Genomic DNA, 72,089 nt, shown 5'->3' with positions numbered 1-72,089 from the left:
GAAATAAGAATAAACTTCTTTTAAGCCACTAAATTGTTGTTATACAGCAACAGATAACTTGAAACAACCCATTTAAAAAATATTCCCAGAAACAAAATTGATATGTCTAGTGCTGAGGATGGAAGGAATAGTGCCTCTGTTTATTCTGACACTATTAACACTGTCCTGGATTTAATTTACATTTAGCAACCACATCACCAGATTGAACCATAAATCCCTGGCATTTGTCACAGGATGGCTGTTTGGCAACTTCTCTCCAATATCTTCCTAAGTGGTGTTATGGACCTAAAAAAGGACTTCAAATTTTTTTTTCTTGGTAATGTTCATCTTGTCTGTTGTGATTCATCATTCCAGCTTGATGAGATTTTTAGAACAAATCTTAGTTCTGTCATCTAATATAATAATTATCCCTTGTGTGCTCTGCAATTTGACAAACATATCATACATATTTTATCAAAATCATTGATAAAATTGATGAATAAGACCAGGCAAATTCGATCCATTTTCAGGCACCTGAGTAGATTTAGATACATTAATTGAGCAACACTTTTAGGAAATGGTCATTCCAGCTAAAAAATCTCTTCAAATCTGTCATCCAATGTATAATTATCCCTCATGTCCTCTGCATATTAACACATCCCATACATATTTTATCCAAGTCATTGACAAAATGGTTGACTAGGACAGGGCAAACTCAGGGTCCCTTGGCAGGGCACTAACATCCTCCCGCTGAGTAGGGTTTTTTCCGCTGATTGAGGAGTACTTTTAGGAAACGATCGTTCCAGCTACGGGTCTATTTAATCTGTTGTCCACCAAGCTGCTTTTCTTCTTTTGATTCACAATGGCATTGCAGACAATGTGCCTTGCTAAGTCAAGGAATATTTGGCCTCTAGCCTTTCCCTGAACTTTCTGGGTAAAACTTTCCAATAAAGTGGCTTAAATTTAGTCTGACATGACTGGCTGTTAATCAACTCATGTGGGTTCCTAATGGACACCATTTATTTCCTACACAGTCAAGAGCAATATGTTTTAGAATTTGAGGAGCACAAGTTTTGTAGTCAAACACACCTGGGTTGAAATCCTGGCTATTTTTACTGTGAACTAAGGCAAGTTACTCACCTTCTCTGAGCCTCATTTTCCACATCTGTAAAATGAGGATAAGAATACTTTGTTCATAGGTTTGATGTGATGATTAAAATGAGATTATGTGTGGAAAGCAGACAGCATCATGCCTGGCATGTACTAACTCAACACATGTTGAGTTTCATTATTGTTACTGTTCTGTTTTTTAATTGTAATGATAAGTTAATCTGCAGCTTCTAAAACTGATCTCTTTCTTTTCACTTTTCTGAAAATTTGAATAACACATGCCTATCCCTAATCTTATGGCACTGTGTTGAAGAATATAATAAAAATAAAATAGTGCTGCTTTCTATCTGCCATCTGTTAACTTGAACCATCTGCCCAGAGCTGTGGGCTTATCCCTTTTTTGTTCTTCCTGCTCAAAACATCGATTAAAATGTGTCCCCCATCTCTGTGCCCAACTTGAACCTTTTTCAACCCCAGCATATTTCACATGACTCAACTGTTTTGGGGCTCCAACTGCCATCACACAGACCCTTTGGGGCCATCTTTTGTTCCTGCCTTTTTGCATAGGTGTGTCACCACCAGAAGCGGGTAAGTCCAGACCTAGAGGTCATTTAGGTCTTCCAGAATGGGGTAGAAAACCAGTCAACATCAAGAAATTATGAGATATAGGATTAGGGAGCAGGACTTGGAGAAGCAGGAAAGCATCCTAGTCATGGGGAAACTAGGACACCAGGAAGGGAAATGAAATAGGATAATAGTAACAAGGACCTGGCTACCAGGTCATAGATCCAGGCACCAGGCTGACATAGTGAGAGACCAGGAAGTACAAACCCACCTCTAAAGTTGGTGCTACTAGATCTTGGGCTTGAGTTGATTCTGTGAGTAGTATTAGGTGGCCTAGCAGTGGGGGTTACTGTACTGCCCCAGCAGAGAGTCAAGCAAGGTGCTAAGATATCCTCCAAGAGAATTTTCAAGATTCCTGACGCTTGCTCATCCCATTCAGTTCTTCCAGCTGGTCCTGAATTAAATCCTGGAGAGCGCCTCTTTTTACTTGTTCCTGAGTCTTTTGTGAGATTAGCTTATTGTAAGGGCAGTCAGAAATCTATCAGATGCCTTTTTTTCCAGCAGGATGACAGTATTTGACTACAGCTGGGTGGTATCCAGGTAACTGGTGACTCTCTGAGTACTCAAAATGTCAGTTTAAGGCTAGGACAAATCTGATAAGAATGGAGCAAGGCAGTGATGGGTTACACTTTATGGCGCAGTCATTTTTAATCCACTTTAATGACTCAAGGGAATGGTACTGGTTGTAACTCTCTGGCTGTCTGTACCATCAAGGTGCCCTTAAGTGTCACTCAAAAGCCATCTAAGACTTTTCCCATTTTTAAATCTTTTAAAACTAAAAAAATATTTAAAAAATTTTTTTTAAGGAAATGGAGAAATAAACTGCATCACAATCCCACCTTCTGGAGAAAATCTGTTAAAATTTTGGAGTGTATCTGAGCTAGTTTCTTTCTGCCCTCCTGTCGACCCTACCCCCATCTACCCCCTTTCTTGTCCTCTTCTTTCTCTTTCTCTCTTTGGACCTCAGGGGCAGAGAGTTGAGTTATTTATGCTTTTCAGTGATGACGCATTATCAACATTAGCATGTCCTTGGCTTTGCTTCTATTTTACTTTATTATTTTCCCCCTTTCTACTGAATCTTTACTCTCAGTCCCCCTTCCAACCACTGGTGGCCATTCTAAGATGCTGTATTCTTGCATTTGCACTCATCATTGAAGAATATATTGTATTTACGTATTTTCAATTTACATACATGGTACTTGCTATAGGTCTTGTTCTGTTTCTTTTTATTTTTTAATGCATGATCTGTTTATAGTGCAGATGTCCATCTGGCTCATTGCTGCTCACAGCTGCATGGTGTTTGGTAGTATATATTCACCACATTTTATTTGTCTGTTTCTCTGAGTGATGGACTTTCAGGTTGTTTCTAACATCCTACTGTCAAAAACAACACAGTAGGGCTTCCCTGGTGGCGCAGTGGTTGAGAGCCCGCCTGCCGATGCAGGGGACACGGGTTCGTGCCCCGGTCCGGGAAGATCCCACATGCCGCGGAGTGGCTAGGCCCGTGAGCCATGGCCGCTGAGCCTGCGCATCCAGAGCCTGTGCTCCGCAACGGGAGAGGCCACAACAGCACGAGACCCACATACCACAAAAAAAAAAAAAAAAAAAAACCACAGTAAACATCCCCATGTATATACCCCTGTGCATCTGATTATCAGAAGTATATAGACAGGAGTGAGATTGCTGAATCATAGGGATACACATATTTAGTAGCACTAAGGTGTTCCAGATTTTTCTTCAAATGGTCATAACATTCTTTTTATTGAGAAATGATTCACATTCCATAAAATTCACGCTTTTATGGTGTATAATTCAGTGGTTTTTAGATTATTCACAGAGTGGTACATCTAATTCCTGAACATTTTCAGTTCCTCCAAAAGAAACCTGATAACTATTAGCAGTCACTCCCCATTTCCTCTCCTCCCAGCCCCTGTCAACCAGGGGCTGAAAATCTACTTCCTGTCTCTGTATATTTGCCTACTTTGGACATTTCATATAAATGGAATCATTCTGTATGTGGCCTTTTGTGTCTGGTTTCTCTCACTTATTAAACTGTTTTCAAGGTTCATCCATGTTGTAAAATGTATCAGTACTTCATTCCTTTTTATTGCTGAATAACAACATTCTATTGTATGGAGATAAAATATTTTTTTAATCCATTCATCAGATGATGCACTTTTGCGTTGCTTTTTGGCTATTATGGATTATGCTGCTATGAATATGTATGTATAAGTTTTTGTGTGGACACACATTTTCAATTCTCTTGAAGATAGACCTAGGAGTGAATTGCTTGCTCTTATGGTAAATTCACTTAATTATTGAGGACTGTTCCAAAGCAGCTGCACCATTCCATGTTTCTACCAGCAGTATATGAAGGATCTAACTGCTGCACTTCCTCACCAATACTTGTTATTATCAATCTTTTTTATTACAGCCAACAAAGTATGTGGCTTCGCACTGTGGTTTTGATTTGCATCTCCTAATGACTAATTATTTTGAGCATCTTTCTATGTGCTTATTGGGCATTTATGTATCTTAATTGGAAGGAACGTCTATTTAAATCCTTTGCCCATTTAAAATTGGCTTATTTGTCCATTTATTGTTTAATTGTAATGGCTTTTTAAAAAATACTATGGATAAAAGTTCCTTATCAGAAACGCTCCCAATTACCATTGCAACAAAAAGAATAAAATACCTAGGAGTAAACCTACCTAAGGAGACAAAAGATTTGTATGCAGAAAACTATAAGACACTGATGAAAGACATTAAAGATGATACAAACAGATGGAGAGACATACCATGTTCTTGGATTGGAAGAATCAACATGGTGAAAATGACTCTACTACACAAAGCAGTCTACAGATTCAATGCAATCCCTATCAAACTACCACTGGCATTTTTCACAGAACTAGAACAAAAAGTTTCACAATTTGTATGGCAACACAAAGGACCCCGAATAGCCAAAGCAATCTTGAGAATGAAAAACAGAGATGGAGGAATCAGGCTCCCTGACTTCACACTATACTACAAAGTTACAGTAATCAAGACAGTATGGTACTGGCACAAAAACAGAAATATAGATCAATGGAACAGGATAGAAAGCCCAGAGATAAACCCAGGCACTTATGGTCACCTTATCTTTGATAAAGGAGGCAAGAATATACAATGGAGAAAAGACAGCCTCTTCAATAAGTGGTGCTGGGAAAACTGGACAGCTACAGGTAAAAGAATGAAATTAGAACACTCCCTAACACCATACACAAAAATAAATTCAAAATGGCTTAAAGACCTAAATGTAAGGCCAGACACTATAAAACTCTTAGAGGAAAACATAGGAAGAACACTCTATGACATAAGTCAGCAAGATCCTTTTTGACCCATCTCCTAGAGAAAGGGAAATAAAAACAAAAATAAACATATAGGGCCTAATGAAACTTAAAAGCTTTTGCACAGCAAAGGAAACCATAAACAAGATGAAAAGACAACCCTCAGAATGGGAGTAAATATTTGCAAACAAAGCAGCTGACAAAGGATTAATCTCCAAAATATACAAGCAGCTCATGTAGCTCAATATCAAACAAAGAACCCAATCCAAAAATGGGCAAAAGACCGAAATCAACATTTCTCCAAAGAAGATATACAGTTTGCCAACAAACACATGAAAGGATGCTCAACATCACTAATTATTAGAGAAATGCAAATCAAAACTACAATGAGGTATCACCTCACACCGGTCGGAATGGCCATCATCAAAAAGTCTACAAACAATAAATGCTGGAGAGGGTGTGGAGAAAAGGGAACCCTCTTGCACTGTTGGTTGGAATGTAAATTGATACAGCCACTATGGAGAACAGTATGGAGGATCCTTAAAAAACTAAAAATAGAACTACCATACTACCCAGCAGTCCCACCACTGGGCATATACCCTGAGAAAACCATAATTCAAAAAGAGTCATGTACGATGTTCACTGCAGCTCTGTTTACAATAGCCAGGACATGGAAGCAACCTAAGTGTCCACTGACAGATGAATGGGTAAAGAAGATGTAGCACATATATACAATGAATATTACTCAGCCATAAAAAAGAAATGAAATTGAATTATTTGTAGTGAGGTGGATGGACCTAGTGTATGTCATACAGAGTGAAGTAAGACAGAAAGAGAAAAACAAATACTGTATGCTAACACATATATATGGAATCTAAAAAAAAAAAGGTTCTGAAGAACCTGGGGGTAGGACAGGAATAAAGTCGCAGACATAGAGAATGGACTTGAGGCCTTGGGGAGGGCAAAGGGTAAGCTGGGATGAAGTGAGAGAGTGGCATGGACATATATACACTACCAAATGTAAAATAGCTAGTTTGAAGCAGCCTCATTGCACAGGGAGATCAGCTGGGTGCTTTGTGACCACCTAGAGGGGTGGGATGGGGGGCTGGGATAGGGAAGGTAGAAGGGAGACTCAAGAGGAAGGGGATATGGGGACATATGTATATGTATAGCTGATTCACTTTGTTATACAGCAGAAACTAACACACCATTGTAAAGCAATTATACTCCAATAAAGATGTTAAAAACAAAAAAAGTTCCTTATCAGATATATGATTGCAAATATTTTTATCCATTCTGTAGATTGTGTCCTTGAAGCACAAAAGTTAAAGTCCGATTTATCTATTATTTTTTGTTGTTGATTATGCTTTTGGTATAAACCACTGTCTAATCCAAAGTCATAAAATTTTATGCCTTTGTTTTCTTCTAAGAGTTTTATAGTTTTAGCTCTTACATTTAGAGACTTTGATCCATTGTGAATTAACTTTTGTACATCTTACAAAGTATTGATCCACATTCATCTTTTGCATGTGGATATACAGATATCCAGTTGTTCCAGCACCATTTGTTGAAAAGACCATTCTTTTCTCCATTGAATTGTCTATGTACCCTTGTTGAAAATCAGTTGACTATGAATGTGAAGATTTATTTCTGGACTCTCAATTCGATTCCTTTTTTTTTTTTTTTTTTTTTTTTTTTTTTTTTTTTTTTTGCGGTACGCGGGCCTCTCACCGCTGCGGCCTCTCCCGCTGCGGAGCACAGGCTCCGGACACACAGGCTCCGCGGCCATGGCTCGCGGGCCCAGCCGCTCCGCGGCATGTGGGATCCTCCGGGATCGGGGCACGAACCCGTGTCCCCTGCATCGGCAGGCGGACTCCCAACCACTGCGCCACCAGGGAAGCCCTCGATTCCATTTTTATACGTCTATCCTTATCCACACTGTCTTGATTACTGCAGCTTTGTATACTACGTTGTAAAATTGGGAATCATGAGTCCTCCAACTTTGTTCTTTTTCAAGATTGTTTTGGGAGTGTTTGGGCGTGTTAACCATCTGTATTAATTTTCTATGGCTCCTGTTATAAATTAGCACCAACCTAGTGGCTTAAAACAACAGAATTTTGTTATATTACAGTTCCACATGGATTCACCAAAATCACGAATTTCACATGGATTCATCAAAATCAAGGTGTTGGCAGGTTTGTGTTCCTCCCTAGTGGCTCCAGGGGAGAATCTATTTTCTTGTCTTTTCTAGCTTCTAGAGGCCACTCTTGTTCCTTGGCTCCACGATATGCTTTTTGATCTTCAAAGCCAGCGGTGGCAGGCCTAGTCCTTCTCACGCTGCTCTCTCACACATTCTCTCTTTTGAGGGAGGCACACCTCCCTCCCAAAATAATGTTTTGTAGTTTTCAGTGTACAAGACTTGCACATCTTTCATTAAATTTATTTGTAAATGTTATTCTTTTTGGTACTATTACAAATGGAATTGTTTCTGTAATTTTGTTTTCAGATGGTTTGTTGCTAGTGTATAGAAATAAAATCTATTTTTGTTTTTTTGATCTACCCTGCAAACTTGCTAAACTCATTTATTATATCCAATGATTTTTTTGTGTGTGAAATCTTTAGGATTTCCTACAAGGAATGTCATGTCATCTCAAAATAGAAGTAGTTTTACTTTGTGTTTTCCAATCTAGCTGTCTTTTACTTCTTTTTCTTGCCTTATTGCTATGACCTCCAATAAAATGTTGAATAGATGTACCAGAGTGGACAACCTTGTCTTGTTCCTGATCTTTGGGGGAAAGATTTCAGTTTTTCACCATTAAGTTTGATGTTGCTTTGTGTTTTTATGTAGATTCCCTTTATCCCATTAAAGAAGTTCCCTTCTATTACTAATTTTTTATAATAAAAGTGTTTTGAATTTTTGTCAGATGATTTTTCTACGTCTGTTAAGATGACAATATATCCTCCCATGTTTTTCTCTAAAAGCTTAATAGTTTTAGCTTTTATTCTGAAGTCTATGATCCATCTTGAATTATTTTTTGTGCATTGGGTTATCCTGAAGTAGGAATCAAGGTTTCCTTTTTTCTAGTTGTTCAGTACCATTTGCTGAAAACAGTTTCCTTTCTCTATAGGATTGCATGGGCTCCTTTACTGAAAATCAATTTACTGCATAAGCATGTCAAAGTCTGAATTCTCTGTTCCGTTCCATTTATCTGTTTGTCCCTCCTTATGCCAATAGCATACTGTCTTGATTACCATGGCTTTATAGAAAGTCTTAATATTATATAGTATAAGTCCTCTAACTTTTTTCCTCTTCTTGAAGGTTGTTTTGGCGCTTCTAGCTTCTTTATATTTACACATACATTTTATTTTTTTAAAACATCTTTATTGGGGTATAATTGCTTTACAATGGTGTGTTAGTTTCTGCTGTATAACAAAGTGAATCAGCTATACATATACATATATCCCCATATCTCCTCCCTCTTGCATCTCCCTCCCACCCTCCCTATCCCACCCCTCTAGGTGGACACAAAACACCGAGCTGATCTCCCTGTGCTTTGCAACTGCTTCCCACTAGCTATCTATTTTACATTTGGTAGTGTATATAGGTCCACGCCACTCTCTCACTTCGTCCCAGCTTACCCTTCCACCTCCCCATGTCTCAAGTCTATTCCCTATGTCTGTGTCTTTATTCCTGTCCTGCTCCTACGTTCTTCAGAACCATTTTTATTTTTTTTAGATTCCATATATATGTGTTAGCATACGGTATTTGTTTTTCTCTTTTTGACTTACTTCACTATGTATGTCTCTATGTCCATCCACCTCACTACAAATAACTCAATTTTGTTTCTTCTTATGGCTGAGTAATATTCCATTGTATATATGTGCCACATCTTCTTTATCCATTCATCTGTCGATGGACACTTAGGTTGCTTCATGTCCTGGCTATTATAAATAGAGCTACAGTGAACATCGTGGTACGTGACTCTTTTTGAATTATGGTTTTCTCAGGATATACTCTCAGTAGTGGGATTGCTGGGTAGTATGGTAGTTCTATTTTTAGTTTTTTGAGGAACCTCTATAGTGGCTGTATCAGTTTACATTCCCACCAACAGTTCAAGAGGGTTCCCTTTTCTCCACACCCTCTCCAGCATTTGTTTGTAGATTTTTTGATGATGGCTTTTCTGACTGGTGTGAGGTGATACCCCATTGTAGTTTTGATTTGCATTTCTCTAATAATTAGTGATGTTGAGCATCCTTTCATGTGTTTGTTGGCAAACTGTATATCTTCTTTGGAGAAATGTTGATTTCGGTCTTTTGCCCATTTTTGGATTGGGTTCTTTGTTTTGATACTGAGCTGCATGAGCTGCTTGTATATTTTGGAGATTAATCCTTTGTCAGCTGCTTTGTTTGCAAATATTTACTCCCATTCTGAGGGTTGTCTTTTCATCTTGTTTATGGTTTCCTTTGCTGTGCAAAAGCTTTTAAGTTTCATTAGGCCCTATTTGTTTATTTTTGTTTTTATTTCCCTTTCTCTAGGAGATGGGTCAAAAAGGATCTTGCTGTGATTTATGTCATAGAGTGTTCTGCCTATATTTTCCTCTAAGAGTTTTATAGTGTCTGGCCTTCCATTTAGGTCTTTAATCCATTTGGAGTCTATTTTTGTGTATGGTGTTAGGGAGTGTTCTAATTTCATTCTTTTACCTGTAGCTGTCCAGTTTTCCCAGCACCACTTATTGAAGAGGCTGTCTTTTCTCCATTGTATATTCTTGCCTCCTTTATCAAAGATAAGGTGACCATAAGTGCCTGGGTTTATCTCTGGGCTTTCTATCCTGTTCCATTGATCTATATTTCTGTTTTTGTGCCAGTACCATACTGTCTTGATTACTGTAACTTTGTAGTATAGTGTGAAGTCAGGGAGCCTGATTCCTCCATCTCTGTTTTTCATTCTCAAGATTGCTTTGGCTATTCGGGGTCCTTTGTGTTGCCATACAAATTGTGAAACTTTTTGTTCTAGTTCTGTGAAAAATGCCAGTGGTAGTTTGATAGGGATTGCATTGAATCTGTAGACTGCTTTGTGTAGTAGAGTCATTTTCACCATGTTGATTCTTCCAATCCAAGAACATGGTATGTCTCTCCATCTGTTTGTATCATCTTTAATGTCTTTCATCAGTGTCTTATAGTTTTCTGCATACAAATCTTTTGTCTCCTTAGGTAGGTTTATTCCTAGGTATTTTATTCTTCTCGTTGCAGTGGTAAATGGGACTGTTTCCTTAATTTCCCTTTCAGATTTTTCATCATTAGTGTATAGGAATGCAAGAGATTTCTGTGCATTAATTTTGTATCCTGCTACTTTACCAAATTCATTGATTAGCTCTAGTAGTTTTCTGGTAGCATCTTTAGGATTCTCCGTGTATAGTATCATGTCATCTGCAAACAGTGACAGTTTTACTTCTTTTCTGATTTGGATTCCTTTTGTTTTTGTCTTCTCTGATTGCTGTGGCTAAAACTTCCAAAACTCTGTTGAATAATAGTGGTGAGAGTGGGCAACCTTGTCTTGTTCCTGATCTTAGTGGAAATGATTTCAGTTTTTCACCATTGAGGATGATGTTGGCTGTGGGTTTGTCATATATGGCCTTTATTATGTTGAGGTAAGTTCCCTCTATGCCTACTTTCTGGAGGGTTTTTTATTATAAACGGTGTTGAATTTTATCAAAAGCTTTTTCTGCATCTATTGAGATGATCCTATGGTTTTTCCTCTTCAGTTTGTTAGTATGATGTATCACATTGATTGATTTGCGTATATTGAGGAATCCTTGCATTCCTGGGATAAACCCCACTTGATCATGGTGTATGATCCTTTGAATGTGCTGTTGGATTCTGTTTGCTGGTATTTTGTTGAGGATTTTTGCATCTATGTTCATCCATGATATTGGCCTGTAGTTTTCTTTTTTGTGGCATTTTGTCTGGTTTTGGTATCAGGGTGATGGTGGCCTTATAGAATGAGTTTGGGAGTGTTCCTCCTGCTATATTTTGGAAGAGTTTGAGAAGGTTAGGAGTTAGCTCTTCTCTAGATGTTTGATAGAATTTGCCAGTGAAGCCATCTTGTCCTGGGCTTTTGTTTGTTGGAAGATTTTTAATCACCGTCTCAATTTCAGTGCTTGTGATTGGTCTGTTTATATTTTCTGTTTCTTCTTGGTTCAGTCTTGGAAGGTTGTGCTTTTCTAAGAACTTGTCCATTTCTTTCAGGTTGTCCATTTTATTGGCATATAGTTGCTTGTAGTAATCTCTCATGATGTTTTGTATTTCTGCAGTGTCAGTTGTTACTTCTCCTTTTTCATTTCTAATTTTATTGATTTGAGTCCTCTCCCTTTTTTTCTTGATGAGTCTGGCTAATGCTTAATCAATTTTGTTTATCTTCTCAAAGAACCAGCTTTTAGGGCTTCCCTGGTGGCGTAGTGGTTGAGAGTACGCCTGCCGATGCAGGGGAAGCGGGTTCGTGCCCCGGTCTGGGAGGATCCCACGTGCCATGGAGCGCCTGGGCCCGTGAGCCATGGCTGCTGGGCCTGCGCGTTTGGAGCCTGTGCTCCACAATGGGAGAGACCACAACGGTGAGAGCCCCGCGTACTGCAAAAAAAAAAAAAAAAAAAAAAAAAAAGAACCACCTTTTAGTTTTTTTGATTTGCAATTGTTTCCTTCATTTCTTTTTCATTTATTTCTGATCTGATGTTGATGATTTCTTTCCTTCTGCTAACTTTGGGGTTTTTTTTGTTCTTCTTTCTCTAATTCCCGTAGGTGTAAGGTTAGGTTGTTTACTTGAGGTGTTTCTTGTTTTTTGAGGAAGGATTGTCTTGCTATAAACTTCCTTCTTAGAACTGCTTTTGCTGCATCCCATACGTTTGGGGTCATCGTGTTTTCATTGTCAATTGTTTCTAGGTATTTTTTGATTTCCTCTTTGATTTCTTCAGTGATCTCGTTGTTATTTAGTAGTGTATTGTTTAGCCTCTATGTGTTTGTATTTTTTACAGTTTTTTCTTGTAATTGATATCTAGTCTCATAGCATTGTGGTTGGAAAACATACTTGATACGATTTCAATTTTCTTAAATTTACCAAGGCTTGATTTGTGACCCTAGATATAATCTATCCTGGAGAATGTTCTATGAGCACTTGAGAATAAAGTGTAATCTGCTGTTTTTTGGATGGAATGTCCTATAAATATCAATGAAGTCCTTCTTGTTTAATGTATCATTTAAAGCTTGTGTTTCCTTATTTATTTTCATTATGGAAGACCTGTCCATTGGTGAAAGTGGTGTGTTAAAGTCCCCTACTATGATTGTGTTGCTGTTGATTTCCCCTTTTATGGCTGTTAACATTTACCTTATGTATTGAGGTGCTCCTGTGTTGGGTGCATAAATATTTACAATTGTTATATCTTCTTCTTGGGTTGATCCCTTTGCCATTATGTAGTGTCCTTCTTTGTCTCTTGTAATATTCTTTATTATTTTTAATTAATTAATTAATTAATTAATTTTTGCGGTACGCGGGCCTCTCAACGCTGCGGCCTCTCCCGCTGCGGAGCACAGGCTCCGGACGTGCAGGCCCAGCAGCCATGGCTCACGGGCCTAGCCGCTCTGCAGCATGCGGGATCCCCCCGGACCGGGGCACGAACCTGCGCCCCCTGCATCGGCAGGCAGACTCCCAACCACCGCGCCACCAGGGAAGCCCCAATAGTCTTTATTTTAAAGTCTGTCTTGTCTGATACGAGAATTGCTAATCCAGATTTCTTTTGATTTCAATTTACATGGAATATCTTTTTCCATCTCCTCACTTTCAGTCTGTATGTGTCCCTAGGTCTGAAATGGTTCTCTTGTAGACGGCATATGAACGGGTCTTGTTTTTGTATCCATTCAGCCAGTTTATGTCTTTTGGTTGGAGGATTTAATTTATTTACATTTAAGGTAGTTATCAGTATGTATGTTTCTATTACCATTTTCTTAATTGTTTTGGGTTTCTTATTTTAAGCCTTTTCCTTCTCTTGTGTTTCCTGCCTAGAGAAGTTCCTTTAGCATTTGTTGTAAAGCTGGTTTGGTGGTGCTGAATTCTCTTAGCTTTTGCTTGTCTGTAAAGGTTTTAATTTATCTGACGAATCTGAATGAGATCCTTGCTGGGTAGAGTAATCTTGGTTGTAGTTTCCTCCCTTTCATCACTTTAAATATGTCCTGCCACTCCCTTCTGGCTTGAAGAGTTTCTGCTGAAAGATTAGCTGTTAACCTTTTGGGGATTCCCTTGTATGTTAATTGCTGCTTTTCCCTTGCTGCTTTTAACATTTTGTGTTTGTATTTAATTTTTAATACTTTGGTTAATACGTGTCTTGGTGTGTTTCTCCTTGGATTTATCTTGTATGGGACTCTCTGTGCTTCCTGGACTTGGTTGACTATGTCCTTACCCATATTAGGGAAGTTTTCAAGCATAATGTCTTCAGATATTTTCTCGGTTCCTTTTTTATTTTTCTTCTTCTTCTGGGGCCCCTATAATTCAAATGTTGGTGCATTTAATGTTGTCCAGAGGTCTCTGAGATTGTCCTCAATTCTTTTCTTTCTTTTTTCTTTATTGTGCTCTGTGGTAGTTGTTTCCACTATTCTATCTTCCAGGTAACTTATCCGTTCTTCTGCCTCAGTTTTTCTGCTATTGATTCCTTCTAGAGAATTTTAAATTTCATTTATTGTGTTGTTCATCATTGTTTGTTTGCTCTTTAGTTCTTCCAGATCCTTGTTACACATTTCTTGTATTTTCTCCATTCTATTTCTGAGATTTTGGAGCATCTTTACTATCATTACTCTGAATTCTTTTTCAGGTAGACTGCCTAGTTCCTGTTCATTTTGTTTGGTCTGGTGGGTTTTTACCTTGCTCCTTCATCTGCTGTGTATTTCTCTGTCTTCTCATTTTGCTTAACTTACTGTGTTTGGGGTTTACAGGCTGCAGGTTCGTAGTTCCCGTTGTTTTTGGTGTCTGCTCCCAGTGGATAAAGTTGGTTCAGTGGGTTGTGTAGGCTTCCTGTTGGAAGGGGCTGCTGCCTGTGTTCTGGTGGATAAGGCTGGATCTTGTCTTTCTGGTGGGCAGGACCATGTCTGGTGGTGTGTTTTGGGGTGTCTGTGAACTTATTATGATTTTATGCAGCCTCTATGCTAATGAGTGAGTTTGTGTTCCTCTCTTGCTAGTTGTTTGTCATAGGGTGTCCAACACTGTAGCTTGCTGGTCGTTGAGTGGAGCTGGGTCTTAGCGTTGAGATGGAGATATCTGGGAGAGCTTTCGCTGTTTGATGTTACATGGGGCCAAGAGGTGGCTGGTGGACCAATGTTCTGAACTCGGCTCTCCCACCTCAGAGGCTCAGGCCTGACACCTGGCCATAGCACCAAGACACTGTCAGCCACAAGGCTCAGAAGAAAAGGGAGGGGAAAAAAAAAAAAGAAGGAAGGAAGGAAGGAATGCAGAAAGGAAGGAAAAGAAAGTTATTGAAATAGAAAAAAAATGTTAAAAATAAAAAAGTAATAAAAAAAGAAAGAAGAGAGCAACCAAACCAAAAAACAAATCCGCCAAAATAACAAGCACTAAAAACTATACTAAAAAAAAAAAAAAAAGTACAGTCAGAACCCTAGGACAAATGGCAAAAACAAAACTATACAGACAAAATCACACAAAGAAGCATACACACACACAAAAGAAGAGTAAAAGAAAAAAGAAACATATATATATATATATATAAATTAAAAAAGGAAGCGAGCAACCAAATCAATAAATCTACCAGTGATAATAAGCTCTCAATACTAAACTAAGATAAACATAAAACCAGAAACAAATTAGGTGCAGAAAGCCAACCCCAAGTCCACAGTTGCTCCCAGTGTCCACTGCCTCAATTTTGGATGATTCGTTGTCTATTCAGGTATTCCATAGATGCGGGGTACATCAAGTTGATTGTGGAGATTTAATCCACTGCTCCTGAGGCTGCTGGGAGAGATTTCCCTTTCTCTTCTTTATTCGCACAGCTCCTGGGGTTCAGCTTTGGATTTGGCCCCACCTCTGCGTGTAGGTCACCTGAGCACATCTGTTCTTCGCTCACACGGGCCTGGGTTAAAGGAGCAGGTGATTAGGAGGCTCTGGCTCACTCAGGCCGGGGGGAGGGAGGGGTACAGAATGCAGGGTGAGCCTGTGGCGACAGAGGCTGGCATGACGTTGCAACAGCCTGAGGCGTGCCTTGTGTTCTCCTGGGAAAGTTGTCCCTGGATCATTGGACCCTGGCAGTGGTAGGCTGCACGGGCTCCCGGGAGGGGAGGTGTAGATAGTGACCTGTGCTTGCACACAGGCTTCTTGCTGGCTGCAGCAGCAGCCTTAGCGTCTCATGCCCGTCTCTGGGGTCCGCGCTGATAGCCGCGGCTCGCATCCGTCTCTGGAGCTCGTTTAGGCGGTGCTCTGAATCCCCTCTCCTTGTGCTCCCCGAAACAATCGTCACTTGCCTCTTAGGCAGCTCCAGACTTTTCTCGGACTCCCTCCCGGCTAGCCGTGGTGCACTAGCCCCCTTCAGGCTGTGTTCACGCAGCCAACCCCAGTCCTCTCCCTGGGATCTGACCTCCGAAGCCCGAGCCTCAGCTCCCAGCCTCCACCCGCCTCAGTGGGTGAGCCTCTCATGCTGGTGAGTGATGATTGGCACTGATCCTCTGTGCGGGAATCTCTCCGCTTTGCCCTCTGCATCCCTGTTGCTGCGCAATCCTCCATGCGCCGAAGCTTCTCCGCCACTATCCGCCATCTCTGCCAGTGAAGGGGCTTCCTAGTGTGTGGAAACTTTTCCTCCTTCACGGCTCCCTCCCAGAGATGCAGGTCCCGTCCCTATTCTTTTGTCCCTGTTTTTTCTTTTTCCTTTTGCCCTACCCAGGTACATGGGGAGTTTCTTGCCTTTTGGGAAGTCTGAGGTCTTCTGCCAGTGTTCAGTAGGTGTTCTGTAGGAGTTGTTCCACATGTAGATGTATTTCTGATATATTTGTAGGGAGGAAGGTGATCTCTATGTCTTATTCCTCCGCCATCTTGAAGGTGCCCCCTTGCACATACATTTTAGAACGAGCTTGTATATTTCTACAAAAAAAGCATGCTGAAACTTTGATGGGAATTGCATTAAATATGTAAATCATTTTTATTTTTGATAGATTTTTGGATAAATTTGGTAGCTCTATTAGGCAATTAAGTAGTTTGGTTAGCTTCTTTATTGAAGCTAGACTCTGTAATTCATGAACTAAGCATGGCCCTGTGCAAGTTCTTTGCACCTGAGTATATGAAGAAAACTGTCAAATCTAAGTCAGTCACATGACTTGGATTATTTAAGTGTCAGCAAATTTACTCTCCTGGAGATTTTTCTTCAGCGTTTTTTTATGTTAGCAAAGCAGATATACAGCTGAATTTGTAAATGTGAAATAGTAATAGAATCAGCTGACACTTATGAAGAGGAAAGTAAATTCCAGGCTCTGTGTTAAATGTTTCACAGGCATTTTCTAAATACTTTCAACGACACATAGAAAGCAAGTGCTAGTATCATTCCCATTTTATGGATAAAGAGGGTGAGGTTTAGAGGGTCACACAGCTATTCAGCGGTGGATCAGAATTCAGTCTGGTTGTCTATAACGCCTGACCTCTTGAGGACTAGCCACTCAGCCACCAGCCTGTGATTGCACAGACTCCTTCCATGGTCTTGTTCCAGAGGTCTGTGATTCAGTAACAAAACATCTATTCCCTGCCCTTGGCCCCAGGCTAAGAGCAGGCTCCTGCATCATCCTCTTCCGTGCATGGTCCTCTTTGCTCCTTGATCCACAGAGGTCTTTCTGGCTATAAATAGATCATCTATTAAATTAGAATCTAATTCTCTGTATATCAGCAGATGAGATCTGCCAGCTGAAGACCATCAGAACCTCCTTTGGTAGAGGCAATTTCTTTCATGCAAAAGTTGGGAAGTATTGTGCCACTTTTTATTAGCTTTTATTTCTATAGGTCTGAAGTCATTGGGCAAAAAGTATAAACAAAAACAAACAATAAACAGGAAGTATCAAATAAATACCACAACTCCAGTTAGAGAAGCTTAGGAATTTTTAGGTTTTCACTTCCCTTAATCAGTCACTGTGACTCTCTTGCATAGGACTGCATGGATGTTAAATATTTGGATTTCTTTCCACAGTTCGTTTTACCTTTTAAAGTATAAGCATTTTATGGAGTGTGCATTTTTTGGTGTAACAAAAGTCACTAAAGACCTTTTCTGCAATTCAGGTAAATTCAAGACTTCCTCTCTTTCTAAAAATAATTTCTTTCACTCCTGGCAGATGGCTACTTTTAGTAATAGTAGACAAACACATTTTCCTTTTGGTATAAAAATGAAAATATTTTGCAAAAATCTTACAGAAGACTCTGATACAAGGGTACAGAACTGAGGTAAACTTGTGCTACAAACTGAGGTAAACTTGTGCCCCATGTTCTCCTGAACAATTAGACATCAGAGTAAATCCCCTGTTTTCAGTTTTCACAGATTCCACGTTATTAACTGGGGTTGAAGGAAAGTCTCACTAGAAATGTGAACTGTGACTAGATATTTGATGATATTAAGAAATTATTGATAATTATTTTTATGTATGATAATGGTATTTTGTTTTTGTTTCTGTTTTTAAAAAGAATCCTTATCTTTTAGATATAGATATTAAATATCCATGAATACAATTATATCATGTCTGGGATTTGCTTCAAAAAATAATCCTAGGGAGAGTAGTGAGAAACAGAGAGGGGGTATTGATGAAAGCATGTTGACTATGTGTTGGCAACTGTTGAAGCTGGTGGGGAGTCTGTTATACTATTGTACTAGCATGATACTATTTCCTACTATATTTAAAAAATCTTCCATAATAAAAAAAAATGAAGGCAATCCCACTGACTTCTGTTAAAGAGTGGAAAATAAAACTGGATCGTTAAGTATTTGAAAGACAGTTTCTGGAAGATACATGTAACTGAGAATTATTAAACTACGGAGAGTAAGAGAAGAGCTTGTGACCAAATTCTGATTTCCTCACTCTATGTCATCAAACTACAGCACATTAGAATGCCATTAATAATAGTAACAATAGCTGCTGCTACAGCAGCAACAGTTCATATTCATTGAATACATACCTTGAACCTGGAACTGTTTTGAGAACTTGGCATTGATTATCTCACTATTTTTAGCCCCACTTAATAGATGACTAAACTGAGGCTAAGTAACTCAGCTAGTAGTAAAATCCTGAGAAAACAGGATTTGAACCCAAAGAATCTCACTCTACAATCCATTCTTTCATTCATTCTCCAAACACCTATTGAGCAGCTACCATGTTCCAGGCACTGGAGCAGCAGTGGTGAATAAAAGAGCACAAAGTCCTGCAAGCATGGAGCTTCTATTCCAGTGGAAAGAGCAGACAAAACCCAACATGCTTAATAAGGAATATGTGTGTTTTACTTATTTATTTATGTTTTTAAAATATATATTTTTTAATTTTTTATTTATTTATTTTTTGGCTGTGTTGGGTCTTTGTTGCTGTGTGCAGGCTTTCTTTAGTTGTGGCGAGTGGGGGCTACTCTTCATTGTGGTGTGCGGGCTTCTCATTACAGTGGCTTCTCTTGTTGTGGAGCGTGGGCTCTAGGTGCACAGGCTTCAGCAGTTGTGGCACGTGGGCTCAGTAGTTGTGGCTCACCGGCTTAGTTGCTCCACAGCATGTGAGATCTTCCCAGACCAGGGATCGAACCCATGTCCCCTGCATTGGCAGGTGGATTCTTAACCACTGCTCCACCAGGGAAGTCCAGGAATATGTGTGTTTTAGAGATGGTAGTAAGTGCTGTGGAAAAAGATTAGGAAGGGAAGAGGATAGGGAGTGACAGGTTGTCAGAAAGACCTGAAAAATGTGGTGACATTTGAGAAGACCTGAACAACTGGTAAAGGGAATTTCAGGCAAAAGAAACATCAAGTGCAAAGGTCCTGTGGCAGGAGCTTGTGTGGTGGGTTCAAGGATCAGCACAGAGGCTTGTATGGCTGCAGCTGAGGATAGACAAGGAGTACAATAAAGGCAAGGCAAGGGAGACCCACATATTACAGGGTCTCTGAAGCTTATGGCGCCCCAGGACCTCCCTGGTTCCTTCTCAGAAGGCCAAGAAGGCCCTTTCCTGCACAGTGCTTGAGAAGGAGAGAGAAGGGCCAAGATGTGGATGGTCCCCATGGTCTCAGGCCTCAGACCTGGCCTCCAGAGTATCCTCGCAACTTCTAGGACTTTCAAGGCTCTCCTCTGTTTCCATCTTTCCTCTGCCCTTGGCCGTGTTTCCTGAGACCCCACAGGCAGGGTGTTGAGGACCACAAGGAGGAAGAGGCTGCAGTATGACTGAGCTGTGGGACACCAGGGGGCGCGCTAGAGCCCAAGATGTTTTTAGCAGACCAGGAAAATGTTTTAGTGTCTTCTAACATGATATAAAACATAATAATATAGTCTAGCTTGCCACCAGTGCAGTCATAAAACATAATTTAAGCAATAAAATTTTCTATGAGGAAAGGGGCCCATGAGGGCAAACATGCCTAAAGTCTACAAAAGACATAATGTAGTCCTGGAGAGAAGATAGAGTCAAACTATGCTTGGACAACATGTCCATCCTCACATAGTTCCGTGGATTCTCTCAGCTAACTCAGTTCACTTATTCATGTCCAGTTTTATGAGGGCCTTCCTTTATTAATCTTGAGACTACGTTTCTTGATAGAGCTACTCCATTTCCAGCAAGAAAAAAGAAGTTGGGGCTTGGTGGATCAGTCTATCTACCTGTCTGTCTATCTGTCTATCTATCTATCTATCTAAATAATCATTTATATATCTATATTTATCTGTCATCAACTATGTACCTATTTATTTTTATACATAAGTGTACTTTTCCTCTTCATAATTCTAGTCATTAATCACCAAGTAGTGTTTAAGAGCACCTGCGTGGATCACAGATTCCACAATCCAACCTGAAAACTCGAACTTGGGATTACTTCTTGCTGTGAGAAGTATAATCCATTCCCAGGGTCTGCCCCTGACGCATCTGGCATCTCTGTTTTTGAAAGAACTTGGATCAGGGCACAGGATTTCATTGTCTTCTCTTATTCCTCTTTTCTTGAATCCAGGGTCTCTTAACCTCCACACTATAGACATTTGGGGATGGATACTTCTTTACTGCAGGGGAGGGCTGTCCTGTGCATGGTAGGATGGTTAGCATCTCTGACTTCTACCCCACTAGGTGCTAGAAATGCTCCTACCCCAGTTGTGACAACCAAAAATGTCCCCAGACATAGCCAAACATCCCCTTGCAGAGGTAGTAGGTAGGACTGTGAAGGAGCAAACTGTCCCCTACTGAGAACCACTGCTCTCTAATCCCTGAGGATCCCAAAACTGAGAATCCTACCAGGAATTACCCGGTCACCACTAGACATGGTTCTCAAGGATACCCATGTACTTTAACCAAGTCAGTGTTCTCAATGCTGGCTGCACATTAGAATCACCTGAGATGTTTACCAATGACCAACTGAGCATTAGTGTTTTTTTAAAAGCTCCCCAGAGATCTTAATTTGTAGACAGGCCAGACAACCTCTGAACTAAGTGTACTTAACAATCTTAATACTTATTAAAACTCCAAAAAAAAATCTCACCCCAAATTTATTTCAAATAGGAAATGCCAAGTAGTTTCAGAGAAATAAAAAATTCCATGTATCAATCTGTTACAGTCTATTATAGGCCCCTGGAGACATTCACATGTGCTTTTTGTTGTTTTGTTATCATCACAAAGCAGTCACAAAGCAGTTGAGAAACTGGATAACTCTGGGAATTCTGAGCTTTATAACAGTTTGACTGAAGGTGCATCACTTGATGTAGAGCAGTTTCTCTGGTGCTTGTAATTCACCAACTTTCTTGACCAAAGTGACAGGGAGGAGCCTGACCAAGAGGAAATTCCTGGAATGTACAATGTTGGAATTGGCAGGGAAGGAAGATCAAGACTTAGCAAGACTAAGTGTGGCCTAGGAAGGGAGGCCTCTGATAATGTTCTTCAGCAGATGAAAAATACGATCTAACATGAAAGATCTAAAGGATCTAAAGATCCTTTAGATCATACGATCTAAAGGAAAGATCTGCCTCTTTCCTTTGTTAGTGCTTCAGTAACAGTGGGAATAAAACCAGACAATGGCGGTCTTCGTAACTTAGGATCCAAAAGAATGATGCCCAGAAGGTGTATATGTTCTGGCAGCTGCCATTCCCACTTCTGGCCGGCCAGGAGGGTCTGGCCAAGGTTTTCATCCAGTTATTAATCTTCTGAAAGGTATAGGATGCATTCAGTGATGTTCAACTTTCCATGTGACCTTAGGCAACTCAACTTCCCTGAGATTTTGTTTCCTTATTTGAAAGATGAGCAGCGTGATATTTACCCCAGACAGTGACTCTAAGGATTAAGTTAGATAATATGTGTGAAAGTGCTTTGTGAAGTGTAAAGCCCAGTAGGTAGCCAATTGTAAACCCAGAGCTGAGTGTGCTATTACATTAGCACATTAAGTTCATGTTTCTCTGGTTTGTCCTCTGGCTGTTCTTCCTCGCAGTCTGGGTTAGTATCCGGGTGGTGGATTTCAATGACAAGAACATAGATGAGGCCTCCAGCCATAGCACCAACAAAAGGGCCCACTACAGGAATCCACCAGAAGTTATTTCCAGCTCTGAAATCAAACAAAGAAATTAGTGATACACCACTTGGCCTTCTTCCTGGTATTACTGCTAGTCATTCACTAACCAGCTAGTCATTTCTCATGCTCATGACTCCCTTTTAAATCAGGGAGAGCTAAGTATAAGGGCACTCACTGTAGCTTGGCAACCATCATCCTAGATTTTGCAGTATTACCTGATTTCAGATGATCTACTCCATTGTCCTATTAGTACTTGTGAGAGAAAGTCCCATTTATTTTCCTTTCAGAAAATATAGTCCCCGAACCCATGGCTACAATTGAGGGCATTTAGGGAAAGTTCAGGTTGATTATTCAGGAGTTGCCTTCCCCTCATCCTGAAATAATGAGTCCTGGGGATTACGAATGGTTGGGAGATGTGGAGAGATTCCTGGACATGATTGGTGTATCAGGGCAATTGCAGAATAAACGATCAGGAAACATTTGCCAATAAGTGAATTAAAAAAAATCAAAGGTAGAGATATGAATTACCTACTAAATATAATTTAATTCAGTACTTATATTTTGAGGTCACAGCTTGCTTAAACTTACTCTCTGATAAGGACGTTCTGCCATGTTTCCCTCTCCCCTCCAGAAATCCTCAATGTCAGCACATTGTATTGGAGGTGTAGTTCTGAGAGAAAGCAGGTGCCTTTGTGAATTGTCACCATCTCTTTTGGAGATAGAAAATCCATTTAAATAATTTGGTAGAAAGGACCATGAGTGGTCAGAAGCAAGTAAAACTATACAGTATGTTGTTTAAGGATATGTACATCTGAGATAAAACTTTTTAAAATCAGGATAATTATGAACAAAAAATTCAGAGTAATGCAGAGGGGGCAGAGGAAACGAGGAACACAACTATGCATGGGAACTTCACAGTGTTCTATCTGGGGGAAGGGTTCATGGCTGCTATTTTTTTTTTATTCCTAACAACTATACATATTTCCATGGGACCTTTTGTTTGTATCAGTTTTTTATTAGAAAGGATAATAAAAGAAATAAGCACAAAACAGGGGGCCTGTCCTAGAATTCATGAGATTTAGTTCTAATCTCAGGAGGGTCCAGAAGGTCTTTGGGCAAAGTCTCTTCATCTCTGAGCTTCATTCTTCCATCTGAACAGTGGTCCCTTCCACCTGTATCATCCAAGCACTCTCTTAGATCCTGAATCTCAGATCATCAGTGCAGGCTCACAACAAGATAATAAGTCTTAGACCATAAACGCAGGCTCCGGGGAAGAGCACCGTGATTAAGCACGGTGGCCAGCAGATGTCACTCTTACTGCACTGGAAAGAGGTCACTGCATTCAGCTGTTCTCACAGCGCCCTTTCCCACGCCTCCAAATCCAGGCGGAATTTTCTATGAGAGGCACCTGGGCTTTAAAGAACTAGGAGGCTTCTCTTCAGGTAAGCACATGAAGCAAGTTTAAGCCACCTTATTTGGTCCGTCACTTCCTTTCTTCCATCATGTGCCTGTGGCACATCTTTTACTGTCATTTAACAGATTAGGGTCCAAAATATCTGCCAGCACACATGTCCTCCTTTCACTGGCTGGACCCTCTTGAGCTGGATGTGTTACACCAGGGTCACAGGGCTTAAATGGAGGAGCTCTGATGCGGTTCCCTGCCTGGCCTCACAGGTAAACAAGGTCATTTGCACACTATGAGTTGGGGGATGCCAGCAATATGTCTGTGTTAATTGCTTACGGTACCGTCATGAGGGATTCATTCCTTTGGTTAAACTATTTTTAAAATTAACAATGCCCCTGAGATCCTTCATCCACTGAGTTATCAACACTTTAAAGTGAATTAGTGAAGACCACTTGCTTACATCCTAATACTTAAGGGAAAAGCAAGGGTCAGCCAGGGTCTGTCTTGCCCTTGTCAGACCTGCTGGAGCCCCACTCCCGCTGTCATCCTCACTCCATGCCGTACAGGGGCAAGTGAGGATCCAAGGCAGTCTCGGTTTTATCTGAGACCTTGGGTGTGGATCCAAACTAGAAAGTCCCCTGAGATGCTTAGCTTGGATGTAGAACCCTGAAAGGATGGGACACTTTAGGGACACTTTGGAGTCCTGTTATCCCTCAGCGGTTTCCTTGGGAACTTTTTGGTTGAGGATTATCAGTCCGTTTAGCTATTTCCTAACTGGTTTCTGCCCCCTCTACTCATTTTTAATCTGTTCTATATAATAATGTCGGATCAATTTTGCTAAATTGAAGTTCTAAACATGTCAAACTTCTGCCCTAAATCCTTTGTTGCTGCCTATAACCTACAGAAGAGGGAGCAGCAAAAACCCCAAAGTCTCATTCTGGGAATCTAGGTCCTCTAATGGTCTGAAACAATTGCCCTTCCAAGCTTCTTCACGCACCCTTCCAACTAAACTAGATCATGTGTTATTTTAACATTCTGTCTTGGGATACAGAATCCTCTCTGCCTGAAATATCCTCTCTGTCCCCTGTTTAAGCCTGTCCAAACACTACAAAATGCCCCTACTTCCACCCCCGTAATTCTCAAATTTGGAGCTACAAACCTTCTCTCAACTCTTGGAGTTAATTAGTCGAATCTCTTTAATGGCACTTGACAGCTTCAACCTGTGTAAGGGCCTATGCTCACTACTCTGAAATAGAACGTAAATAAAGCAGTGACGGGCAACAATGGTGAAGGGCATCTTTAGCACAGGGCCTTGAATAAGAAATCAGGTAGCTGCATGGATGAATGAATGCATGAATGAGGGGAAAAGACCCTGACGCTAACAAGGGACATGGTGCTCAGAGTTCGGCATTAGGTGATTTCAGCATTCTCCCACAGACATGGTCTCCTGCCATATACTCAACAAAGCAAAGAAAACAGGCAAGATCTCTACCTCTTTAGAACCACCATCACTCTTAGAACTTTGGGTGAATCACCAAGCAGGGCTCAAATAGAGGTCACATCACTGTGGGGCACCTTTGTGCTTGGGGTCTGTGTGAAACTCACAGAGGTGTCTTGCTGGTGGGGGCAGTGGTCTCCTGGAGTCAACCTCAGGAAATTGGGATTAAAGGAAACTCATGGGCCAATTCTGGGCTTCGGAAATAAGGAGATCTTTAACGTATGCTTTTGACAGTCCATTGGAAGAATACAAATGATCCTTCCTAGTTGGCATTTTGTTCAACCTTTTCACGTTCTAGTATGATCATTCTGGAAGAGAGCTCCTCAACTGTGGCACTCTTAACATTTTTGGCTGAATAATTCTTAGTTGTGGCGATCTGTCCTGGATACTGTAAGATGCTTAGCAGTATCCCTCTACTGGCCTCTACCCACTAGATGCTGGTGACAACATCTGCCCCCACCCTCCCCAGTTATGACAACCCAAAGTGTCTCTAGGCATTGCCAGATGTCCCTGAGGGCAGTATCACCTCTGGCTGAGAACCACTGCTCTATAAATTCACTGCATTGTTTATTTCTTAAAGATAGGGAATGTGGGGCTTCCCTGGTGGCACAGTGGTTGAGAGTCCGCCTGCCGATGCAGGGGACGCGGGTTCGTGCCCCGGTCCGGGAGGATCCCACATGCTGTGGAGCGGCTGGGCCCGTGAGCCATGGCTGCTGAGCCTGCACGTCCGGAGCCTGTGCTCCGCAATGGGAGAGGCCACAACAGTGAGAGACCCACGTACCGCAAAAAAAAAAAAAAAGGGAATGTTTCTTGAATCTTTTTTATCCCTCATCTCCTAGGACATGTGTGTCACATAGCATTTATCCATACTTTTATTCAATAGCTTTTATTGAGGCTTTCTATGCGCCAGGCCACATCCTAGTCACAGCGGACACAGCAGTGAAAACATGGTCAAGGTCTCTGTCCTCATGATGCTTATGCTATAGCAGCTCTAATGCTGTCTGTGGTGGTGGTCAGAATGGTGTCAGTGATTTCAGTAGCTTGTGTTTCATGATGGTGAAGGCAACCCAAACTCTTAAATAAATTCATCACTGTGTACAGCTATATACAGGTCAGCCTTAGGGACACTCAAGTGTATTGTTCTCACAGCAGACATTAAACTAAAATTTGCTCACACGTGTTTTCCCTGCTTCTCTTTCTCCATGTTAGAGCCCTGTTTCCTGGGGAACAAAGGTGGGTGCCTTTCCCAGAGAGAGATGTGATGAGTGGTTGGGGACTGGCCACCATGACTTTAGTGGGGGGACGGTGGGAAGGAATTAACGGGCAAAGTTTGTCCTGGGAGCAGTTGGCATATTTCATCGGCACATTCTGAGGTGTAAGGCATGGGGTCTTGCCACTTCCTGTGCACAGGCTCTCTTTGATGCCTGTTCCGCTAGGAATTTCTTATGCTTCAAGAATTCAAGAACCAGTGATTAGGACTCCGTGCTTTCACTGCCGAGGGCAAGGGTTCGATCTCTGATTGGGGAACTAAGACCCCGCAAGCCACATGGCATAGCCAAAAAAAAGAAAAAAGAATAAGCTCAGCACTCACTTCTTCTGTGGTGCCTCCCCCAACTTCCCCAGGTAGAGCTCGTCACTCCCTCATCTGTGTTCCCTTAGCACTTTGTTTCAGAGGTTACCAGAGCACTTGTTACATTGCTCAAGGCCAGTGTCTTATCTGATTTTGAAATTTCCTTGCCTAGCACAGTGACCACAGCATAGGTGGTGATTAAGGTAGATCTGTTGAATGAATGAATGAAGCGAAGCTAACTTGGTCTCCTAGAAAGAGCCCTATATTAGTATTAGAAGATAGAAATTCTACCCCTTTGTCACAAAGTGAATACATAGACAAGTTCTACATCTAAAATAGTCACATAAAGCCATATACCAATTGAGAAATCATTATCATTATTATATAGGACAAACCTATCTCTTTGAATCTATCTAGAGCCTCTCTATCTTTCTCTGTCTCTGTCTCTCTCTCTGTGTCTTATTATGTCTCTGTGTCTGTCTATCTCTTTGTTTCCCTCCCCCTTCTCTCTCTCTCTCTCCCTCTCTCTTTCCTACACACACACACACACACACACACACACACACACCCCATATCATAAATCACCAGTGATACATTCCACACTTATGATGAGGATGCACTTAACCTCATCCTCCCATTTGCACTCTCTTGGATCTCCAGGTCAAAGCACAGCCCTCCCCATTGAGGCACATGTGAACCTTCCTCCCTCCTCCCTGACCGTTGTTACTTACGTGAAGACCTCAAACCCCCAACCTGCCAAGGCAGTGAAAAGTCTGGGACTCAGGTCTCGAGCTGGGTTCATGGCACAGCCACTGTTCATTCCCAGAGAGGAAGAAATGACAACAATCAGGAAGCCAATGACAATGGGCTGTAGGCCTTTGGAGACTCCCAAGTTTCTTGAGTCAAAAACAGCAAAGATGACAATGAGGAGGAGCATGGTGGCCACTACCTGGGGAGGGAGAAAATATACAAGGGATTTAGCTTATATTCTGCCCCCTTGCCCACCTCAAAATTCACCCACTCTCATTAAAAACAAACCTAGTAATAAGTAACATACGCTGGGTGAGCACTCTGTGCCAGACCCTTATTGCAGCAATCCTAGACATGGGTGCTGATATCATTCTCCTTTACAGATTAGTTACCTGCCCAAGGTGACACAGTTAGTGACAGTCAGGTGTGGATACAGAGAGTTCAGCTCTAGAGACCGTTATCTTTCCTACACTATCCTGCTGAGCTGCTACCAGCTAAATGGAGAGCAAGCTACAGGCTGGAAAAATGAACAAAGGGGCTCAAATTGGTGAGAAAAACAATGTGAGACATCAATAGATGAATGGGCAAAGGAAATGAAAAGAAAATTCATAAAAGAAAAATAGATTTAAGAAACAAATAAGAGGGAAAAACTGATTCACAATAAAAAAAAGTGCAAACAATACCAACTGTTAGGGAACTGATACCACTTCTCTCAGGCTTTCCTAATTAAATTAAGCACATACTACACTTTTGAAAGGCAATTCGTCAGTACTTTAGCAACATGCATTAAAAAAAATCCATAAGATTATGTACTGAATTTGACCCAGTTGGATATGTTGAGAACCACATCATGGAAGTAATCTAAAATATGGAAACATCATAAAGCAAATATGCAAATAAATAATTAAACATCATTTGTAGTATTGAAAAACTGGAGTCCACATCAATAGGGAAAGGGCTAACTATATTATGAAGTGTCCATTCTATAGTCTATCATACAGCCATTAAAAACAAATATAAGAGCTATCTGGTAACATTTTAAAATGCTTATGATATTAAGAAAAATATGTGCATTATATTTTATACTTGAAAACAGCATAAAAACAAGTGGTAAGAGATTATACAAACAATGACAGCAGGTATTCTGAAGTGGTGTGGTGCAGTGGGTATTTTCTCCACTCTCTAGTTTCTAAAATTTCCAAACTATTATTTTACTTTAACAGCTAAATGATAGCTTCTATTTACCAGACACTTATTATGTGCCAGGTACTTCATATGCTTTTTCTCATTAGAACGTCACACCAATCGGTGAGATAAATCCTATTTATTCACAGTTTACAGATGAGGAAATGTAGATAGAAGGAGGTTAAGAAACTTGCCCAAGGGCACACAGCTCATAAGCAGAAGAATCAGGATGAGAACCAGACAAGTGATTTTAGACCAGAATAGTTGTGCTATTGGCTACACAACAGATGCTTGGATGCAACTAGTTTAAATGTCATTAAGGCAGAGACACTTCTAGCTGCCTAGAGAGTCTGGATAAACCTATGCACGTGGGGAGACACAGAAGACCTGTGATACTCTAAGCCCAACTACTACACTTCACAGTCCTTGAACTGAGATCACAATGTCTTTTCTTGAGGCCTCTACGTTTAGATCATGTGCACAAAAGAGTTAGGTGGAACAAACCCCATTTGCCCCTACAGGGGTTGAAATGTCCAGTCATGCACTTTTCTCTGAAACTTGACTGATGTGGAACAAGTGTATGTATTAAAGAGGAGGCAGGACATCCTTAGTGGTATGAACTTCGGCAAGGGCAGAAATTTGTCAACAAAGCTTGGGTTATGTGTAGGGACCTCTGACTTTGGAAACACAGCCTTTCCTTTCTGATAGGCCTATAATGTTCCTATGCATCCCCCTTATTAGATTATGTCTTTTCACCAAAGTTAGGTCTTTGTTGAATGTACACTTACTTGGTCTGCAAGTGCATTCACCAGAGACAGATATGGAGCTGGGTATGTTGCGAAAATGTGTGCTGTTGCGTTTTCTCCCACGACGAGCAGTTTTCCACCAGCAAAAGACAGAAATGCATCTATGGAAGACAGAGCTCTGGCATGTTAGTGTCCTCTGGGAAGGGGGGAGGTAGGCCTATGCCAGGTCTTGTGCTGAACAAGTACAGGCGAACCCTCAGGTTCAGCTAGGCAGATCCATATCATTTGCCTCTCTTCACTTCACAGTATGGTAGCTTTAGAGGTACCCAGAGAACTCCCAGGATAGCGCATCAGAGAGAGAAAGCCCTGGCTGCCCTTGATGGTTCACTCCACGTTTGTGCCAAATCCTTATCCAGTGGGTCTTGGGAACCATTTTTCTTTGAGGGGAATTCTTAGAATTTTCAAGATTGACTAAAAGGGAAAGTGAAGCTTGGACTTGCTCTCTGCAGAGCTCATGATTCCCAGAGGGTTCTCAGTAACCCCTAATAGCAGTCCAGAATTTGAGGGCATCAAGGTACAGTGAAGATGCCCTTAGAACAAGGAACACAGCAGTCCCGGACACAGCCAGCACCACCCACAGGCCTCTGTGGCCACGGCAGCTGGTTCTCTAGGTTTCCGGTCTGGTCTTGAGTAATTCTTTAGTCTTCTTACACTCTAATTCTTAGGATACTCTGTGGGAAGAGGTCCCTTTCCACAGTGTACCTCTCAGGCTTGGCTCATAATTCTAGTTCCTAAGGGCTTCAGTTTGAGAGTCATAAAGTATTAAGACTTACCTTGGGTTAGATAGAAGGAACTACTTTAACACTTGATTTTATGGAACCCCAAGGTTTTTTAGTTTGAAGGGCCTAAGAAGTCACCTACTAGTTCAATTCCTTTATTTTCCAGCGGAGGAAACTGAGACCAATAAGGTCAGATGACTTACTGAAGTCACACAGCTACGTACTTAGTTCACATGGAACTAAAGTCTAGGTCTTTGATCATCAGTACTGTGGTTCCCCCAGGACTGTTGCAGAATGGATGCCCTGGCTATTGGATGGAAGGGAGAAGAGGTTCCCCACCCAGCCCATTTCTATGCTATGCCTCTTCCTTCAAAGACTTTGCTCCAGATTCCTTCTTTAAGTACTTACTCATCATTCTCCTTGCCACAAGTCAACGGCTCCCTTCCCAACCAAATCAGAGAAAGCCATGGAGAAGCCAGTGGCCTATTGCTTACTTTGGCATTGTTCACAGTGTAGTGCTGGTTGGGTCTAAAAATATACTTCCTTTAAGTTCTGCCCTCCGTTTAAGTTGTGACCATTTTCATTAAGAGGCTTCCTGAATGTGCCCTGATGATAATGTTGGCCCCATTGTTTAGAACTTAGGACTCTTAGAACTGCGTGTCAAGTGGAGAACGTTTCCTGTTCTTACCTCATCTCATCTCTTCCTACCAAGTAATTCTGACTTTCAACTTATAGCCAGCTCTCCCTAATCTCTGGACTCAGGGGCCCTACTCACCATAATAAATGCCAAAGAGGGTTGCAGCCCCTACAAAGGCTCCCAAGAACTGGGCCCCCACATAAAAGGGGAATTTGAACCACTTCGTCCGTCCAAAAAGACACATTGCAAAAGTCACAGCTGGGTTGATGTGGCCACCTGCAAGGAAGATAAGGTGATTAGGAAAGTCAGAGGGCAGACCAGGGAGGATTATTGTGAAGGAAACCTTATCTAGGGAGTGCAGGCAGAATTCATTCTTCTAGGTGAGGAACTGTATGTGAGGAGACAGGGTGTGTGTGTGTGTGTGTGTGTGTGTGTGTGTGTGTGTGTGTGTGTGTGTGTGTGTGTGTGTGTGTGTGTGTGTGTGTGTGTGTGTGTGTGTGTGTGTGTGTGTGTGTGTGTGTGTGTGTGTGTGTGTGTGTGTGTGTGTGTGTGTGTAGAGGAAAAGAGGACTAATAATCCTCATGGCATCATTAGACACTGTTTAGGAAGTTTAGCTTTCTCAAAAGAAAGTCAAATATATAAAGAAACTTGTACTCAAGTGGCTCATTTTCTCTCTCTCTCTCTCTCTTTCTCTCTTTCTCTGTCTATCTATCTATCTATATCATCTATCTACTGGATTTTGCCTAACTATAAAGCAATAACCCCAAAGAGATTGATATAAACTGTTAACTTCAGTATATTTGTAAGTCAATATACTTATATACTTGTAAGATTTAAATCTATGTCTAGTCATTTCTAAGTCCATGTCCAGAGGATATAGAAACAATCTTAGGACTGAAAAGAGATACCTCTTTAAGGGGAAATGGCCCTTCCTTTGTGGGCTGTGCCTCTCACTGAGGTAAGGGGCTCAGTTTATTTTGAGGTAGTCACAGTGTCTGAGTGGATTTTCTGTAGTTTCTCTGCATAAACAATGTATATCTCACACACACAAGTGGAGCAACACTTCCTCCACTCCAGCCTAAACTCTGACTAGAGAAATCAGCCTCTTTGATTCTAACCCAGTTGCAAGGTCAGGTAGAGGGCTTGCTCTGGGGTAGGTTACTGATACCCCCAACTGGCTGTGCTAGTAACAACAATAACAACAATGCATATTGAACACTTGCCAGATGCTGTCATAGGGGTATTACATGGACTTGATCCTCCTAAGAACCCAGTGAGGTGGGTACTAGTCCAGTTAACTGCTGAGGAAACTGAGGCACAGAAGTAAAGTAACATTTTAAGGTCACATGGCTAATAAGTGGTAGGTCTAGGATTCAAATTCAGGTTTATTTGAACTCTTGGGCCTATGTTCTTTTCTAGACCTTCTTTACCAAGTTTATAAAGGTTTCTCTGCCTTAGAAGGCAGGGAAGAATTTTTCAAAGATCATCTTTGAGCATATGGGCTTGATTCCTAGGGATGAAGGACACTCATATGAAGAGTGCCAATGACATTTAGTGTGGAGGGGGAATTAGAGTAACTGTCATTGTGACCACACTGAAATGTGGACCTCTGGGTTGTGGAAATAGTAAACAAAGGAGTGATTATGATAATGATGATGATGATGACGACACTTTGCCATTTGACCCCCCACAGAACATATTGGTGAGCTTGTTTTGGGAAGCCTTCCCCCCTCTCCCCAGTCGGTGAAGAAAGCTATGCTTTTCCTGAGTCTCTAAGTCAAAGTGGGCTTGCAGTGGGGAGGGGTTCTGACTGCTGACTACACCGTGAGGGTCCTTTCTTCACCTGCCTCTGCCACTCTGGGGCTAATATGAACAAGAAAATGCCAATATATCAAAGCACAGGTGACTTCCTGAAGACTTACACACACATCACCTGTTTTGTTTTACTTTTAAATCTAAGAGAGTCATAATTCTGGAGGCTGGCAGGAGTACAGCTTCCTAGGGAAGCTGGAAACAGGGGTTAGAAGAGGGGAGCGCCCAGGGCAGTGGAACGTTCCTGGAGCCAGCCCTATTCCTCTTCTCCCAGAGCTGGTTGGAGTGTAGCTGCCACCCAGCCAGCCTGGAGGAACCCATTGTGAAAGGACAAGGGGATGTAAGAAATCACCTCCAATCAAAAATGTCTTCCCTCAGATGAGTCCACCAATGGGAGAGTTACTGTTTAGCAAGCTCCTCTTCCAAAACAAGACTTGCTGTAGGTAGGTTTATGCTTTTAACCCCTCAAAAACACCCTGAGGCAGGAACTATTGTTCACCTTGACCTTGACATGCTGCAAGGCACTTCGTAGGTTTTCAAGATATGAAAGTTGATATATGTGGGATCTAAAATATGGCACAAATGAACCTATCTACAAAGCAGAAACAGACTCATAGACATAGAGAACAGACTGGTGGTTTCCAAGGGGGAGGTGGGGAGGGAGAGGGAAGGACTGGGAGTTTGGGGTTGGTAGATGCAAACAATTACATTTAGAATGGCTAAACAACAAATCCTAATGTATAGCACGGGGAACTATATCCAATCTCCTGAGATAAACCATAATGGAAAAGAATATAAAAAAAGAATGTCTCTATGTGTATAACTGAGTCACTCTGCTGTGCAGCAGAGACTGGCACAACATTGTAAATCGACTCTACTTCAATTTAAAAAATTGAAGAAAAAAAAGATACGAAAGTTGAAGAAATAGTCAGAGGTCTTTATTCAGATAGCTCAGACTACAAAGATCTACAGAGGGAAAGTTGTTTGGGAGTCAGAGAGGGTGTGCCCGGGAGGGTGCTTTGCAAAGCAACGAGGAGAGTTTCTCCTCGCAGAGATGCGTGATCACTTGGCTTACCCGAAGGACAAAGCAGAGCAGTGTAGTGGAAAGAACATGAGTGCTAGAGTCAGAGAACGCCACACTCACATCTTGGCCCTGCCAAGGTGGTTGTGATGATCAGATTATTCACATAAAGAGCCCAGGGGGATAGCTGGATTCCCCGAGGCCTGAGATGAAAGTCTTACATGAGCAAGGTGAACTCTTTCAAGGTTCTGTCCTAGACGAGTCTCCTCCCCACCACCCACAGACAACTCTGTGATAGAGATCATCTTAATATTTTATTTGTCATTAAGCAAAGCTATTTTGATTTTTCAGTGAATTTTTATTGCTTATAAAAAAAACTACATCAAAAACAACCGCCATAGTCTAGGTACAAGCTGGCAGTGTAAACACTTCGTGGGGGATGGTGCATAATTAGGGCGTTATGAGTTCTGATTGGCCAGATTGGATTGCCAGACTACTGGCAAGTTCACAAGGGAGAGGGCGCGGTAACTGCCATGCAGTAAGGTAATGCTTTATGTTCCACAACCAGATGTCAGCTGCCCTTACCAGTCTGGACCACAGAGTGGGATCCCATTTATGTTTGTGCCTCATATACATTGGTTATTTTTGGAATTCCCAAAGAGGGCCTCACATATGCCCACAAACCAGCATGTTAGCTGCAGCCACTGTGAGAAAGTCACCTCCCCTACATAGTCTTCCTCTCCTATTCCTGGGCTGCTGAAGCCAATACTGAGTCTGCACTGATGTCATCAGTGGGCCAGTGTGTTGTCTGTGCATGTGTCCCCCAGTTCTCAGGGAGCCTGAATATCATTTCCAAACAGAGATGGGGAGATAAGCTCCTTTTCCAACTCAGTGCTACCTTATATCAGCCGGGCTCAGAAACTGCTCGCCTTGCATTTTGAGATCTCACAGTCTCTCATAAACAATTTGGACAGCTCCGAAGCCTCACCCAGAAGCAGCCTCTAGTGAAAACAGTCCCATCAGTTCTGGCCCTTACTCTGAGCGCAGGGGCTTAGTCCCAGTCTAAAGGCCAGATGGGAAGACTCTACACCATCCTTTACCCCCTCTTCCCCTTCCTGTTGGTCCCTGTCCCTTCTCCTCCTATCGTGACTCCAAATATATCAGTGGATGCAAACAGACATTGACAGCGCTGGTGGTAAAGGGTGTTAGCTACATTAGTAGGGTCTGGGACCAATTTATCCTAAGTAAATATTTGATGAAGTTTAATTCAGGGTGTTATGTAGGTGAAATACTGCAAAACCACATCTCCACCTTAAAAAAAATCGCTGAAAATATGCCTACATTTATATTGCATGGTTTGTGGAAACAACATCTGTGTGAATGTAGTTGGGAGCGTGAGGGGAGGCAGTGGAGCATCCTGCATGCTTATTTGAAGCCAGGAGTGTGTTCTGTGTCTGGTGTCAAGGCCTACAACTGTAATTAAGCCTTGGCACATTCAGGGTGTTCCCCTGGTTATTCTTGTGTCTTAGGTAGGTAGTACAGTGCTGGGATCACAGCAAAGGCTCGGCAAGAGTTTGAACAGAAACACTGCTCATGCCAAACAAACCACATGTATGGGAATCTGTAACCTGGTCTGCCCCAGGATCTGAGTCTGCCTGTGATATGGAAAGGCTGACAGCTAGCAAATGCCTGTTCCAAGTGCCCAGCCCATGGATGCCCTGTGGGGGTCTGGGCAATCATTCTTTAGCGCTCCAGTGGCAGCACTTGTCACCAGTCCAGCCAGCTCAACTGCAGGATCCTCCAGCTGGATCATACTGCCCATAGGCCCTGCCTGTACTGTCCTTCCCATAGTAGACCACTGGAAATGTTGTATAATAATGGGGACCTGTGCTTTGCTGTCGTATAGACCTGGGTCAAATCTTTGATCTGTCTCTTTGCCAGCTGTGGGACTTCTGGCAATTTACTCAATCCCTTGGAGCTCCAGTTTTCTCTGTAGAATGGACAATAATACCGGCCTCAGAGTGCTGCTATAGAAGTGAGAGGAGATAAAGTATGTACAGTACCCAGTACAGTGCCCAGCAGGCAGGGGGTCCCTTCTTCCGTTATCACCAACAGTCTTGCCTTAGTCCTCTGAGCCCCCAGACGAGGCTGCTGAGGATTCTGCAAGCGTTTGGGAAGTGGATCATTTCCACAGTTCCTTCCTGAGGTCCCAGGCTGTATTAAATATCATTTCATTTTGCTTCTCAGAACCTTGAGAACGGCTTCTAATTAGCCTACCACTCAGGACAGAATTGGACCAAGACCTTCTGACTAGCCCTGCACCTCCATGAACACACTAGCTATTTTGCAAATGACCTAGGCTCTCTCTGATTGCTGTGCATAAAGGTCCACAGAATTGCCTCTGTTGGAGTGATATTCACTGGGCTATTCACAGCATACCTGGGAAGTGGTTTCCAAGCGTGGGGTAGAGTTAGTAAAAGATTCTAGATGAAGAATACTATTCAGTAGCCAGATTTAGGAATCATTCAGTTCTGAGTTCCAACCCTCATCTCTGTCTTTTGCTAAATGTTGCCTTTGTGCCAGTCACTTACCATTTGCTGGCCATTTAAATTTTGTCATCTATAAGAATAGAATCAAATACATATTCTTGCAGGACTGTTGAGGTCTAAAAAAATTAAGGTCTGTAAAGTACCCAGACCTGCACTAGTAGTACATTGGAATGGTTGAGTTAATAGCAGCTGTTATTATTATTATTTCTATTACTTACCAGAGACACCTCCAGCAACATAAATGGCCATTACTATTGCCAATGAAAATCCAGTATGGATAGTGATGGTTCCTCCATGACGTCCTCGACTGAGGACAGCTTGGGCAACAGAGCCACATCCAAGGACCTGGAATGAAAGGGATCTCAACAAGTAAGTGAAGATGGCCACTATCAAAGACAATGGAAAGTCAGAGTAACAAGAAGCATTATTCAAGAACACTCATGGCTTGGACTGCCATAGGCCTCGTGCAAATCAAATTATAATCTTCCAGCTGTGCACAGGTAGCAAACGATGGTCCCAAGGCTGCATCTGGCTTATGGATGAGTTTTGTTAAGACTGCACAGTGTTAAAATTTTGTATGAATTTATAAACCAAGTAATTTGGTAATCATTTCATAATATATATAAATATCAAATCATTATGTTGTAAAACTGAAACTAATATAATGGTGTATGTCAATTATACCTCAAAAGGAAGGAAGGAAGGAAGGAAGGAAGGAAGGAAGGAAGGGGGGAAGAAAGGAACATTTGGTGAGGGAGGGTTATTGGGAAAGATGAAACAGTCATACAAGTTTGGTAGGAAAACAACAGGACAACGAATGACCATCAGCCTTTGTCACTCTGGTTTAAAGAGCCAGTGTGGTCCTGGAGGAATAAGTTCTGGGCTGCAGGATCATTAGATCATTGCTCTTAGATGTCAAGTAGCCACAACTTTTTGTAGAATACAGGTTCTGTTTTGGGTTTTATAACTAAAGAAGAGCAACCAACTGGAGGGAGGGCTCAGCATCAAGTAATGGATATTATTTAAGGGCATATGAAGAAAGGTTTCAGAAACAAATGTATTTAAGGAACAAGAGATTAAGAATGTGAAGACTTCTTATCAGGAACATAATAACCAGCTCTTGTCCCTTCACAAAAGAATGAGAAAGGAAGTCTGAACCTGGAATATGAGAAGTTGCACATAAACCATTTCCTGATAGTGATGAATTAATTCTAAATAGCTCCCTTGGGACCCATTTGTGGAGTCCTTCAGAGAAATACAATTTACAAACAATGGATATTTAATACATATAGAATGATTTTGGTTTACTTCTCCCTGAAGGCAGAGAAATTACCTAGATGATCTTTTAACATCCACTCCAGTCCCTGATTCTCAGATATATTGATTTAGCTCTACCTGCTAGACAGTAGAGAGAAGTAGGACTTGACATCTCAAGGGGAGCACAGGGGCTGCATATCACACGCACAGGGCTGTCTTTGACGTTAATCACAGACTCCAGACCCTGTACTGAGAGCTAAATAAAGTTGCAGCAGGAACATGTTCCCTTTTCCCTTTCCAAAAAGAAAAAAATCCCCTGGGTTCAGTTCACAGCCTACCAATTTCACCTAGGCTTGACATTATTTTTTTCTAGGGTCCCTATCTGTTATAGTAACTGTCAGAATTAAAACCACACTGCTGTCTTCCTTCTTAATTTATAGCCAATTAAATGCACCTGGCACAACTTCCAAGCTAACTGGCATTTTGGTAGCATCTTCTGAAAAAAGGAAAAAGACATTCCTGACAGCTGAGATGACCTGATTTAGACAGCCGGGGGTAAGAAGAGACACATCCAGACACTGGCCAGTCCTGAGCTATTACTACTTTCCACATAATCTTCTTCCCTCTTTTATGGTCTGATGTTCACGCACTTGTGGTAGTCTACAGGGGGCATAAAAGCTTTAAATGGCGTGAGTGGACCTGGGGAGGCTTCTGTCCTGTCAAACTTCATTGTGATTAATACTCTCCTCTTCTACCCTAGATGTTGAAATTGCTTTTTTGTTCTTTTCTAGAGAGGATAACTGATGCTGTGCACTGCAAGAAAGGAGCAGAAGGAGAAATGAACAAGGTAAGGACTTAAGTTACCCTAGTCAGAAATTGTTACTCAGAAGATTTCAGCCCAACTTGACGTCACTGCTTCTTAATTTTTAAACACATTCATACAGCCTGAAAATCAATGAGGAAGACAGGTAATTGCCTGCTAGTATCTTTCCTTGCCTGCTTCATCCCACCTGCATTCACAGCACCAGGGAAGCAGATCTGGGATATTCTAATGTTATCATGGTCTGATTGCTAGGGAATTGGTCACCCACTCTGGTTTCCTTCTTCTGTGTGCCCACTGTAATTTTTTTTCCTTAAAAAAATGAGAGAACTGTTGTTTATGGTATTATGATAGAATTTCCAGCATGATTCCGTGCTCTAACCTTTAAGAACTGCCATACTTTCCCCCTTCTTAGACACAGAAAGAACCAACCTGTCTCAATTTTTCTGGTCTCCCTATCTAGAAATCTTTTTTTGGACCCATCACCCTTTCATATTCTTCTCACTAAACCTAACCTCTTTTCTCTGAAATTCACTTGTACTGTCTGTACTGAACAATTAATACTTAGTTGTTTTCCAGATGCCTGATCTTGATTTCCTTATCTAGAAAACAGTCTCTAAGATTCCTTTACATACCAACAGGCAACAATATGCTAGTCTATCCTGTTTTATTCTGTTTCCTTGGGTGTTGTGTTTCCCAAGTCCACCACCCATATGCATGCCATCCACAGACCTCCAAGGTCTCTTCCACCTTCTTGTCAGGATCCAGCACCTACCTTCTCCAGGTAGGTAAAAAAAATCACAAAACCATGTAGGGGAGGGAGGGTATTACAAAGCCATGGATCTAGTCCTCACTGTGCCCTGAAAAGTCTTCGTTCATTTCTCATTCATATTCTCCCAGTAGTTTAATCAAGCCTTCTCTTCTCTCATTAGCCCAAGGCACCTGAGCCCCTTTCTGCAAATAATATCTCCTTCTACTTGACTCAGTACCTGTAGGTGGCTTTGAACATCAATGGGAATTCAGAAGATCACATAAACATTGTGTTCTGATTATTCAGTGCTACGAAACTAACTACTCCCAAACTTAATGGTTTAAAATGGTAACATTTATTTTGCTTGTGAATCTATCATTTGGGTAAGGTTTGGTAGAGCATCTTACGTCTGCTCCATTTGGTATCAAATGTGATGGTTCAAAACTTGAAAGACTGGAATTATCTGAAGGCTCACACAGTCACATGTCTAGTGGTTGATGTCAGCTGTCAGCTGATGCCTCAGCTGGTGGGTTGGCCAACACACCTACAAATGGTCTCTGTGTGGGTTGGCTGAGTTCCAGGGGTGAGCACTGTACAGCCTTCAGAGCCTGCGTTCTTAAACCCTGCATCATGCTACCTCTCAGTCATAGCACTACTTTGGTTCTGAACTCAATAGCACACAAATTACAACATCCTTAATAGGCATTAACTTGGCCCATGTTGGTTACCTTTAGGAACAGGGAGCTCATTACCACATCAGGTAGCTTGTTCTAAATATTTTTGGTGTTCCAGTAGTTGGGGAGTCCTTCCTTATATGAAGTTGGAGTCCTTTTTTCCTGTAACTTCTGTTCATGAGCTCCTGGCTTACTCTTGGGACCTCAGAGAAGAAGCCTCTTTTATACACCAGGCACTCCATTAAGTAGAGGGAGCAAAAAGTCCTCCCTGAGTTCTTTTCTGCTGGATGTTTGTCCCTTCACCTTTGATCCCTAGGGCTCCTCGGATTCCCAGGGAGTCTCACCTGGATAAGCTCTAGGTTGTTAGCACCCCTTTTAAGCACAGAGCCCAGGAATGGACACAATCCTCCCTTATTTTTTTTAAGCTTTTAAAAATGTTTATTGTTTAAGACAAAAAATCCTGTGCAGGCTCCTTATAGAGAATATGAGGAATATATAAAAATATAAAGGAAAAAACCCAATCACAATGCCTTTACCTATGAACAGACATTATAAACATTTTGGCTTATTTCTCCCCAGTAATTTTAAAAATATTTATTTATTTATTAAAGTATAATTGACCTAAAACACGATTCACTGTTTTCATACATTACAAAATGATCACCACAAGTCTAGCTACCATCTGTCACCATACAAACTTATTACAGTATTACTATGTTCCCCATGCTGTACTTTTCATTCCTGTGACTCATTTTGTAACTGGAAGTTTGTACCTCTTAATTTCCCTCACCTATTTCACTCATCCCACCACCGCCCTCCCCTTTGGCAACCACCTGTTTGTTCTCTATATCTATGAGTCTGTTTCTGTTTGTTATATTTGTTTATATATTTTGATTTTAGATTCTCTGACTTATTTTACCTAGCATAATACCCTCGAGGTCCATCCATATTGTCACAAATGGCAAGATTTCATTCTTTTTATGGTTGAGTAGTATTCCATTGTATATACATACCACATCTTCTTTATCCATTACTCTATTGATGGACTCTTAGGTTGCTTCCATATCTTGGCTATTGTAAATAATGCTGCAGTGAACATAGGGATACATATAACTTTTCAAATTAGTGTTTTTATTTTCTTCGGCTAAATACCCAGGAATGGAATTGCTGGATCATGTGGTAGTTTTATTTTTAATTTTGGGGGAAACCTCCATCCTGTTTTCTATAGTGGCTGCACCAATTTACATTCCCACCAACAGTGCATGAAAGTTCCCTTTTCTCCACATCCTTGCCAACACTTGTTATTTGTTGTCTTTTTGATGATAGCCATTCTAACAGGTGTGCGGTGACACCTCATTGTGGTTTTGATTTGCATTTCTTTGATGATTAGTGTTGTTGAGCATCGTTTCATGTGCCTGCTGACCATCTCTATGTCTTCTTTGGAAAAATGTCTGTTCAGGTCCTATACACATTTGTTTCTTTGATGTTGAGTTATATGAGTTCTTTGCATATTTGGGATATTAACCCCTTATCAGATATATCGTTTGCAAATGTCTTCTATTTTGTAGGCAGTCCTCCCTTATTTGTGCATCACATTATGACATGGTAATTAATCATGTACCTTCTGCTCCTTGCTTCTATTGCTATCTAGTGGAGCACTTAACCACAGGATGTAATTCAACTGTTCACATATTAATGCCTGGTTTTCCCAATTTTGTAAGATGCTTAAGATTGTGTAATAAACTTCTTTGCCTTTTAACAGCATCTAGTATATTGGACATAATTAAATAACCAGATCCTACATGTTATTTCCAGTTATGACACTTGGTGTCTGTGTCAATGAGCATGTTACTTCTCAGCCTCAGCTTGCTCATTTATTAAAAAATAATACCGGCCAGACTTGTTTCATAGGATTGTTCAGTAAAGGTTCAAATGGGATAACCTTAATGAAGGCACTATTTAAACAACAAAGGACAATAATAGGTGCAGGATATTATTGCCTTTGGTATAAACTCAAAAGGAAAACCCCAATTCAGGGTGAATAAATTAAAACAAAGGGACTCATGAACTTAACCACTAATGCACTGCCTGGCAATAAAAATGGGGCAAAAACACATCTATGACAGATATTAGAAATAGCTACTATTTCATTCCAAACGTGAGATCAAAATTTTGGGGAAGAGGGGAAGTGAGAAACTGACAAGAACTTCAAGGTGTTTTGCGTATTTGTGATTACTCTTGAAAGATAGGTCGTTGCATAGATGGCAAGATTTTAGTGCTTCTGGTAGTAAAGCAACACTAGAAAAGAGGAGGGGGTAAATACCGTTGTTATCAGGTTCCTTGCATGGCAGGAGTGGGAGAAAGAATTTCAGTGCAAAAGGAAGAAAGACATTTGAAAGGCAGAACTCCTGTAAAAGATTGATTGGTGAGTGAGGTACCCCCAGTCATTCCCAGTCACCCAGGCCATACATTCTGGAATCTTTTGGTATTCCTTCCTCTTCTCTCTCTTGGCTACCCATAGTCAATCATTCCCAAATCTGCGGAGTCTTCTTCTGTGGCCTCTGACCAGTGTCCCCACTTCCAGTGTCTCCCTACTCAGTGACCATGCCAGATGAAGCACAGCATATATACACTCCCACCCCTAGTGCTCAGGAATTGCCAGCATAACGAATTGCCCCTTAACCTGGTACTCAGGGCCTTGCCTCACAATCCCCAGCTACTTTCTGCCCAGGGTTCTTCAGCAGAAGTCTCTGCATCAGCCAGTCACTTTGAGTCCTTTGAGCTCGTGATACTCATTTCCACCTCTGCACACCTGCTCATGCTATACCTTCCAGCAGAATATCTTTTCTGCATTTTTCCCCATCAAAACCGATCTATTCTTAACACTGAGCTAAAATGCTACCTTTTCCCTAGGGCTTTCTCTGGCAACTGAAGCCCTCAAAGTTCTCTTCCGCTTTTTTTGCCATGTCTTTACAATGTCATTTCATTTTATTTCACCTTGCCTTGTGGCACCCCACCAATGTTCACCAGGGCACTCATGCTTCTTTGTATTCCATGCTCAAACAATACTTATGAAAAAAATTAAAATATCTAAACAAGCAGGAAAAAATCCTGCATAAAATGCCTTTTCAAGAGAAGAAGTTAATTTGAGGGTAAGATGTAAAAAGTGGGAGGTGTAATTTCTAAGACATACCACTTGGGACTGCTGGGAAGTTCGCAACTGAGTCATGAACCCTATGACAGGCTGATTGATGGACACAATGAAATGCTGGAGATGAGGAGAGAGGATAATGAGTCCACAGATTTTATTTCATTTGAGCCTTCTCAAATCCCCTTTGCATATACTGCCTCTTTAAAGTGAAAGCCAAGATGTTCTGAGCACAGAACAGAGTGCAAAACAGGCACTCAAAATATTTTTTCAGTGCGTATGTAAAAACTGAGCCCTTTCAGAAAAGCAGTTAGCGAAGGTTAGGGATTACTTAGCAAAATGTTGGCAAATGCATGCACCCTGGAGCCAGGGATCACCTGGGAACCTTCTAATTATCACAAGAGGTCTGTGATTCCCTGTGCACATCAGCGTTATCCAAAGAAGGAAAAAATTAACATGTCTTGTATCTACCTTTCTGTTTCAGTGTTTTCAGAATTAATGGATACTAAAAGAACAGTTTCTATCCTATAAAGCTCCTGAAAAAATTTTAAAGTCGAAAGGAGCTCCTTGGGAAACATTGTCATAGACTTTGGAATAAAGGCTGTATGAAATGTTAACTATCTTTACACATCTGTTTAGGGTAATGTGAGTAAAGGAATACAAATACCAGCTACTATCTATTTGGTGTGTGCTTTGTGCCAACTTCCATGCTAAGTGCTTTACCTGTATTACTTCATCATTATCCCATTAACTTATGATCACCCTGAAGGGGAAGTATTATTATCTCCATTTTATGGATGAGGAAATTGAGGCTGGGAAAGGCCAAGCAATTTTCCCAATGTTACATAGTAAAAATAAAGGAGACAGAACCAGGATTTGATCCCAGGTCTTACTCAGAGGACTGTGCTCCTAACCATGACATATTGCCAGAGCAAGAGGTCATCAGAACCAACCAATGCCCCCAAGAATTCATGGACGTTTTCAGGGAGGACACTGGGTTTTCCACAGGAAGTGAGATGGGGCACCATTTTTCCTATCTGCGTACTGAGAGTAAAGGCTGTCTGGGAATGTTGAAGGATTTGGAGAGCCCAGGCAGCAACCATCTGTTACCATCCACCCAGTATAAAAGGCCTCCCTGCAGACCAGATACAGTCTGAGGAAAAAAGACTGAGGTTGAAGCTCATTTGGAAGCTTCCTTGTAGACCCTGCTCTTTGTGCCAGGACAAGTGGCTTTTCTGCTGACAACATATGTGATCACTCTAGCTCAGAAAAGTACCCAACACTTGTACTTTTTCTCTAAAGCTTCCCATGACCTAGAGAAAAATTCTTTTCAGCCCCGTTTCCCTTCCTTTCTCAGAGATCAAAGAGACATGTTGGTGATTAAGTGCAGCTTTTTAGTTTATGCAAAACTTTTTTTATGGATTTCTGTTTGCTTGATTTCTAGCTCCCTTTGCAGAGACAACTTCCACTAGATGACCAAGTGCTCACCAGGGAAAACTAGACCTGAAGGCAGAGTTAAACCTTTTCCTCTCTTGTTCTCTTTTGCTCGTTTTCTTTCCTCATAGTGTCTCCCAATTTTGTAGTCATCAGCAGAAATCACACTCCTCACCCTAATGCTGACAAAACCTGCTGACTCCTGGGAGTCAGTGGGCTGAGAGAATGGTGGGGTAGGCCTTTTCTACACTTAGAAACCACACCCACAAGCCATGTGGATTTCTTGTGGAGCTGGCCAAAATTTAGGGCGCTTATTTAGCATTCAACCTATTCACAACACCAAGACTCAAGAAGTCAACCAATTCCACCTCTCCCTCTCTGCCCCAAATGCCCCGTTAGTACATTTTACTGAAAAAGAGCCAAAGAACTAACCCAGATGGTCATTCTAAACTGCTCCAGTGTCTCCAAAGCACACCTGGCTAGTGTTTATTTACTATTGTTCTTTTAAAAATGTATCAAGGAAGCCAATATCCTCCTTTAATCCAGTAATGTCAGTTTGGGTCATGTTTGCTATGTGCCATGTGGGCAGCAACAATGTGACCCAAGACATGAACCATGTATGACTATTTACCTTATGTTGCTGCAGGTCTTCTTGGAAATAGGTAAGGAATATATTTTGAATGAAAAGTATTCTTCAGTAGATAATTTGTCATTAAATGATACAAATATTCATAAAACAGAAGTCAGCATTAAAAGGGCATATCTGTGGCAACACATATTTTAAATAAACTGAGTTGTATTATGTGTAGGTGGATGAGAGTATATGTATACACACACCCACCCACCCACATATATATATAGATATAGATATGTTATAAATAATCTCATTTAGTCCCAATAATAACCTAAGGGGGAGGAAAACTCTGCTGTTTTCATCTAAAGAAAACTTAGGTCAAAGAAATTAAGTAATTTGCCTGAGGACTATAGCTAGTGAGAAGATCGTTTTGAACCTAAAATTAACATTTCCGTCCAAAGTTCATGTTCCTTTACTTACATAAACAGCCCTCAAGTGTACCTGAGCCAAATAAGTCATTTGTCCAGATTTGTACTTCAGAAGCCTGTCTTTCAAAAAATCAAATTGTGGGAAATGAAGATCTCCAAATCTACAAATACCTCTCACTGGGAATTGGCATTCACTTTTCTTCATCCATTCCTCCCTGTTCATGTACATTCAAAAATTCTAAGTGCCATGCACAGTGCCTGGTGTCATAGGGATGCAAAAAAAAACAGACACAGAGCCTCCAAAGTTCACAGACCAGTAGGAGAGGTAGGAGCTGGGAACTGGTAAGAATCACAAGAACAGTATGAAGTGATTCCCTGTGGTTTTATGATATAATCCTGTTATTCGTGAATGGTTTAAGTATTTATGCCTAGGGAAAGTGTGCATGGGGATGTGGTTTTATAATTCAGCCTTACTAACTAGGTGATGGAAATTTTGACATTTAAGTCTCCCCAAATTCTTGAATTACTTGATTAATACCCCAAATTATTGAGCCACCTGACAATACTATTAAGTCCAAGATATATATATATTTGTGTATATATATATATATATATATATATATATTTTTTTTTTTTTTTTTTTTTTTTTTTTTTTTTTGCGGTACGCGGGCCTCTCACTGTTGTGGCCTCTCCCGTTGCGGAGCACAGGCTCCGGACACGCAGGCTCAGCGGCCATGGCTCACGGGCCCAGCTGCTCCGCGGCATGTGGGATCCTCTCGGACCGGGGCACGAACCCGTGTCCCCTGCATCGGCAGGCGGACTCTCAACCACTGCGCCACCAGGGAAGCCCCCAAGGTATATTAATATATCACGAGTGTATAACAGATTGGCCTCATGAGGAACTTGACTACAATAATATAAGATCACGATTTATCTTCTGATATTGCCAGAAATAAAATTGTTTTCACCCTGTTGCCTCAACCAATTTTACCAGGGGGTAGGATGGGAAAAGGAAAGGACCACAATATTGCATGTAGGACTTAGATTTCTAATAGCCAGGCCTCCTGTAAACAGACGATATTGGACAGTAGCCCTCACAATCTCTCCATTTGCGCTTTTCTGGTGAGAATATTTTGTCTTTGTAGAAAGTGGTTAAGAACACCTTCAGGGCAGAGTCACAAACTGGTGGTCCATGGCTAAAGACAGCCTATGAGTAGGATTGACTCAAAGATGTGTTTTGTTTGGCCCACATGGTGATTTTTTATAATTTTAGAAATTGTTACCAGTATTTAAAAATAGAAAAATTGGGCTTCCTTGGTGGCGCAGTGGTTAAGAATCTGCCTGCCAATGCAGGGGACACAGGTTCGAGCCCTAGTCCGGGAAGATCCCACATGCCATGGAGCAACTAAGCCCCTGCGCCACAACTACTGAGCCTGTGCTCTAGAGCCCACGAGTCACAACTACTGAAGCCCGTGCAACTAGAGCCGATGCTCCACAACAAGAGAAGCCGCTGCAATGAGAAGCCCGCGCACTGCAGCGAAGAGGTAGCCCCTGCTCGCCACAACTAGAGAAAGCCCGCGCGCAGCAGCAAAGACCCAACACAGCCAAAAATAAATAAATAAATTTACTAAAAAAATAGAAAAATTACAGATAGAACTCTGGATTACTGACCATTCTTGAAAAACTGGAATATCTGATAAAGCCTTATCCCATTCCTGCTTAGCCACAGTGGAGACGGTCTGGGTGGCAGATGCCCCCCCGAGACATGGCATACACTGTCCACTTCCTCCCTAACTCCACCATGCCCATGTCACTCAGATACCTGACCTGACTGGTGTCAATAAGCTTTGGGGCTATTGAGTACCATCTTAAGTCCTAGAAAGAGAAACCCATTGAGATTTTGGGGCCAGTGACTTCCTGGCCCCACAGATACCATGGAGATAACCTACCTGGGCTGAGATGCAGGACAGCCTCCCAGTTCCTGGAGGAAGGATTGTTGGCTACCTTCAAATGAAGGAATAACTATGGGCAAAGCTTTATCTAGGGAGGTAGTAACAGGGAGACCGAAAACACAGTCCTATTCTTGAGAAGAAAGTCATTTTGGGGCCTGCCACGGGCTCTCCTCTCCCTGTAAGTGTTGTGTCTTTTGTAACTGGAGAGGAAGAACAAATCCCAACCTGTCAGTACACTGGTCTCTGCAAACCTTGTCCCTCCGGCCCGTGCTGTAGGTATGTGTTACCAGAAGTCCCACCTCCTACTCCACCTGTCTATATATACCAATTTAGTTTATGTAACTGTGTCCATTGGAACATGTAATGATAATAGTAACAACAAGAAAAACAATAACAAATACTACTTATTGAGTATAATAGCATACATTAGCCCATTAATCTCACAAAGACCCTATGAGTCAGGTACTCTTAACTGTCTCCACTTTACATATTCAGGAAACAAAGCTTAGAGAGGTTAAGAGGTCAAGAGAATTTCTCACATACACACAGGCAGTAAGTGATAAAGCCCAGGTTTGATTGCACATAATTTTGGCTGCTGGGTGGATGAATGAACAAACATTTACAGCATGTATACCGTATACCGCCAAGCATGCTCACTTCTATTACTTCCGTTATTCCTCCCAACACTTAATCCTCATTTAAAAAGTGAAAGACTGGATGGCTTAACAAAAAATCCTATGGCTAATAAGTGGCAGAATCTGAGTCGGGAGCCAGGTTCTCTGAGTCCCAGTCCTGTGTTTCTCCTGAAACAACTTCTGCTACCTTGGTGGGGCTACTTGGTCCGTTTATTAGGACAGAATGCCTCTTCAGGCACGGCTTTCCAGTCAGTTAGTTTTCCAACTGGAAAATAAAACTTTCTCAGTCATAACAAAAATGGTCACAAAGAACCAAGACTGAAATCTGGACATTCCAGTTAAAAATAAAGTATTGGGTGGCACGTAGCCTGAGATAATATCAGAATGCGATCAGTCACCTCTCAAGAACCAGCTGTACTTCAAAAGAGATGATATTAAGGCAGGTTCATCAAAAGAGAGGAATCTGAGATTTGAGAAACAGGTGAATGGGCAAATGGCCAATTTTATAGGTCTCCAAATAGAAAAGAGTACCAAGAACCAACACAGACCTCAGAAATGAGAGATGACTAAACTCCACTATTTCCACTAGGCTGAAGAGAATAGTGCTCTCCTTTTCTGATCTACACCAGGCATTCACTCCTCCCTCAGCTCATCCCAGATAATGCTAGCTTGGATGAGAGCTTGATCTTGATCCCAGGGCCAGAATAAGAAACTAATTATTGATTAAGGTGTGTGTGTTCATATCAGGATAACCATGGAGCTGAGTGTGCTGGGTGTGGATAGGGGGTTGCTGAGGACAATTCTCTCTTTATTCAGAGTGGCCCAACAAAGTCAAGTATACCTCGGGTCACTCTCAATCTGGAAGATCACTGAAGATGGAGGAGTTTGGGGCACTGATTTGTTTCTTAGGTTCATTCCAGGGCTTGCAGTTCTCAAAGTGTGTTCCACAGTTTATCAGTTCTGTGAGGTGCTCCTCAAAAAAAGTGGTTTGTGGTCAAGTAAGTCTGGGGACAACTGTATATTCTAGTCCCCTCTTAGAGATTTACAGTGAAGATTAAAGGCTCTGATAACTCCTACAGTTAAGAAAACTACTTAGCTTGGTTTAACCCAGTGTTTGCAAAGCATATCTGGGAAGGACAGCATATTTTCTTTCATGTAGTTCTTGTTTGCATTTCACAGCACTAGTGTTCTTCAGAACACAGTTTGAGCATCTCCCTAAATCACTTGGAAGGGATAAATTCTGCTGAGTGAGCTCTTTTGTGGGGAGCAGGGAGGTGAAGAAAATATACATGAACATTAAAAATTTTTCAATTACAAAGGGTATATGATAAAATATAAGAATTCGTGGGACTTCCCTGGTGGTCCAGTGGGTAAGACTCCATGCTCCCAATGCAGGGCACCCCAGTTTGATCCCTGGTCCGGGAACTAGATCCCACATGCATGCTGCAACTAAAAGTTCACGTGCCGCAACGAAGAGTACACATGCCAAAACTAAAAATCCCACATGCCGCAACTAAAGATCCTGCATGCTGCAAAGATCCCACGTGCCACAACTAAGACACAGCACAGCCAAAATAAATAAATAAGTAAATATAAAAAAACAAGAATCCGTGTCCTTCCCAGCCCAGATTTCATATTTTATCCTCTATAGGTAACTAATATCAATACTTTCTGGTGTATTCTGTTAAACGTATGTGTATATGTGTGTGTGTTTATACCAATGGGAGTTTTTATACATACCATTTTCTGCCTGCTTTTTCACTTTAAAAGCTTAGCGAGTCTTTCTATATCAGCATTTAAAGGTTGGCCCCATTATCTTTAATGGCTGCATAAGAGTGCATTGCAGCAATGCACCCCAATTTCTTTAACCAATTACCTGTTGATAGAGGCATAGGGTTTTTTTTGTGGTTTTTTTTTTGTTTTTTTGGTACGCGGGCCTCTCACTGTTGTGGCCTCTCCTGTTGCGGAGCACAGGCTCCGGACGCGCAGGCTCAGCGGCCATGGCTCACGGGCCCAGCCACTCCGTGGCATGTGGGATCTTCCCGGACCGAGGCACGAACTCGTGTCCCCTGCATCGGCAGGCGGACTCTCAACCACTGTGCCACCAGGGAAGCCCGAGGCATAGGTTTTGAGGGGAGATTTCCTGCTAAGAAAGTTTTACACAGAGTCTAAGCCATGTGGGCCAATTCTAGGATGAGAGGGACTAAGCCCTTGGGTCCTTTTTGGTCTTTGCTGACCATCCCAGACCTGTACCTTAGAGCATATCAGCCAATCTATTAAGATGGCTGGGGGGGGGCAGTGCATATTTTGCTGGCATATTTTCTTTTAAAGCATTTCCTTTGCTTTCCAGGGTCAGTGAACGTAGCAGTTCTACCTCAGATGTGAAATAAGGTGCCCACTAGATGCATGGAGTCACTGCTGGGCTCTTTCAGCATCTTGATATGTTGTATAGGTTGTCTCACTTCTGTGAGGCTTCCCTTCCTCAAAGGCCTCACTTTATGCCATATCTACATCACAAGGCTGATGAGTAAAGAGGAGCCAGCTTCTGCTCTCATCCCATGTTCTCCTTTCTTGTCAAGTAATGAGAACATGTTGCGGAGAACTTTGTCATTAAAGAAAAACTAAGCAACTCCACTTCTGGAAAGTAAAAAACAAAAATACTTCCCCTTTGAAAGTAATGAAAATAGCAAGTTTTCTGGGTCAAAATTGAAACTCAGGGATCACAAACACAGTTTTGTTTGGCAGAATCAAATTTGGCGTTATGAGTCTGCAGCCCTTAGATCAGTGACTCAGAACAGACTTTTCTCCCCAGGTTCTTTGGAACTCTGAAATTTCCCAAGTTAGTCTGGCCCTTCATGTTCACTGATGATAAGGGGAAGCCCGCAGGAAAATCCTTCTTCAGCTGATACTGTCTCAGGGTCTCAGGACTTGAAGAGGATCAGCCTCATTTAGAGAAAGCATGGGGTTTCCCAGTCACTCACGGTCACACATCCCATGTGGGAGAAAGGGAGCAAGAGAGCTGTTCTTTAGAGTGACTGCTCCTCACCACCACACCCACATTCATCAGTCTTCTTTTTTGTCAGTTTTCCACCTCACAGTAATCATTTCTGGTTGGTGATATACCTGGACACCCTAGCAAAAGCAAATGCAAACCTGTTCTGGAAGAGCAACTCCACAGTTCAGGCCGTACAGATTTCCCACACTGAATAATAAACCTTCCTGAAGAGCTTACAATACAAATTTACAAAACACTAAAGGAAATGATCCTTTGTGAATGAGACAGTGGATAAAATAAGCAAGATGATTAGCAACTCCAAAACTTGAGATGTTGGAAGTAAAATATCATAAAATACTGTAAATATGTTAGGCTTTAGTAAGTTAAACAAATTAAAAATAAACACATAAGGAGGCAAAAGAAAAGCAATTAAGTAAAAGAACCAAATAGAACTTCTGGAAATGAAAACATATTAATGAAACTGAAGACTTAATGAATGTATTAAACAGAAGACAAGATATAACTGAATAGGAAGTTAGTGAATCAGAAGACAGATTTGAGAACACTACAGAAAATTCATCATAGGTTGAGATAGATTTATGAAAGAATGGTTAAGAGACATATAAAAAAGTGAGAGGGTCAAGCACATATACAAATATAATAGGAATTCTAAAAGGAGAAAATAGTCTGGAGGAGAGGAAAGGTGATAAGCTGAGAATTTTCTAGAATTGGTGAAAATTGCAAATCTTTACATTGAAGATGAACAATGAATCCTGAGCACTACAAAGATTCATTCCTAGTCATATTATAGTGAAGTTTCAGGAAAAAAAAGAAACTTGTAATAGTAGGCAGAGAAATGCAGGTTATTGAGGACAAAAATTAGACCAGTAACAAACTTGTCAATAGCAATAATAAAGACATTGGGATGACACCTGCAAAATGATAAACAAAACCAATCATCAACCTAAAATTTATCAACTAATTTATCATTGAACCTTGAGAATGAAATAAAGACATAGGCAAACAAAGACTGAGAAAGTTTATCCCTAACACACCCTTCCTGAAAAATTTCCTTAAGAAAGTTTATTTTATTGCACAAAGAAAATTGCACCTGAAAGAAAGTAATGAATGGATGCAGTAATGATTAGCAAGTAAACTGGTAAATGATAGTAAATTTAAATAAGTATTCACTCTTAAAAACACTAATATTAAGAATAATGAGAGTAGAATATTAGATAACAATGGCATAAGATGGAGTGGTTGATTACAATGAGGCTTTTAAAAAGTTTTTGTGTTGTTCAGAAGGAAAGAGATATTAATTCACTTTAAAGTTTGTGAATGCAATAATATATTTTTTTAAATGTAAGGATAAGTACTTAAAGAATAGAAAGTGTAAGCAGAGGAGAAAAGGGAGAAACAAAGAAATCTGATCAACTCAATGGGAGAATATAAGAAAGGTCAAAGCAGAAACTACTAAGTGGAAAACAAAGAAACCACATTAAAAATTAAAGAAAGGGCATCACCACAGGTACAGAAGAGATTTTTAAAAGCTGTAAGCAAATACTATGAAAAATCATCTCAAAATTACTGCTTTTACTATATTAATTTTGAAAGTATTAACAATTTTGAAAAACTACATTTGAAAACAGAAATGAAGTACGGTTCCCTAGGAAAAAAATAAATTGCCAAAATGGAATTAAGAATAGAAAATCTAAATGAGACATAGCTTTAGAGAAACTTCTCTCACACATCTCTCTCTCTTTTTCTCTCTCTTTCTCCCTTTTTCAGTTCACATGCTAAGTAATCTTTAAGAAACATAATCCTCATTTTATACAAAATGTTCCAGAAAACATAAAAAGAGGGAAAAATTCCAAAACATTTCATGAAGCTAATATAACCTTGGTAATAAAACTAGACAAGGGCAACATAATAAATGAAATTATAGTCCAGATCCTTAGTAAGACATTGCAAACTAAATGCTGCATGAGTAGGTGGGAATTAATCTCAGGAATGTAATGATGATTTAACCCAAAAATATTTATCAATGTAATTTTCTTTATCAACAGATAAGAAAAGAAGCCCTTGTGCTTATTTTAATAGATGTAGGAAGGTATTTTTTTAAAATTCAACAATCTTTCCTAATGAGAGTTTTAGTAAATGAGGATCAGACAGGAGTTTCCTTTCTCAAATCAAGAATGTCTACCAGGGCTTCCCAGGTGGTGCAGTGGTTGAGAATCTGCCTGCCAATGCAGGGGATACGAGTTCGAGCCCTGGTCTGGGAAGATCCCACATGCTGCGGAGCAGCTGGACCTGTGAGCCACAATTACTGAACCTGCGCGTCTGGAGCCTGTGCTCTGCAACAAGAGAGGCTGCGATAGTGAGAGGCCCATGCACTGCGTTGTAGAGTGGCCCCCGCTTGCCACAACTAGAGAAAGCCCTCGCACAGAAACGAAGACCCAACACAGCCATAAATAAATAAATTGGGAGTATCATTCTCTGTTAAAAAAAAATGTCTACCAAAAACTTACAGAAACTATCATGTTTCATGGTAAAATACCAGAAGCAGATTTTTGAAAGTTGGGAATATAACAAGAATGCTGCAATTATAGCTTCTAATAACATTGAACAAGAGGTTTTAACCACTATAATAAGATAGTAAGAAGAAACTAACAATTTAAGGACTAAAAAGAAGGAAAATAAAAACTCTCATATTCTCAGAAAAAATATTATCTGTGCCAGCACAGTCCAATAGTGCATTTTTCATTGAGAGAAAAGTTCTACATCTGTGTCGTCCAATATGGTAGTCAGTAGTCATATATGGCTCTTGAGCGCATGAAGTGGAACTAGGAAGACTGAGGAACTAACTTTTTTATTTTATTTAAGATTAATTTTAAGTAGCCACATATGGCTAGTGGCACTCAAATTTGATGGCCTTGATCTATACAGAATAGCCAAGATAATCTATAAACTTATTTGAATTAATAAGAGAATTACCAAGTTTGCTGAATGTAAAATCAATATACAAAAATCAATATTGTTCTTAAACCCTAGTAATAACCAATTAGAAAATATAATTTTTAAAAGGTACTATTCACAATAATGATAGCCATAAAGTAGCTAAAAATATATCAAACAAAAATCTATATGACTAATACCAAGTAAATTATAAAACTCTGGAAAGAAATATAAAAGCAGACCTATGAATGAGGAACTATTCATGGTTGAGAAGATTCAATATTTTAAAATGTCAGTTCTATCCAGAATACTATAAATTAAATTCAATTCCAGTCAATTAATCTTTTATTTGAGATTAATTTCCAGAGGAGAAAAATCTTAAGGTTCAGTAAACATGAAAAGATCAACTGCACTAGGAATTCATTAAAACTGCTAGTGAACTTCTATTTCCTACATATCAAATGGGCAAAAATATAAAAGTTGGATCATATCAAGGTGTTGGTGAATGTATGGAGATGGGGACTCTTATGTTGCTGCCTGTAGTATAAATTTGAAACCACTTTGGAGAGCAATGTTACAATGCACATAAAGGTGAAGACAGACATGTCCTAAACCACAAAACTCACTTCCAAGGATGTACTCAAGAGGAACTCATGTACCAGGAGACCTGTACAGGATGTTCATAACAGCAGGGTTGGTAATTGCAGCACATTGCAAACAACATAACATTTCACAAGGTGAATGGATATATACACCTGCCGTACTACACAACAGTTAAAATGAATTACCTGCATCTACATGTCCCCAAGTAGATTAATCTCAAAAAACATCTTTGACATTTGTATACCTTCAAATTGTAGAAGGTATACAAGTTATGAAGCCACGCATACAAGTTTGTAAAACATCTGAAACAGTAGCATAGATTGTCATGGGCGGCAGTAATAAAAGTTCAAAAGCATGCACAAGAATGCAGAGAAACCAGAGAGGTTTGATTCTAAATCCAGCTCCACCACACATTTGCCTGTGGGCAAGATGTTCCGTCATACTAAGCCTTAATTTCCTCACCTGTAAAATAAGAACAATTTCTTTATCTCACTAGATTTTTCCGAGATTAAATTGAGTGTTAATGCTCTTCACCATCTTTTGTCCTCATCACATAACTGTATTTGGAGTGAGAGAACCTTCCGCTTCAGGCCCCTCTACACTCCATTGAAGGCACTGGGCAAGAACCCACATAAGAGCTCGTGTTTGGTTCTTTCACAGTTCAGATTTAGAACCTTGGACTTCCTTAATGTGACAGAACACCCAGATGCAGAAGTACAGATCCATGAAAGGCAGAGTACTGGACATAAATCATAAGTAAATAAAAGAAGCAGGTAGGGTTGGCCATGGATGTTCTCTCTGATGTCCTGCTGTGGTAGAAAGAGCATTTGACAGAATTCTGTGAGTAAGCGTGAGGGTCTTTGTTTCCTCATCTGAAAGATGCAGGGGCCAGACAACAGAGACTACTTCATCCCAGTGTGTGGGAGCCTGAGGACAGAGCATCCTTCCATGGTTCTGGCAGACAAGCCATCCGAGACCAGCAGAGGCTTCTGGCCTATCATCGGTCAGCAAATCGACAGCTCTAGCTCTGTGGGACTCTCAGTCATGGACATCCCAGGCTTGGAGTGGGGCACGGCTTTGCAAAGCCATAAGCTAGAACCAAGCAGATAGAAGACAGAGGGCAGGGGGCTGTCGAGACAGTAAGCAAGAAGAGTTACCGAGTCTCTTGAGGGCCACTTCCCTTTAGGTCCTTTGCTCTCCTTGGATATATATATATACACATATATATATATGTCTCTATATATATGTCTATATATATATATATGTCTCTCTCTCTCTCTCTCTCTCTATCTATCTATCTATCTATCTATCTATATCCAAGGAGAGTTATAAAAATAAGCAACAGTCCAGATGAAAAAACACTCTATGCCTCTTAGAGGAAAAACACAGTGGAAACCCAAGACCATGTATGTGCATGAGGCATGACAACTGGGCTCCATATTGACTCCTAGGACATATGACTGCACCAGTCCATGCCTCAGCTTCCCCATCAATGAGATGGGCCCAGGACGTTCACCTCACTCTTATCTCATAGGTGTCCTACCAGTCTCTGGGAACTCCAGATAAATAATGTAGTAGACCAGAATTGTCTTGAATTACACCCTGCAAAGCAGACTTATTTTAAGAACTGGCTAATTTTAAGAACTCTAAATGCTAACCATATATTCTTTTCTTTTTCTTTAACATCTTTATTGGAGTATAATTGCTTTACAATGTTGTGTTCCTGCTGTATAACAAAGTGAATCAGCTATTGGTATACATATATCCCCATGTCTCTTCCTTCTTGCGTTTCCCTCCCATCCTCCCTTTCCCACCCCTCTAGGTGGTCACAAAGCACCGAGCTGATCTCCCTGTGCTATGTGACTGCTTCCCACTAGCTATCAGTTTTACATGTGGTAGTGTATATTTGTCAGCATTACTCTCTCACTTCCTCCCAGCTTACGCTATATTCTTTTGTTTCAAAAGCTCCCTAATATGGAATAGACCTATTCCAAGATCTGAGGACACTTTGTAACAATCATTTTAAAGCCCCAGAATTTCTATAGCCAGCATATATGAAAACCCTTCCAGAAACAGTGACAAACTTGGTGACTCTGTCAAAGAGAGAAGTTTGGTCATAAAGTCATGAAGGCAGGATCAGATATGGGAAACATGGTGGGGTCTGAAATTTCTCCATCCATCTCATTTCCTCCCTCCCTCCTGCAATGCCCACTCCCCTCTGCCCTCCATATCCTGTGTCCCAGGCCTCTGCCCTTTCTATTTCCCTTCAGGGCACAGATCAAAGGTATTACTTTTAGCAAAAGTACTTGTATTATTTCATTCTTAGATATGCCAAAAGATAGGGTGTCTGATGTACAAGCTTGATGGGGTGAGAAAAAAAATGTAGGCTCTTTCGCAATACACAAGTAGATGCTACCCACTCGTAAGTGCAGAACTGGAAGGATGCCCTTCCACCACAAGAGGAAATATGGCTGCTTGCTGGGCTGTTCACCTCAGCATCCTCAATAGGATGAGCTCTGTATCAAAGAATCCTGAAATGTTTGGAGAGAGAGGAGGGTACACAAAAAAGCGACGAGTGAACATAGCTCCTTCGAAAAATGATGAGAGATCTTGGGAAGTTCAGCCCCTAAAAGGAATTATTTAATTCAACACACATTGACGGGGTCCCATACATGTATGGGCAGAGTTCCGTAGTCTGTGCTAGGGAAAGGCATGGGCACGATGCCCAGGAGGGGACAAAGCAGCTGTTTTAAAATACTACAAAGACTCTCAAGTAAAAGAGCAGAAGGATCGAGGGGTAAGGGAACTAGCATGTAATGAGCATCCTATGTCAGGAATTTTACACGTAGCGGATATTTAATGTGCAACTTGAAACCCACACACCATGGGCCCACGTGCAGGGGGCTGAGAAGTGTGTTTTCTGCCTTCACCTCAAACCCTTCCACCTGAGTTGAGTAGTCTTTTCTGCTTAGGGGTGCAACTAATGGTCTGGTCTCATCAGGTGCTCATCAATTAAACTCCCATGCCCACAGTACTAACTCAAGGCTCCAATCTATGGAAATATTAAAGCAGAGTCTGATTTACTATCTATCAAGAACATTTGCCAAAGGAATTCCAGCAATGGGTGGAAGTACGTGGAAAGCGTAGCCTCTAGAATTAGAAAGAATCCCAGTTCACTGCTTTCCCGGTTTTGGCCAGTTACCTCATCTCTTTGAGCCCTCACTTCAACTGTTTATGGGTGATAATAAAGTCTTCGTAATGCAGCTACCATAAGGATTAAACAAATGTAGGTAAAGAAGCTAACAAATGGTAGGTACTTAATACATACTCCCTACCTTTTCAGCTCAACGCTTCTAAACCTCTTCTCTGTGATGGGGAAGATGCATTGCAAACTTTCTTCCTGGCACTAGCAAAGGCATAAAGGCCTACCTATCCCAATGTCTAAAAGGCCAAATTAGAGCTAGTTTTTTAGCTTATGACTTAATTATTGTTGTTTTTAGTTGTAGTCTACAGAGAATTTTTCATGGACCTGCTCTTTCCTTAGTGCTACCAGTAGCCCTTATTAGTCATTTATACCACAGTGTGAGTGAGCTTGAGATGCTTCCCTTAAGAGCAGTTTTCGAGAAGAGGGAGGCAAATGGCATCAGACTCCCAGTGTCTGGGGGAAAACTAATTTTACATATGAAAGACCAGTGAGTCCTGCATATACTCTGTCATCTTTTTAGTGCTCCCTTTCTTCCATGCCTTATCAACATGCAAAGCTTTTTACTAGAGAAAGTAAGGCAAAATGCACATTTTCTAATAAAGCAGAAACAATTACTTTGAATAACCTTTGAGAAAAACCATGTAGATTTATTAAAAATTAAATTTTTCATTTACATGTATATTAAAAGTTGTGTTTTTGCAGAAGTTTCTTGTTTACACATCCCCACAAGCCTCAACAAACTTGAAGATTATACTCACCACGAAAGATTTCATCAGGGTTTGTTTTAGAACAGTATAAATAGAAATCAAACCTTTCAGGAAATTATTGGCTTTAGCCAGAAGATACAAAGTTTAACTTTTCAGCGTACAGTATTAAGATATTATTTCTTTAGCTCCCACCTTGAATAGTAGGGGAAGACACAATACTATTTGCATGAGTAGAATAGTGAATGGCTAAAAGCCACTTTCCTTTACTTAACTCAGACAGGATGGGATCATGAAATAGGTTCTTGTTAAGAAATAAAGAGGGTTTTAACTTTTTTGGTTACAAAATACGTAGATGTTTAGTTCACTTCCTCTTCTGTAGTATTTGCGGAGCACTTAGAATTATAACTGAATTTGCCTCACTTCTCTGTACCACGGATCACCTTGAGGATGAGGTTAGGCCCGGGGCAGCAACCACTCTCCCCTTTGGGACCAGATTGTCAAGTAACATGACCCCAGGGTTTCTGTCTCCCTGAGGGCGATTTTCCAGTAAAGAGTGACAAGAATCAGAAGAATCTTGGACTTTTATTTTCTCTCTCTTTTCCTTCCAGTGCCCTTCTCCCCCACACTACCCCCGCCTAACAAGTCACCATAGATGAGAGGTGAGGATGGTCAAGAGGGAATGTAGGAAATTGCCCTTAACACCTTGAAAATACTTGAACAAATCAGGTACAAAGAGGTTTTCAGAGACCGGAAAACGTATTGCTCTCTCTTATTTTACACTAGTTCCATTTTTTTTTAAATTTTATTTTTATTTTTTTTGCGGTACGCGGGCCTCTCACTGTTGTGGCCTCTCCCGTTGCGGAGCACAGGCGCCGGACGCGCAGGCTCAGCGGCCACGGCTCACGGGCCCAGCCACTCCGCGGCATGTGGGATCTTCCGAGACCGGGGCATGAACCCATGTCCCCTGCATCGGCAGGTGGATTCTCAACCACTGCGCCACCAGGGAAGCCCCTAGTTCCATTTTTTGAATTCACATTTGTTTTTCAGTGTTGGCTTAGTCTCCTAAAGTATTATTATGTATTTACCCAATGCAAAGAACTTTTTAAAAAAATTAGGTATAATTAGCATATAACAACTTATTAGTTTCAGGTGTACAATGTACTAATTCAATATTTGTTTATATAATGAAATGAGCACCACAATAAGTCTAGTTAATATCCATCACCATACATAGTTACACATTTTTTTATCTTGTGATGAGAACTTTTAAGATATACTCTCTTAGCAATTTTCATATATGTAATATGGTATTATTAACTGTAGTCACCATGCTGTACCTTACCAAAGAACTTTTAATGTACAAAGTTTATGGACAAAAATAACTTTTTGTTATTTTTTTATAACAGAAATCAGAAAATACTCACAATCATTATAAATGTGCCCAAGAACTCGGAGAGCATTTCTTTAGCTAAGCTGCTCTTCAAGACCAGTCTCTGCTTCAAGCTTTTTTTCTTTTGTTCCATCTCACTTGCGGCTTCTACAAGGACTACTCTTTTCACCAATACCTGCTTCTTCTGGTCCCTATTTCACTGGCACACGGAAGTTTTAACAAGTGCTCACAGATTCCTGGAGATGCCTGATTAGATAATATGGCTGTACAAATCCAGTCCTAATTAGAGCCTGTGGCTTAATCCTCTTCTGGTGAAATTGTCATTCCCTGTTTGCTGCTGTTTATTTGAAATGGCATATTAGAACCTGAAATCCTGAAAACAGCCCTTTTTGTACCTGATGGATTAATCATTACCTTTATTTTCAAGGTATCTTTTTTTTCTCTGTTGGGTTTTTTTTCCAAGAGATGAGAAAAGAGATGTTTTGGTTGCGTTGCCAAACCACAGTGATGGGCTCCAGTCCAGGAGAGATTTACATGTTGCACAATTGCAAGCTTCTGATTTTTTTTTTTCCTATTCAGAATTGGTTGGTTGAGGTATAGTTTGGAATTGTCAGATCAGGTATATACACATCTAATGTAAACATTCTTTTCTGAAGGAGCTTTCATGCAAATTGGAGAACAAGAAGAAAAATAAGATGTGTTGTTCAACAAGATTAATCACTCTTTTTTTCTTCCAGTAACATTTCAGTGATTTAATTACACCTCCCTGAGGGTGTTAAGAACCACTGCATTCGTTCTGGAGATGAAGAAATTAACGTACAGAGAGACCATTCCAAGTCTCACATGGCAAGTCTGTAGGACAGGATGGGATCTCCTCCTCGGTTACTGTAGCTGGGGTTCATCTACTGAGGATAGCTTGGGATCAAGAATCAGAAAGATGGAGAAGCCAACTTCTTAAGAGGCATTCTAGTTTGAAAACCAAGTTACTCTCCTTCATTTACCATGAAATATTTAGGCAAAATACATACAAATAAACAATAGTAGCTTGAAAGTCTATACTGCTTGGAGATCACTAAGCCAGAAGGAGATCAATCTGAGTATATGTCACCCTAATTAAACAAGAAAGGGAGTAAAGATGCCTAAACAAGGCTCCTAGATTATATCTTTTAAGTTTGATGAATTAACATCCTTACAGGCAACAAACTGTGTTCAGGACTAGCTTCTCATCATGTCATATATTCATGCCTTGTTTTTCAAAACTAGTTTGTGAGAAGAAGTAGAATCCAGCAGTTGTTTCTGAATACCAAGGCAGTCCCATGGAATTAGTACCCTTGCTGTGTGCTTCCTCCCAGTCCTCCCACAGAAAAGCCTGCTCTGTTTCAGACCCTCCCCTATCTTTGCAGGAGGCCCGCAGTCATTCCCAGTTGAGGAGGCAGGCTGGAAGAGGGGCCTGGAAAAAACAGCTGTAGAGATTTCAAGGACAAGACGTACCTAGTCTGTAGGTGAAATCAAGAGTTAAGGCCTAAAGAGGTTATAACTTGCCTGAGGGCATGCCATTGCAGAGCCAAAACAGGAATGAGCATTTTGACTGTAACTCCTGGTTGAGTTATGGATCCCATCCCACTACTGGGCATATACCCTGAGAAAACCATAATTCAAAAAGAGGCATGTACCACGATGTTCATTGCAGCCCTATTTACAATAACCAGGACATGGAAGCAACCTAAGTGTCCATCAACAGATGAACGGGTAAAGAAGATGTGGCACATATATACAATGGAATGTTACTCAGCCATAAAAAGAAACGAAATTGAGTTATTTGTAGTGAGGTGGATGGACCTAGAGTCTGTCATACAGAGTGAAGTAAGTCAGAAAGAGAAAAAGAAATACCGTCTGCTAACACATATATATGGAATCTAAAAAAAAATTGTTCTGAAGAACCTAGGGACAGGACAGGAATAAAGACGCAGATGTAGAGGAATCGACTTGAGGATACAGGGAAGTGGAAGGGGAAGCTGGGACGAGGTGAGAGAGTGGCACAGACATATATACACTACCAAATGTAAAATAGATAGCTAGTGGGAAGCAGCTGCATAGCATAGGGAGATCAGCTTGGTGCTTTGTGGCCACCTAGAGGGGTGGGATAGGGAGGGTGGGAGGGAGATGTAAGAGGGGGGGATATATGTATGCATATAGCTAACTCACTTTGTTATAAGGCAGAAACTAACACACCATTGTAAAGCAGTTATACTCCGAGAGTTATTTATGACCATGCTATTCCCAGGTCCCAGTGGATGGACCAGAGAGACAGGACTTTATTGTGATTACAGCTAATACCACACAAGGGTGTTCTGTGGTCTCTCCATTCCCTCACCTAACAAATATTTATGGCATACTCATTATGTGCCAAACACTGTACTTAACAAAAGCACGTGGGGTTCTTGCCCCTTACAGAGCTTAGAGTCTCATGAGGGAGAGAGACGTGAGTGAACTAATCATAAACACAGAAATATGAAATTACAACAGAGGTGTATGCTCTGAAGATAGAGGACATATTTCTGTAAGCAGATGTAAGAGGGGGATTTCATCTTGCCAGAGATCTCTGATAGTTTTTCCAAGGACATCATGTCTGAGCTGAGATCAGAAACAAGTTTAGTGGGGCATGTCTTGTGGGCTGGGGATGGGAACAGTACGACGCGTATCCAGGAATGAAAGAGAGGCAGCAAAGGAGCACAATGCGGAATGAACCTGGAGCCGTGGGCAGGGATCAGACCATAGTGAGCCTTGTAAATCAAGTTTAGGGTAACAGCAATAATAAGTCACTGAAGTGGTTTAAGCAGGAGCAGGACACCATCAGATTTGAGTTTTAAAACTCATGTCCATGGCACGTAATGTTTGAATAAACGTATGTTGAGGTAAGGAGTGAGGAGAACCCTCATCCTAGCTGTGAGGTGGAGAGGGGATTGATGGGGGCCTAAGGTGGGCATATGTAGACATTGGGGGATATTCCAGAATTCCAGGACTAGGTGGTGGCTTTCACAATGGAGAGAAATGGAAGGACTCAAGAGTTCTTTATATCTTAAAATTGGAAGGACTTGATGGATTGGATATGAAGGATGAGGAAAAGAAGCTCAAGTTTGATGGCTGTATTCCTGGCTTGTTGGGGAAGGAGGTGCTAAGCCTCCAGAGAGGAAATGCTGGAAGAGGACCAGGACTGCAAGGGAAGGTCATGAATTCTGCTTGTGCAGGTTGAGACCTCTGGGGCTCTCTGGTGCTTCTGAGAGAAGATGTCAAGTAGGAAATGATATGGGTCTGTATTCAGAGGGAAGGTTCTTGTGCTCATCGAGGTGATAACTGAAGCCATGAATAAAGATGAGGTTACCTAAAATAAAATAAAATTAAATTAAATTAAAAAAAAAGATAAGGTTACCTGAGGGGAGAGTTTGAAGAAAGCACAGGTTAAGCTTGTGGTATTGAACATTTCAGGCTTAAGTGGAGGAGATGAAATATTTATCATTTCTTTCAGTCTACCTTCAGAGGACAGTTACACTTTTTACCTGCATCACCATGAATTCATCATCAGACCTAACTCATTCACACCCTCCCTTTGCAAAGCACCCTCATGCCAAAGTTCCTGTTAGAAATATGGGGCTGCTTAGTTTCTTTCATTCATTCAGAAAAACCTTTTATTTATATGTCAGGCACAGCATTAAGCAGTAGGGATTCAAAAATAAGGAATACAAATCTCTACTTCTAAGGAGTTATATAGTCAAAGTGACAAGTACCTCCAAATAAACTCATCATATGGTAAAATAGAAGCATGTGCAAAGTACTGAACCAAAAGTCCAGCTATCACTGCATGGATATCCTAGAGGTTACCGTGCATTGCCAACATATTGACTCATCCTGAAATTGACATATTGACAACAGTCCTAAAATTGTGCTTACCTAGACACAGTGCCATGCTGAATCTATGGAGCTAGCCTACCCAGCTCTTTTATTTATTTATTTTTTGCCTCAGTTTCCTCGTCTTTTATTTTTTTTAATTTTTATTGGAGTATAGTTGATTTACAATATTGTACCCAGCTCTTTTATTTCTCCCTGACTCTCTCCCTCCCTGACCCCGACATTCTCTTCTCTGCTTTTGCCTTGAGAAGAGAAACCATCTTTGCCTCCATCATGGGATTCAACAAGTCTGTTGTTCGTAAGGATAATCATCTCATACTCTGACCTTTACTCCCCCAACCTCTTCTACTTTGGCCAAATTTATCCCCGCTCTAGTTCAGAAGCCCCTTTCATGGCCACTGTTGGAACTGTGTCACCATCTCCTCTCTCAAAATCTTTCATACCAAGACACATCCCACTGACTAAAACTTCCAGTTCCCGCCTTTCACCCACTCTCTTTCACAAATCTGCTTTACATCCTCTTCACAGATTACAGTTTCTCAACTCCTCCCTCTTCACCCAGCTCTTACCTCACCATCACCCAGGTTAATGATGCACTTACCAGCGTCTCTGGTTCCATTGACCCCTTGACTTTCTTCTACACCCGCATTGCCAAAACCCAACTCTGAGTAAATCCAGAGTTCGATTTTTCTCAAATGCTCTCTTCCCACACTGTGAATAATGCTGGAAAAATTATATAAATGTATCCATTGACCCTAGAGATAGTTGCGATCTAGCATCAGCAGTGGCCCCATATCCTTAGTTAACCTTTTATTTCAAAGGTTCCAGACTTTAGGGTGCATTTGGACACCTAACTTCAGAGGGTATGATTTGGTAGATCTGGGATGGAGCTCAGGAATCTCACACATACACCTCATAGTCCAGATACCATGCACTATTTCATTCTCCGCAACAGTAATATAGCTCTTCCATGCCCCCCAGTTCCCTGTCCCAGTCCTCCTACTCAGCTGATGACCTTTTCTCCCAATCCACTGGGAAAACAAATGGGTTCATTAGCTATAATACTTTGTACCTCTTCTCCTCAGAAAGTTGCTCTAATTTTATTTATATTGTCCTTCTTTCCCTTCCTTCTTTCTAAAGTTAGCCCTGATGCTGGTGTACTGTCCCAGCCCCTCTGAGACCTTGGCTGATTAACATTCTCCTCACTCTCTCAATCTCTTTCCTCCATTGGCTTCTTTCCTGGGGCCTAAAAACAAGCTCAAGTCTTGACTATCCTGAAAAAGGTTCCTTCAGAGTTGTTTCACCTCAAATTCCACAGTCTTAGTCAATTTGGGCTACTATCTCAAGACCCGTAAACTAGGTGGCTTAAGCAACAAGCTTCTATTTCTCACAGTTCTGGAGGCTGAAAGTCTGACAGTAGGATACCAGTAAGGTTGGGAGAGGGTGAGAGCTCCTTTCCTGGGTATAGACAGCCACCTTCTTGTTGCATCCTCACATGGCTGAGAGTTCTAGTCTTTTTATCCTCTTTTTAGGGTACCAGTCCCACCATGGAGACTCTACCTCCATAACTTCATTCAAAACCAGCTTCCCCCAAAGTCCCCCCACTCCAAACACCACCACATTTGGAAATTAGGGCCTCAATGTATGAGGACACGAACATTCAATTCATAGCAACCATTTCATGTTTCATCTGCTTTTTTTCTTTTCTAGTTGGGGTAAAAAATAACCACTTTACCTTGAGCAAAAAATCATACTAAACTGAAAAAAAAATCAAAAGTATTTAAATTAAAAGAAAAATCTCTCATAATCCCAGCCCTCATAGATAACCACTGTTAACACTGAAATATATCCCTCCAGAATTTTTTTCAGTAGATCTATATAAATATTTTTTTCCTAAAACTGGGATTATATTATACATACTAGATTAATGTGTTTTCTCTTCAGAATTTCTGTCTTCTTTCTATTCCAGTGTGTAACTCATCTTTTTAATGACTGTAATCTTCAATTGTACAAATGCGCCATAATTTAAACAACTTCCTTTCAATAGACAATTGGTTGTTGCTATTTTCCCATTAAATCAACATCCTAGTGTATATAATTATCTATCTATCTCTTAGCACAATGGCCTAGAAGTTGAATTACTGGTCAAAGAATATGCATATATTCTGGGTTTTAAAAGTACCTATTTCTCTGGGACTGTCCTGGCAGTCCAGTGGTTAAGACTCTCTGCTTCCACCGCAGGGGGCACAGGTTTGATCCGATTCTGCATGCCGTGTGGTGTGGCCAAGGGGGGAAAAAGTACCGATTTCTCCCATTCTCTGTAATATTGGTTAACGTAAATTCTAATTCTTTTGCGACTATAGCAGTTAAAAAATTACATTGTTTTAGTAGACATTTCTTTGGTTAACAGTGAGGTTGGGCATCTTTCATGTGTTAGCTATTTGTGTTTATTCTTTTACACATTTTAGAATTATATGTGTTTATTCTTCTATACATTTAAAATTTATGTCCTCTACCCCTTTTTCATCCATTTTTTATTTATTAATTTTTGTCACTCTTTATAAGAATATAAATCTTTTTTTTTTTTTTTTTTTGCCGTATGCGGGCCTCTCACTGTTGTGGCCTCTCCCGTTGCGGAGCACAGGCTCCGGATGTGCAGGCTCAGTGGCCATGGCTCACGGGCCAAGCCGCTCCACGGCATATGGGATCTTCCTGAACCGGGGCACAAACCCATGTCTCCTGCATCGGCAGGCAGATTCTCAACCACTGCGCCACCAGGGAAGCCCAAGAATATAAATTTTTTATCTGTTATATGTGGCAAATCATTTTCCACTTAATCTTTTATCTTTAATTTATAAAGATGATATGTGCCTGCCATAGAGAAGTTTATAAAATTTGTGTACTCAACTCAATAAATATTTCTCTGTATGGTTACCAAATTTGGTATTTATGCTAAAAAGACCTACTCTATCCACAAATTATAAAAATATTAAACTTTGTCTTATGTTTTATTCCAATATTTTCATGATTTTACGTTTCACACATAAGTTTTTAATTTTTTTAGAATATATTACAATGTACAGTATAAGGTAGAATTCTAATATATTTCCAAAATATTTTGACAAGTTTTGCAACACTGTTTGGTTTGAAATTCCATCTACACTATATAAAAAAATTCCGGGAAGTAGAATTGTAATTTTTTTAACATCTTTATTGGAGTATAATTGCTTTACAATGGTGTGTTAGTTTCTGCTTTATAACAAAGTGAATCAGTTATACATATACATATGTTCCCATATCTCTTTCTCTTGCATCACCCTCCCTCCTACCCTCCCTATCCCACCCCTCTAGGTGGTCACAAAGCACCGAGCTGATCTCCCTGTGCTTTGCGGCTGCTTCCCACTAGCTATCTGTTTTACGTGTGGTAGTGTATATATGTCCATGCCACTCTCTCACTTTGTCACAGCTTACCCTTCCCCCTCCCCATATCCTCAAGTCCATTCTCTAGTAGGTCTGTGTCTTTATTCCTGTGTTCCCCTATGTTCTTCATTACCTTTTCTTTTTTCTTTCCTTTCTTTAACATTCCATATATATATGTTAGTATACAGTATTTGTTTTTCTCTTTCTGACTTACTTCACTCTGTATGACAGGCTCTAGGTCCATCCAGCTGACTACAAATAACTCAATTTCGTTTCTTTTTATGGCTGAGTAATATTCCGTTGTATATATGTGCCACATCTTCTTTACCCGTTCATCTGTTGATGGACACTTAGGTTGCTTCCATGTCCGGGCTATTGTAAATAGAGCTGCAATGAATGTATTGGTACATGACTCTTTTTAAATTATGGTTTTCTCAGGGTATATGCCCATTAGTGGGATTGCTGGGTCATATGGTAGTTCTACTTTTAGTTTTTTAAGGAACCTCCATACTGTTCTCCATAGTGGCTGTATCAATTTACATTCCTACCAACAGTGCAAGAGGGCACCCTTTTCTCCAAACCCTCTCCAGCATTTATTGTTTGTAGATTTTTTGATGATAGCCATTCTGACCGGTGTGAGATGATATCTCATTGTACTTTTGATTTGCATTTCCCTAATGATTAATGATGTTGAGCATTCTTTCATGTGTTTGTTGGTAATCTGTATATCTTCTTTGGAGAAATGTCTATTTAGGTCTTCTGCCCATTTTTGGATTGGGTTGTGTTTTTTTGATGTTGAACTGCATGAGCTGCTTGTAAATTTTGGAGATGAATCCTTTGTCAGTTGCTTCATTTGCAAATATTTTCTCCCATTCTGAGGGTTGTCTTTCCACCTTCTTTATGGTTTCCTTTGCTGTGCAAAAGCTTTTAAGTTTCATTAGGTCCCATTTTTTAATTTTTCCATTCGTTTCCATTTCTCTAGGAGGTGGGTCAAAAAGGATCTTGCTGTGATTGATGTCATAGAGTGTTCTGCCTATGTTTTCCTCTAAGAGTTTGATAGTGTCTGGCCTTACATTTGGGTCTTTAATCCATTTTGAGTTTATTTTTGTGTATGGTGTTAGGGAGTGTTCTAATTTCATACTTTTACATGTACCTGTCCAGTTTTCCCAGCACCACTTATTGAAGGGGCTGTCTTTTCTCCACTGTATATTCCTGCCTCCTTTATCAAAGATAAGGTGACCATATGTGCGTGGGTTTATCTCTGGGTTTTCTATTCAGTTTCATTGATCTATATTTCTGTTTTTGTGCCAGTACCATACTGTCTTGATTACTGTAGCTTTGTAGTATAGTCTGAAGTCAGGGAGCCTGATTCCTCCAGCTCCGTTTTTCATTCTCAAGATTGCTTTGGCTATTGGGGTCTTTTGTGTTTCCATACAGATTGTGAAATTTTTTGTTCTAGTTCTGTGAAAAATGCCAGTGGTAGTTTGATAGGGATTGCATTGAATCTGTAGATCGCTTTGGGTAGTAGAGTCATTTTCACAATGTTGATTCTTCCAATCCAAGAACATGGTATATCTCTCCAACTATTTCTATCATCTTTAATTTCTTTCATCAGTGTCTTATAATTTTCTGCATACAGGCATTTTGTCTCCTTTGGTAGGTTTATTCCTAGATATTTTATTCTTTTTGTTGCAATGGTAAATAAGAGTGTTTTCTTAATTTCACTTTCAGATTTTTCATCATTAGTGTATAGGAATGCTAGAGATTTATGTGCATTAATTTTGTATCCTGCTACTTTACTGAATTCATTGATTAGCTCTAGTAGTTTTCTGGTAGCATCTTTAGGATTCTCTATGTATAGCATCATGTCATCTGCAAACAGTAACAGCTTTACTTCTTTTCCAATTTGGATTCCTTGTATTTCTTTTTCGTCTTTGATTGCTGTGGCTAAAACTTCCAAAAGTATGTTGAATAATAGTGGTGAGAGTGATCAACCTTGTCTCGTTCCCGATCTTAGTGTAAATGTTTTCAGTTTTTCACCATTGAGGATGATGTTGGCTGTGGGTTTGTCATATATGGCCTTTATTATGTTGAGGAAAGTTCCCTCTATTCCGACTTTCTGGAGGGTTTTTATCGTAAATGGTGTTGAATTTTGTCAAAAGCCTTTTCTGCATCTATTGAGAAGATCCTATGGTTTTTCTCCTTCAATTAGTTAATATGGTGTATCACATTGATTGATTTGCTTATATTGAAGAATCCTTGCATTCCTGGGATCAACCCCACTTGATCATGGTGTATGATCCTTTTAATGTGCTGTTGGATTCTGTTTGCTAGTATTTTGTTGAGGATTTTTGCATCTGTGTTCATCAGTGACATTGGCCTGTAGTTTTCTTTCTTTGTGACATCTTTGTCTGGTTTTGGTATCAGGGTGATGGTGGCCTCATAGAATGAGTTTGGGAGTGTTCCTCCCTCTGCTATATTTTGGAAGAGTTTGAGAAGGATAGGTGTTAGCTCTTCTCTAAATGTTTGATAGAATTCGCCTGTGAAGCCATCTGGTCCTGGGCTTTTGTTTGTTGGAAGATTTTTAATCACAGTTTCAATTTCAGTGCTTGTGATTGGTCTGTTCATATTTTCTATTTCTTCCTGCTTCAGTCTTGGAAGGTTGTGCATTTCTAAGAATTTGTCCATTTCTTCCAGGTTGTCCCTTTTATTGGCATAGAGTTGCTTGTAGTGATCTCTCATGATCCTTTGTATTTCTGCAGTGTCAGTTGTTACTTATCCTTTTTCAATTCTAATTGTATTGATTTGAGTCTTCTCCCTTTTTTTCTTGATGAGACTAGCTAATGGTTTATCAATTTTGTTTATCTTCTCAAGGAACCAGCTTTTAGTTTTATTGATCTTTGCTATCATTTCCTTCATTTCGTTTTCATTTATTTCTGCTCCGATCTTTATGATTTCTTTCCTTCTGCTAACTTTGGGGGTTTTTTTGTTCTTCTTTCTCAAATTGCTTTAGGTGTAAGGTTAGGTTGTTTATTTGAGACGTTTCTTGTTTCTTAAGGTAGGGTTGTATTGCTGTAAAGTTCCCTCTTAGAACTGCTTTTGCTGCATCCCATAGGTTTTGGGTCATTGTGTTTTCATTGTCATTTGTTTCTGGGTATTTTTTGATTTCCTCTTGATTTCTTCAGTGATCTCTTGGTTATTAAGTAGTGTATTGTTTAGCCTCCATGTGTTTGTATTTTTTACAGATTTTTTCCTGTAATTGATATCTAGTCTCATAGCATTGTGGTCAGAAAAGATACTTGATACAATTTCAATTCTCTTAAATTTACCAAGGCTTGACTTGTGACCCAAGATATAACCTCTCCTGGAGAAAGTTCCATGAGCACTTGAGAGGAATGTGTATTTCATTGTTTTTGGATGGAATGTCCTATAAATATCAATTAAGTCCATCTTGTTTAATGTATCATTTAAAGCTTGTGTTTCCTTATTTATTTTCACTTTGGATGATCTGCCCATTGGTGAAAGTGGGGTGTTAAAGTCTCCTACTATGATTGTGTTACTGTCGATTTCCCCTTTTTTTTTTTTTTTTTGCTGTACGCGGGCCTCTCACTGCTGTGGCCTCTCCCGCTGCGGAGCACAGGCTCCGGACACACAGGCTCCACGGTCATGGCTCGCGGGCCCAGCCGCTGCGCGGCATGTGGGATCTTCCGGGATAGGGGCACGAACCCGTGTCCCCTGCATCGGCAGGCGGACTCTCAACCACTGCGCCACCAGGGAAGCCCTCGATTTCCCCTTTTATGGCTGTTAGTATTTGCCTTATGCATTGAGGTTCTCCTATTTTGGGTGCATACATATTTACAATTGTTACATCTTCTTCTTGGATTGATCCCTTGATCATTATGCAGTGTCCTTCTTTGTCTCTTGTAATCTTTATTTTAAAATTTATTTTGTCTGATATGAGAATTGCTACTCCAGCTTTCTTTTGATTTCCATTTGCATGGAATATCTTTTTCCATCCCCTCACTTTCAGTCTGTCTGTATGTGTCCCTAGGTCTGAAGTGGGTCTCTTGTAGGCAGCATATATACGGGTCTTGTTTTAATATCCATTCAGCCAGTCTGTGTCTTTTGGTTGGAGCATTTAATCCAATTTCATTTAAGGTAATTATTGATATGTATGTTCCTATTACCATTTTCTTAATTGTTTGGGGTTAGTTATTATAGGTCTTTTCCTTCTCTTGTGTTTCCTGCCTAGAGAAGTTCCTTTAGCATGTGTTGTAAAGCTGGTTTGGTGGTGCTGAATTCTCTTATCTTTTGCTTGTCTGTAAAGGTTTTAATTTCTCCATCAAATCTGAATGAGATCCTTGCTGGGTAGAGTAATCTTGGTTGTAGGTTTTTTTCCTTCATCACTTTAGTTATGTCCTGCCTCTCCCTTCTGGCTTGCAGAGTTTCTACTGAAAGATCAGCTGTTAACCTTATGGGGATTCCCTTGTATGTTATTTGTTGTTTTTCCCTTGCTGCTTTTAATATGTTTTCTTTGTATTTAATTTTTGATAGTTTGATTAATATGTGTCTTGGCATGTTTCTCCTTGGATTTATCCTGTATGGGACTCTCTTTGCTTCCTGGACTTGATTAAGTATTTCCTTTCCCATATTAGGGAAGTTTTCAACTGTAATCTCTTCAAATATTTTCTCAGTCCCTTTCTTTTTCTCTTCTTCTTCTGGGGCCCCTATAATTTGAATGTTGGTGCATTTAATGTTGTCCCAGAGGTCTCTGAGACTGTCCTCAATTCTTTTGATTCTGTTTTCTTTCTTCTGCTCTGCAGTAGTTATTTCCACTATTTTATCTTCCAGGTCACTTATCTGTTCTTCTGCCTCAGTTATTCTGCTATTGATCGCTTGTAGAGAATTTCAATTTCATTTATTGTTTTGTTCATCACTGTTTGTTTGCTCTTTAGTTCTTCTAGTTCCTTGTTAAACGTTTCTTGTATTTTCTCTATTCTGTTTCCAAGATTTTAGATCATCTTTACTATCATTATTCTGAATTCTTTTTCAGGTAGGCTGCCTATTTCCTCTTCATTTGTTCAGTGTGGTGGGGTTTTGCCTTGCTCCTTCATCTGCTTTGTGTTTTTCTGTCTTCTCATTTTGCTTAACTTACTGTGTTTGGAAGGTCTCCTTTTTGCAGGCTGCAGGTTCATAGTTCCCGTTGTTTTTGGTGTCTGTCCCCTGTGGCTAAGGTTTGTTCAGTAGGTTGTGTAGGCTTCCTGATGGAGGGGACTAGTGCCTGTGTTCTGGTGGATGAGGCTGGATCTTTTCTTTCTGTTGGGCAGGTCCATGTCTGGTGGTGTGTTTTGGGGTGTCTGTGGCCTTATTATGATTTTAGGCAGCCTCTCTGCTAATGGGTGGGGTTGTGTTCCTGTCTTGCTAGTTGTTTGGCATAGGGTGTCCAGCACTGTAGCTTGCTGGTCGTTGAGTGAAGCTGGGTGTTGGTGTTGAGATGGAGATCTC

The 72,089-nt window shown here is 40.7% G+C and overlaps 1 protein-coding gene across 1 annotated transcript; it reads right to left on the bottom strand.

Annotated features, from left to right (window-relative positions):
- Window positions 1-20,759: 20,759 nt before the first annotated feature.
- Window positions 20,760-59,581, bottom strand: AQP9 (aquaporin 9). The gene is made up of 6 exons (XM_081228411.1): window positions 59,293-59,581; window positions 35,949-36,075; window positions 30,487-30,624; window positions 28,975-29,093; window positions 26,983-27,200; window positions 20,760-21,811 (listed from the first exon to the last, which is right to left on the bottom strand). The coding sequence occupies exons 1-6, from the start codon at window positions 59,389-59,391 to the stop codon at window positions 21,637-21,639; spliced, it is 876 nt and encodes a 291-aa protein (XP_081084537.1). The 5' UTR covers window positions 59,392-59,581; the 3' UTR covers window positions 20,760-21,636.
- Window positions 59,582-72,089: the final 12,508 nt, after the last annotated feature.

This window comes from Mesoplodon bidens (assembly GCF_964165515.1).
Source record: "Mesoplodon bidens genome assembly, chromosome: 3".
NCBI classification, from domain to species: Eukaryota; Metazoa; Chordata; class Mammalia; order Artiodactyla; family Ziphiidae; genus Mesoplodon; species Mesoplodon bidens.
This window is presented reverse-complemented; position numbering and strand designations above follow the sequence as displayed.

Excerpts from the sequence above, each read along its gene's own strand:
- AQP9 (XM_081228411.1), bottom strand. The coding sequence starts at position 59,391 with ATGGAACAAAAGAAAAAAAGCTTGAAGCAGAGACTGGTCTTGAAGAGC. Across the intron at positions 30,625-35,948 it reads TGTTGCTGGAGGTGTCTCTG|GTGGCCACATCAACCCAGCT; the intron begins GTAAGTAATAGA and ends TCTTCCTTGCAG. Across the intron at positions 27,201-28,974 it reads TGAATGCACTTGCAGACCAA|GTAGTGGCCACCATGCTCCT; the intron begins GTAAGTGTACAT and ends CTCCCTCCCCAG.